This window comes from Silene latifolia, chromosome 10 (assembly GCF_048544455.1).
Source record: "Silene latifolia isolate original U9 population chromosome 10, ASM4854445v1, whole genome shotgun sequence".
In the NCBI taxonomy this organism is placed as follows: Eukaryota; Viridiplantae; Streptophyta; class Magnoliopsida; order Caryophyllales; family Caryophyllaceae; genus Silene; species Silene latifolia.
In genome coordinates this window covers 100,912,681-100,984,769 of record NC_133535.1, presented here as the reverse complement: position 1 = coordinate 100,984,769, position 72,089 = coordinate 100,912,681, and the positions used below count along the sequence as shown (strand labels likewise).

Here is a 72,089-nt window from a genome sequence, read left to right as displayed (position 1 = left end):
GCGATTTTTATGGGGGTAGTTATTTTGAGGGTAGTTATTTTGAGGGTGATTATTTTGAGGGTGATTTTCTTGAGGTCTATGCCAGAATGGTCGCGGGAGCAATCCATCCTGGGGTGGGTAGTTTTGAATGCTTGGGGAATTCTCCCTTGGGCACGGTGTTGGGAGATTCAAGATGAGTCGACGGTAGGCGTCGTCGAGTCGGGTGATTCTTTCAGAGAGGCTGGCTATGGCCTCTTCAACTTGTTGAAACATAGTGAGCATAGTGGCAGCAGTAAACACAAACACTCCGTCTGAAGGATCCTTTTCCAAAACATTCACCTCATCGTCAATCGGCAAGATGAGGTGAGAGCAGTCTAGGGTCGGCTCATCATCAGAGATGGCGTGAATTCCCAAAGGATTCGTCTTGTTGTTCGGCTTAGTTGGTGGGGGTATAGGCAAATCTCCCTTCTCAATCATGTCTTGAATGAGGTGCTTGAGTTTGAAGCAATTTCGGTATCATGCCCCTTCCCTCGATGATACTGGCAGTAGGCGTTGGGGTTCCAAAATCGGGACTTCTTGGCGTCGGTCGGATCCGGGGTGGGTCCGATCGGTTGTAGCTTCCCCTGGTCCATGAGCCTTTTCAGGGCACTTGCATAAGTCGACCCTATGTTGGTGAACACTCTTTGGGGGCGCTCAATTTTCTTGGCAGATGGTTCGACGAGGTTGACCTCATCAATCTTGTTTGCCTGACCGTAAGGGCGAGATCCGGTTGAGGTGGATCCCTGGTAACCCCTGCCAGTGGTCTTTGCTAAGACACCCTTTCGGAGGTCGTCCTCAATACGTGTCCCCAGAATCTGCAGATCTTGAAAAGTTTTAATATTTTGATCCCTCGGCAGGTTGGCATAAACCGGGCGAAGATTGTTGACAAACGTTTCCACCAGAGTTGATTCACTCGGCTTACTAACCAATTGAGTACTCATCCTCCTCCAGCGGGTTAGGAACTCAGTGAACCCTTCCTTGTCGTTTTGGGTTAACACCTCGAGAGTACGGGTGTTGGCCTAGATTTCGACGTTGTCGGCATACTGCTTGGCAAACTCAACTGCGATCTCATCCCAAGTAGTAAGGTTTTTCGGGTCCAAGGAGTAGTACCATTGGCGAGGAATCGGCTCCAAAGAGGATGCGAAGATCTGGATAAAAAGCTCCTGTTTGACCCCCTTGATGGCCATGTAGTCCTTGAAAGCACGGATATGGTTGAGTGGGTCCTCCACTCCCTTGAACTTAGGCACATCAGTCAGGGTGAAGTTGTCAGGTAACTGGTCCCCAACAGGCTCGAACCTTCGGTTGTTCTCAAGATGGATATTGTTACCCGTGGCTAGGAGCTGTTCTTCCAAGAGTTTCAGCCTCTTCTCAGTTTCAGTCAGAGGTGGGGTATTATGTTCCCCAGTTTCCTTGTTCTCCAGGGCGTCGATACGGGTCTCGACGCGATCCAGGGTGACCTTAAGAGCGGTGAGCAGGCTGGCTAGCTGATCAGTTGTGACATCTCTGTTGTTATCATTGTTGTTGTTGGACGAAGCTGAAGATGGGGCCATGGCTCTGAGGCAGAAAAACGGCTCACATTACAACTCAATCCGACACGTTCTAAGACTGAACGCATACAACACAAAGGACGAGACAAAGAATCGACTCGACAAGACGGGGCGACCGTGTGTGGTCCCTCGGTGCTGACTCGATTTATGACGTGACGGTGTTTGACTGAACCTTTGACACGAGTCCAACATGATGGCGTGACGCCATTGGACGGGTCTCGTGGTGAGACGACTCATAAGTAAAGACCCATAAGTACGTTTGCTTTGACTCGATAGATACGAGGCGGAATTGGAATGGTGGACTGAAATTTTCGAAAATAGGAATTTTCAAAAAGATTCATTTGTCGCTTTAATGGGCGACTTTCGAAGAATAGGGATCTCCGCAAGTCGATCAGTTGAAAGGGTTGTCTTGAGTTTATTTGCAAAAGACGGTTTGAGTTTGAGTCGGCTCGGGAAACAGTGCATTGTTTCCCAAGACGTTTTTTTTTTTAAATTCAAAATTGTACATTTTGAAAATCGAGTTTGAAAATGTTTGAAGAGGTCTCAAGGACGGTGCATGGTCCTCGGGATCCCGAAAGTGTCTCGAGAAAAGGGTGTGTGCTTTTCTCGGGTTTTGAATGAATGCCATTGTCGGCGCGAAACGGGTTAAAATCCGTGTCTAGACGCGGCGATTATAACGGCGTAAAAAGGTTATTTGAAATGGTTATACAAAACCGGGTTTGAAAATCGTCATTATGACGGCCTAGAAAGGCGTGTTGAAATGGTTATACAAAACCGGGTTTGAAAATCGTCATTACGATGGCCTAGAAAGGCGTGTTGAAATGGTTATACAAAACCGAGTTTGAAAATCGTCATTATGACGGCCTAGAAAGGCGTGTTGAAATGGTTATATAAAACCGGGTTTGAAAATCGTCATTACGACGGCCTAGAAAGGCGTGTTGAAATGGTTATACAAAACCGAGTTTGAAAATCGTCATTACGACGGCCTAGAAAGGCGTGTTGAAATGGTTATACAAAACCGAGTTTGAAAATCGTCATTACGACGGCCTTGAAAGGCGTGTTGAAATGGTTATACAAAACCGAGTTTAAAAATCGTCATTACGACGGCCTAGAAAGGCGTGCAACGGTCGGCAAAAGACCGAGGTTTGAAATGGCCATTATAACGGCGCAAAAAGGTGTTTTTGAAAGTTTCAAAATGACACGGAAGGACTTATGATCAAGTAGCACATAAGTATTCGCAGTTCATTATATTATGCATTATGCTGACACGGGTTTTGGCTTAAACGGGTGGGTTACACAACAAGCAATCAAACCCCGATTTGCGAGAGGGATACCAATCCAAACTAAATGTCTAAGGAGGGTGCCCTAGCCTCGTGCTCGAAAGTGATGAAAGCTCTTTGACGAAACAGAAATGTGTAATGTCAACGGTATGCTTGACTCAATCGGGATTCAAAACGTGGGGATGAGAAAACTCACGCCGACGAGACGAGCCAATTGGTCGAAAAGGGTTAGGTTGTGGGCCCGGACAGGGAACCCGACCGTGACCGTAATATCAATTTTATGCATTCCAACCAAGACCTCGTTCGAGTCTCACCATCTAGGGATCACAAAGACGTAAGTGTCCCTCCCCAACGGAGTCGCCAATCTGTTGACATAGCCACCTACACGCCAGGCCGATCTGCGAACGTATAGCGGTCTTTTTGAAAGCCACGCTCGGCGGCGTAAAAATGCTTTCGACCGGATCGTTTTAGATCGGTCAGTTTCGTCTCGGTAAGGGTCTCGAAACGATTAGAGATGTTCGGAGTTGCCACCAAGAATTTGTGGGATGCCTGGAACCCGTTCGAATTCCACTTTATACCTCGGTCAAATCGAAGCACAAAGCAGCGTTTGACATAGGTACTAAAGATAAGGAAATCGTCCCTCTTTAGCATCCTCACCGAAACACGGATTTAACCGTCATAGTATGAGGAACCAAGGGTGAAAAATGTTTTACGGTTAAAACAAGTGAAATAAAATTTAAAGAATTCGAAAATACTTGAAATGGTGAAAACCGATTACAAATATGAAAAATGGATTAAGGGAAATGACGAGAACAAACACGGTTGATCTCTGGTCTGAATACCCCATTTAGGCGCGAGCTAGTTGGCGACCTAAGGGGCTTCTGCCTCAGACCAAAAATCAGTTTTGGCTCGTTTATTCCATGTTTTGGTTCATGTTATGCATGTTTTAGCATGTTAGAGTCATGAAGCAAATGAAAACATAATAAAAGAGGATTTTTACACCCTCATACTTACATGTTTGGTTATGGCGAGTGACCGACGTAAGTGTAACAACTTGTTTGATCGGAAAAAACTCGGTTTAAAACCGTTTTGGTAAGTAAAAAGAGTGTTTTAAAGGTTTAGTGATGGTGTAGTGGTCGAAGTGGTCGGTCAAGTGATTTAATGCACGATGACGGTACTAAACAATGTGTAAGGCTCGTGTTTACGATCGGTAGGTCGTAAGTACGCGTCGGGTTGTGACTTAAGAAGTCGAGTCGAGAATTTTAAGGGAGAAAAGAGGGGGCGGACACTCGCGTAAGTCTCAAATGGGTGGCATTTGAAGGGTATTTATAGGAGAATGAGTGGTGGTGTGAGTTTTGAGCGACGTGGCCACCTGGGCTGCTCAAAGAGGCGCGAGCCACGTCGCGGGTCTTCGAGGTGTGTTGTCGCTTTCATAACAAACGCAATCATGATTTGTTCTATCCTAGGTTTTGTAGTCACATGTTTGGTACTTGACCAACATGAATCCGGGAAAACTTAAGGTAGAAGGTTTGAAATGTTTGGTTTTTTGTGGTTGACTCGGTTTGACTCGTTGTTGGAGTCGGGATTTGAATTTTTGAGTCGGTTTTTGGTCCGGTGTCGGTTTTGACTCTAGTTAGTGTCATTGCGACCCCGTCGCCGTGCATTAAACACTCCAGGTATTTTTGAAATGTTTTGAAATATTTTATTTTCGAAATCGTTTTAAGTTTTCCGACGTAAAGTTGTACCCAAACTGTCGATCAAACGCCGCGATTCCAAAACATGTTGTAGTCCGATAATCATCGGGTGTTTGTTGGAGTCTCAGCAGATACTGGGTATCTACATATACCCATTTGATATTTACATAAAATGCCATTACATACCCCACCTACCAACTCACAATTAAACCCACAATTACATACCCCACCTATTTTCTTCCCTCTTTACCCCTTCTTTTACCCTCTTTTCTTAAAAACCCCATTTTTTACCACGTTACCATTTGTATGGTACGAAGGGAGTAGTTATGATTTTAAGGTCAAAATGAGCATAAAATTATATCAAGTTGAATTATTGTCAAAAATTGAGTGATGACTAATTTTTGAGAACTAAGTATGTTAGGATAATTAACTTGAGCTTAAATTTAATTGAAGTATTGATTTTTGATTTTAATAAGATATTATCACGCATTTCCATAAAACCGGATTATATAAACGATTTAAGTTAAATAGGGCGATTTGGCACATAATTTGACATGATAGACACATATTATAATGCTGCATATTTCAATTGTTGAATATCTTTTTAATTTATATAATTTTGAATTATGTAATTTTATCTTAGTATGGCCTTAGTTTTAATCGATATTACCCGTAATGAAAGGGAATATTGATTCGGTTGTAATTTAATGTGATCTCGTATCACTTTTATTTTTACTAGTTTTTTTTCATTTTACAAATGTATAATAGGAATAGCTTTGTATTTTTATTATTATTTGTAATTCTGGATTTTCTTCAAGACGGTGCCATTCGGAAAGGTGTTCCGACAAAGACGGTGTTCTTGGGAGGCGTGCCACTTGAAGATTCAAGGGACCAAAGGAGTTGATTTCCGAATATGTAATAAATTATTTGATTTTCTATTTTAGGAAGGCCATACTAGGAGTTTATTATTGCTTTGCATTTATTTTAATATGTTGCATGCATTGCCAAATCGCCATAACAACACATGCATTTCATATCAAGTCATCGACCGTGTCAATTATAATTATCGTAGTTCACCGCTTTAGTTCACTTAAAACGTGATAGATAATAAATTGACAAGACCTCTCACTAAATAATAATTGAGAATTAGCCTTACCAAATAATAGAACCATGAATCCCAATTTCATAAGGAAGTAGGCTCGGCTCACCGGGGTGCTAAACTTATTACGTTGGGTAAGTGGGTAGTAAATTGTTATTACATCGAAATTTGGATTGAGCTCAACGGAAGTATTCGCGACCGTAGCCGTATGTGTTCCGGGCTTAAGATAAATATTAAAGTAATTTTATCGACCGAGAGTTCTAGAAGTAGAATCGATTAAAGAGTTAATCCACCGAATTATATTGATTAGGGATGAATCGGCTCACCGTGCCCGAGTTAATATGAATTTGGATCTCGGGATCATTTATAATAGTTTGGTAGAGGTCACTATATAAATGCTTAAAACTTGATTAAAATATTTACAAGTATTATTAAAACGATAAATGTTTATTAATTCCTTCACTTCTTATTTTGTAGTCAAAATTGTTTTCTCAATTGCAATGGCAACTCCAAATTCATCCACCAACACTAGCTCGAACACTCTCACCAATGTTTCTTGGCTCCGATCCTTCATGGATCGATGTAAATTAGAAAATAATGAGTCAAACTTCGCCGATTGGGACGCACAACTTCGCTTGGCCGCGGAGGGTGACAAGCTTCGTTACCTTACCGAGGCCTCTCCCGCCGAACCTACCGCTAGGTCTACTCCCGCCGCTAGGCAAGCCTATGAGACTTACCAAAAGGAGTCGGCCGCGATCAAAAATGTGTTGATCTTCTCTATGGAGGCCTAACTCCAAAGGAGTGCTATAAAGATTAGCACCGCATATGAGATCTATACAAAGCTTGTGACCATGTTTTCACAAGCTCCAAGGATCATTCAATATGAAGCGGCATCCGCATTCTTCGATCTCAACATCAAGGAGGGCCAAAAAGTTAGCCCTCATGTGCTCAAGTTGATGGAGCATGTTGAGACTCTAAAATTGCAAAAGGTAGAGATTCCCGAAGAACTCGTCATTGACCGAATTCTTCATTCCTTGAACAAAGTTAAGGCATAAGTTCAATTCAGGGTGAATTTTAATATGCAAAACTTGAAAGTTTCCCTCGATGAATTGCACAAAATGCTTGTGCAAGCCGAGAGGGACATGGGGCTAAGTGTTAGCACCACCAAGGATGTGCTCAACATTAATCATAAGAGCAAAGGGAAGTTTAAGAAAGGTGGCAATAAGGGAAAGAAGCAAACTCCCTACAAGAACAAAGGAAAGGCTTTCGAAGCTAGCTCCTCTAAGCCCAAGAAGGGTGCCCTGTCCGGGGACAAATGCCACTATTGTAATGGTGTTGGGCATTGGAAGAGGAATTGTCCAAAGTACCTTGGCGATATCAAAGCTGGAAAGATTGTTCCAGTAGGTAAATAACTATCCCTATCTTTTATGTTTCGATCTCAACTTTGGTATTTTGAGGTTGTGATGATTACCCTTTTTATTGTAATTAGGGCATCCTAGCAAGGCCAAGGGCAAAGAAAAGCAAGCCTAGAAGATCTTGAGGGATGCTATCTGTAGCCTCCCATGGTGCTAGATCTATGGAAGCTAGGGCTTACTTTGTCTTTATTTTCATGTTGTATTTTGAAATTTTAGAAGTATTTTGATTTCCTCGTTCGACTTGGAAATTTGTTTGTTTCCTTTAAACAATGGTTGTATTTTGGATATTAGTGACTTGGTTTGCAACCCAAGTCACTCACTTTATCGTATCATTTGTTCTAAAATTTATCATCATACACTACTTGCATCGAGAAACATAAGATTATCGACTTAAATTGATCAAATAGACAATTATAATGATTAAATCATTATATGTCCATAAGCTATGAATTCGATTCTCCTTATGCCATTGTTACTAAAAGTAACAACTTACTTATGTAAGATCAATTATAAAGTTATGTTGAGCTATTGAACTCACATATTAGGGAACTAAAATTTACAATATGTCTCAAATGGGTCACTAAAAGTTATTATGTGTAATATTTTCCTCCTTACTATCATAAGTACAAAGTTGTTTGATGCTCATAAAGCTATCTTTGAAGAAAATACATGTATTTTTCTAAAGATAGAGTGGGAGAAAATTTAGCTACAAACCTTGACTCGATGGGATCTACGTGGGGAAACCAAAAGAAGATGTTCTTAGGATAGACTCTTGACGTGAGGAGACCAAAAGAAAGCGTTCTTATGATAACTTGAGACTTATGAAAAGACAAAAGAATATGTTTTTGGAAATTAAGATTTTGATCTATGAAGTGGATATACCTAGGAATTTTTAAAATTCGACATTTTTACTTAAGAGCCTTATGAAACTAAATTGGCATCTATGCAAGTAAATGTATTTATTTGAGATTGTTGAGACCAATCCAAATTAAATAAAACTTTATGATCAAGAGTTGCATAGATAGGCATGATGATGTCTACAAAAGCTATATTAATAGGTAACTATGCTTAAATCATTGCTATACCTCATTGTGAAAATGAATAAGTTAGATATTAAAACCTCTTTCAAAATGGGTATTTTGAAAGGGATATGTGAATGACATATTAATATGGTTTTAAATAATACTTAGAAAAGCAATGATTATTCCAATTCATGTAATGCTTCGAATGAGTTGTCAAAAACGAAACATGTGGAATTAAGTGGGAGTCAGTAACAGTCATGTTTAGACATGAAGTTTAGTGGGAGCAATCATCCTTCATGAATTGCATAACATATTACTCATTGGGAATGACGAGCATATACTGTCTTTCATAAAGAAGTATTTAGGTTTTCAATTATGGATGATATTGGACATTATGTGAATCTATTAAAACATGGGATGTTGGATTGACACTTAGATGGGTATCTTATGTTGATAATGATCCTTCATCTTAATGATATCAATAAGTTAAGTAGGTTATTCATGTCGATGAATATAGAATTTCCATGATAGAGTCATGGTTATTTACTGAACCTAAGAACTGTTGTCTACATGAAATTGATTACTAATGTTTTCGCCATGAGTATAATCATGTATATTATAATGCACATATCCTAGATGAATCACATGCTTGGAGCATGATAAGTCAATAACGAGTTAATTCGAATGATGGTCTTGTGAAAGCCTTAAAGAACATCCTTAAAATTCTTGAGAAGAATTGAGGGTTCGTTCACATGTTTGGATGATATACTGAGTTGTGTGTTGAAGAGTTACACAAACTTTAGTTTCCAAACTGATAAGGATTTGACGAAACCCTAGGCTAATTTTATTGACTTAGGAGTAAGAGACTAGAGAAATGTTGTAGTTTTAACCATTGCAAGTTCTACAAACAGAATCTAAGTAAATTGTGATAGGATGGTCAACGTAGGGAGTGTAAGTAAATCCCTCTACAAAAGACTTTATCACAAGTTATGTGATAATAGTGGGAGCATCTTCCAAGTGCAAGATCCCAAGTCTAGTAAGAAGACTAGACATATACTTAGATAAATTCATGTCATTAGAAATGACATTGAATAGAAGGAAATAGCAATTCATAAAGTTGGAATGAATGGATACATGGCATATCCACTTACCAAGCTTTTATTGCATTTTAACTAGTGTAAAAGGTACACTATAGATTATAAGATATGAAGTAGTAATAGTGTATTGACTATTCATATATGATAATCGCATTTATCGGTTGAGTTTCTTTAAACTCATTCATTACTTTGTTATATCCAAATGGGTTGTTGAGACAATATTAAACCCCATTGAAGTGAACTGGATTAACATAGTATACGCCACTGGTTACTTAAAGGAGCTGACGTCTCAAAGTGACTAGAGTGTGATGCGATTGATGGCAAGTTCAAGTGCCATAGAGTTATATGGGATGACTAGTCGATCACATAGACGGACTGTATGGGACACTCTGTCGGGCAGTGACCGCTTATAGAGTTCAGGTAATTCATAAAGTCTGGTCGTGGCAAGAGCTATTATAGTATTCTTATGAGTCAATTATTTTGACTAAAGACTATTCGCCCAAGTTGGCACAAATTTCTGAATGGCTTTGATTTATACTCTACGATTGTCGTAACTGAAGTCAAATGAGTACATTTTGGGTTATGATGAACTGTGGCTATACGAAGGGAATAGTGCGATAGGAATTGTCCACCCCCTTGTCAGGGTTATTTGAAATCTCAAGGCCACTCGAGGAGCAGTGAACTGAAATTGCGTGGCCACGCTCGGAAGGTATCTACGGTAGATAATTCCGGTCAGACATTTACTCTCCAGATCGAGGAAACCACTCAAGATATGATCAAATACAAGTACGACCTGCGAGACACCTTGCCTTGAGTGGGAGATTGTAATAGGACAAGAGAATTGGTGACGCACACTTGTCTCGGACAAGTGGGAGATTGTTGGAGTATGTGTCCTCAACAATAGTGCGATCACATGTTTAAATCTCAAATTAAGAATACGTAAGGGATGATTCATTTATATAGTCAACTGATCAACATTAATCAGTAATGATTGGCTAACTAGAGTTTGACATTACTGTCGTTTGTCGGTAGTGATCAGTTGATCGCTTAAGGTAAGACCTATAGGACAATTCCCTTAATGGACAAATTGATTAATTGTATGACGATACAAGTTGATCAATTCCTTAAAATTGAACAATTTATTTGTGAGAGAGAATATTTATATCTTATTGTAATTGGATTAAATAAGATTTATTTTAGTAATTAAAAAACTTTATTACTAAAATCGATTATTGTTTGTGAAACAATTGAGATAAGAATGAATAGTTAATTATAATTACAATATGTTATGAATTATAATTATATGACCCATTTTATTTATGTGATCAAGAATCACTAGTCAATTTGTTGTATGTAATTTAATTAATGTATATAATGATATTTATTTGATAAATATGCATTAAATTAATTAATGACATGTTACATACTATATGTGACATATGTGTGACAAGTGACAAATTGACAAAATAAAATGGTAGTCCATTTTACATATGGACCGAAATGAAGAGGGTTTAGAGGATGGTGGGTGATTTATTTTAATAAACTAAAATAACATCATGATCACACTACTTACCTAGTCTTACATGCCTAAGGTTTAGATAAGAACAAAAGTAAAAAGGAAAGGACCATGCATTGGTCTTCCTCATCACCAAAACCGGCACCCTCCTTTAATATATAGAGAAGTTGTTCTCTATATTGTGTGTAGTAGTATTCATTCTATTCTCATCTCATTATTCTTACCACATCTCTCTAAATGGTTTAGAAACCTTAGAAATTGTTCATCCAAAATTCTAATCTTAATATAAGATTACTAGTGTAGTAATAAAGATATTATTAGAATCATTTTAAGGTCACTACTATATTAATCTAGTTAGTTAATATATTAGTTTAAGGGATTTGTTTTGGGTGCAATCAAAGGAGTATCTCTACATTGGGATTTTAGAGGATCATCCATTACACTTAAACTCAAGAACAAGTAAGAAAGGTGACCTTATTTGTGCCCATTATTTCGAGCCATTTAACAATGTAAGGGACATTGTTTTTCTTATTTAATCACTTATTTAGTTATGCATGCACTAGATCTAATGAACTCATATTAATATGTTAATTAGTTGACCATTAGAAGAGTCTAATAATAGGTATATGAACATAACGGAAGCTTCATTATTTTCTCTTAGAAACATTAAGCTTTATTATTTTCTCATTAATTACTTATTTAATAATGATATTGTGAATTATTATATTCATAATAACAAAGAATGAACCTCATAAGCCAACTAATTGAGATGCAAGACAATAATAATATTATGACTCAAAACTAATTTGATCTGATATTAACCTAATTCGATCTGCATGCCACCTGAAGTAGCATAAACTAATCGTTGTGGCTAACTGAAATAAAACAGAACATAATCGTATTGCAATGAAAAATAAAGTTCAACTCGAATGATACTAGTCCAATCTAACATGATCTGAAAATGAATTGATTTACCTGTTTACCAAGTCTGTTGTTATGTACGAGTATGTAGTAGTTTTGACTTTAAATGGTTATGGATATAGGTCTAGTCATTTGTTCATAATTTAATATTCGAGTTTAAAGATTATTGTATGGTTAATTGCGTGTTTTGGATGCATGAAAATATGAATTATATTTACTAGCTTATTGCGACCATGTGAGTTGAAACTGTGATAAGAAGTGTTGATGTAACCAAATTTGTAGGTGAGTAAGTTGGAGCGATCTTTTGTTAAAGTTGAAATGCGTTATTGTTGTTAGGATGTTCTCCTAAAGTGGTTTAGAGGTCATAAGCTAACCAGGATGGATTATGAATATTGAGAAAAGTTGAGATCAATTGGGATTGGAATAGAAGTATTGTTGTGATGCGTCACCAGCTTACCCACTCCTTGTCCGAACCTTATAATTATGACAAGAATTCCGAACTGATCGAGCAACAAATAGAAGTATTTTATCAGAACAGAACATTTATTGGAATATTTTTGCAACTTGGTTGAACTATGCGAAATATTTGGTGTATATATCCTGTGTTGTGTAGTATAAATGATGAGATTTAAGGAGTAAGACATAATACTAGAATTGTTTTAAATTGTGTCCTTAAATTGTCTTATTGGACACAATTGTCAATTTTTTTTTTTTTTTTTTTTTTTTTGCAAAAGATTATCATTTCATTTCAATGAAGAAAGAAATTACAAGTAATTTTTTGCAAGAATAACACACTAGAAAACAGCCTAAGCCTAATACTCAAGCAAAACCAAGCTCTAACAAATGAGCACATTCAAAGAGAAAACTAAGCACAAAGTCTATCAACAAAAGTAGAAAATCTAGGATTCAAATGAACACACTCAAAGAGCAAACTAAGCACAATTGTCAATTTGGTTGAACTATTCCGCAATAAGACTTTTGCTCAAAGCTACTCCACTTCAAGACTTCTACTTTGGGTTACTCCACCGAAAGACTCCGTGCTTAAAGCTACTCCGCAATAAGACTTTGATTTGCTTAGGATAACTCTATCCTAAGACTTTGGTTTGGTTCTACTCAGTTTTACAAGATACATGAATCTCATATATGTTATTCACACCTTAAACGCAGGAGATAACGTTTAAGTACTTACACGAGATCATCGAACAAGATAAATGTCTTAATGCAACGAATTAACTCTTTTAAAAAGATTCGAAATGATTTTGTAAAAAACGGCTCAAAGATTAAATGTGATAAATGATTTTGCAAATTTACTCGATAAAGCTTAATGTCTTTTTCTCGTTTTAAATCGTTGTTGCACACTTGTCCAAATGAAATAAGTATGGTAATTATAATGTCTAAGTAGTGTATACTTCACACATTAAAACATCACACAACATTATTCCAAGTGACAAAATATTGTTAAAAGATAGATTGGGCAACACTAGCAAATGGGTCGATTATTGTCCAAGTAAACCGAGACCCTTGTGTAACAAATCAGATTACTTACATAAGTAATCTTGTTTGCTTGTCCAAGTTAACTTGTTGCTCATACACACATAAATATGGGTTAAGTTTTTGATCAAGAAATAAGGTTATTTGGTGGTGTTTATGGGAACCATTGTAATACTACGGTTTTCATAGGCTGGTACTCGACCGAGTATGGCCTACTCGGTCGAGTAAAGTGTGTCGTGTATCCTGTTTGGCTACTGCCCAGGAACACTCGGCCGAGTATGCGGAATACTCGACCGAGTAGAGGATACTCGGCCGAGTATACTCTATACTCGACCGAGTATCCGGTCCGTCGAGTGTTATTTCCGCGGTTTGATTTAGAAATGATTAGGGTGATATATAATACGCTAAAAAGTTTCTAATTACATTTTACAAAACCTAAACACTTCTACGACGCTCTAATCATCTCTGAATCTCTCATTTGTATGTGGGTGATTATAGCAATTGCATTCATTCCTTTGTTCATCGTCGGTAAGTCCTTATCTTCATATTCCATGGTTCATATTTTAGGGTTTGTCTTTGATTATGAATTGGGTGAAATGGTGTTTTGCATATAGTGATTGTGTTATGTGATTGTTGATTAGGCGGAGACTTCGTAGAGGAGTCGTTCTAGATCGCTTACTTGTATTCCTTGCAGTTGTGCTAAGATAGGGTTTCCCCTACTCAGTTCATGTTTAATTGATTTGAGATGTTTTGTTGTACTGTGTATGATTGTTGTCTGCTGACCATCGTTGGAGAGTTGGTGTGGTGGTGGTGTGGTGGTTGTGATGGTGTTGTGATGATTATGGTGGAGTCACTTGCGGGAGTGGCTTCATACCCTAGTTCGCCCTCCGTGGAACCCGCCACGGGAGGGGATGTGCACATTAAGGGACATGGATATCGCTCGTTGATGAGTGGGATTTAGGTGGGGATTGGCTGCGGTCCCCCACTGGCGGCGAGGATTACCTGTTGCGATGAGTAATCTGGCAGGGCTACACACTTCGGTGTGTAGTCGATTACTGTGTGAGATCGGGAGACCGGGGTTGGAGGATGATCAGTTGGTTGCTTTATACGCTTGTCTTACTTTAATTATTCAGTAACTGACCCCGTTGAGTGTTCATAGGCTGGTACTCGACCGAGTATGGCCTACTCGGTCGAGTAAAGTGTGTCGTGTATCCTATTTGGCTACTGCCCAGGAACACTCAGCCGAGTATTCGGATCACTCGACCGAGTAGAGGATACTCGGCCGAGTATATTCTATACTCGACCGAGTGTCCGGTCCGTTGAGTGTTATTTCCGCGGTTTGATTTAGAAATGATTAGGGCAATATATAATACGCTAAAAACTTTCTAATTACATTTTACAAAACCTAACACTTTTACGACGCTCTAATCATCTTTGAATCTCTCCTTTGTATGTGGGTGATCATAACAATTGCATTCATTCCTTTGTTCATCGTCGGTAAGTCCTTATCTTCATATTCAATGGTTCATATTTTAGGGTTTGTCTTTGATTATGAATTGGGGGAAATGGTGTTTTGCATATAGTGATTGTGTTATGTGATTGTTGATTAGGCAGAGACTTCGTAGAGGAGCCGTTCTAGATCGCTTACTTGTATTCATTGCAGTTGTGCTAAGGTAGGGTTTCCCCTACTCAGTTCCTGTTTAATTGATTTGAGATGTTTTGTTGTACTGTGTATGATTGTTGTATGCTGATCATCGTTGGAGAGTTGGTGCGGTGGTGGTGTGGTGGTTGTGATGGTGTTGTGATGATTATGGTGGAGTCACTTGCGGGAGTGGCTTCACACCCTAGTTCGCCCTCCGTGGAACCCGCCACGGGAGGGAATGTGCACATTAAGGGACATGGATATCGCTCGTTGATGAGTGGGATTTAGGTGGGGATTGGCTGCGGTCCCCCACTGGCAGCGAGGATTATCTGTTGCGATGGGTAATCTGGCAGGGCTACACACTCTTTTGGGTCTAGGAGTCATGCTTTGTTTATGGGCTTGGGGGATTTGAACTTGTAAAAGATGATGTGTTTATACCTTCTGGGGAGTCGATGTCATGTGTTAAGTTGTATAGGAGCGTGTCCATGTTCGTTGGAGGGGTAGACTTACCGGTTGACTTTCTAGAGTTTCCTATGGATGGGTTTGAAGTTATCGTCAGGATGGATTGGTTGGGTAAGTATGATGTCAAGATAGATTGTCGGCAAAAGAAAGTGTCTTTAAAGGGTCCTAAGGGTATAAGGGTGTCTTATAAGGGGTTTGTTGTGAGACCTAAGTATAAGTTCATCGCAGTAATGACCTTAAAGTCGTGCTTGAGGAAGAAGTGCCCCTTGATTCTCTGTCAAGTGAGAGATCTCCGGGTGGAGCCGCAGACAGCTTCTGATATACCTGTGGTGGGAGAGTTTGGTGATGTCTTTCCAGAAGAGATACCGGGGTTGCCGCCAAAGACAGATGTTGACTTCAACGTGGAGCTTAAACCGGGAACAGGTCCTATATCTAAAGTACCATACCGTATGGTACCTAAAGAACTAGCAGAGTTGAAGAAACAGTTACATGAGCTGTTAGACAAGGGATATATCCGGCCAAGTGTGTCGCCATGGGGAGCTCCAGTTTTGTTTGTAAAGAAGAAAGATGGGAGCATAAGACTATGTATCGACTACAGGGAGTTTAACTGTGTCACAGTGAAGAACAAGTATCCTTTGCCTAGGATTGATGATTTGTTTGACCAGCTGAGTGGAGCACGGGTACCTGTTCTCTAAGATCGATCTGAGGTCAGGTTATCACCAGTTGAGGATAGCAGATGAGGATATTCCCAAGACAGCCTTCCGATCCCGTTATGGCCACTATGAGTATGTGGTAATGCCCTTTGGTTTGACTAATGCACCAGCAGCTTTCATGGATTTTATGAATCCGATTTTTAGTCCGTTCTTGGACAAGTTTGTGGTTGTCTTCATTGATGACATCTTAGTCTACTCTAAGACGAAGGAGGAACATGAGGAGCACTTGAGGATAATTTTGCAGACTCTTCGAGAGAACCAACTTTATGCCAAGCTATCTAAGTTAGAGTTCTGGTTAGAGGAGGTGGCTTTTCTGGGTCATGTGATATCTAAGAAGGGGGTGTCCGTGGATCCTAGCAAGATTGAGGCAGTGACCAAGTGGGAATCACCGAAGAGTGTTGCTGATATTCGGAGTTTCTTGGGTCCTGCTGGTTACTACAGGAGGTTCGTGAAAGACTTTTCTACGATAGCACGGCCTATGACTACCTTGATGAGGAAAGAGACCAGATTTGTTTAGGATGAGAGTTGTTAGACGGCGTTCCAGACCTTGAAAGAGCGTCTGACCACAGCTCCTATTCTAGCTTTGCCAGAGGGCTGTGAGAACTTTAAAGTATATACCGATGCTTCAAATAATGGTTTGGGTTGTGTTTTGATGCAGGATGAGAAGGTTATAGCTTATGCATCGAGGCAGCTAAAGCCATATGAGGAGAACTACCCTACTCATGATTTGGAACTGGGTGCAGTTGTCTTTGCTCTTAAGATTTGGAGGCACTACCTTTACGGAGCAACCTTTAAGGTGTTTTCAGATCATAAGAATCTGAAGTATATCTACACTCAAAAGGAGCTTAACATGCGACAGAGACGAGGGATGGAGCTGATTGGGGACTACGATATGGAGATCATCTATCACGAGGGTAAGGCTAACGTGGTTGCAGATGCTTTGAGTAAGAAGAGCGTTCATTCGCTATGTACAGCTATGTCTTTGTTGAAGCTAAGGGATGAGATGTCCAGGATGGGAATCTATATGATAAGGAAAGGGGATGCCATCGGGGATTTGACGATCGAGCCGGATTTGTACGAGAACATTAAGAGTAAGCAAGAGCTTGATCCTAAGATTCAAGAGCGGAAGTCTAGGGTGGAGAGTGGCACAGTTTTCAGGTTTTTTATCCAGACAGATGGGAGTGTTTGCTTTGATGGGAGATGGTGTGTTCCTGATGATGCAGATTTGAGGAGAGTGATCCTGACGGAGGCTCATTGCACTCCTTATTCGGTTCATCCAGACGGTGACAAGCTGTATAAAGACCTTAAGCAGACTTTTTGGTGGCCCAACATGAAGAGGGATGTGGCTGAGTTCGTGGCTAGATGTTTGACCTGTCAGAGGGTCAAGGGTGAGCAGCGGAGACCACAAGGTAAGATTCAATCCCTTGAGGTACCTGAGTGGAAGTGGGAGTCGATCTCTATGGACTTTATCGTGGGGTTACCTAGGACGCAGCAAGGTAACAATATGATCTGGGTGATTGTCGTTCGGTTAACAAATTCCGCTCATTTCATTCCTATGAAGGATACCTGGTCTAAGATGCAGCTGGCCTTGGGTTACAGGAGACATGTGGTCCGGTTACATGGTATACCTAAGGATATAGTGTCTGACCGAGATGCGAGGTTCATATCCAAGTTTTAGCAAGAAATGTAGGATTTGATGGTTACTACCTTGAAGATGAGTACAGCTTTTCATCCTGCAACTAATGGTCAGACTGAGAGGACTATCAAGACCTTGGAGGACATGTTGAGAGAATGTGACATGGAGTTTGGGGGAAGTTGGGAGGACAGACTAGATTTGATCGAGTTTTCGTACAACAACAGTTACAATACTAGTATCGGGATGGCACCTTTCGAGGCTTTACATGGTCGGAAGTGCCGAAGTCCAGTTTGTTGGGATGACAGTTCAGAGACAGTGGTTTTAGGACCACAGCTGGTACAGGATATGGTTGAACGGGTTCGGCTAGTTCGTCAAAAGATGAAAGCAGCTCAAGATCGCCAGAAAAATTATGCCGACTTGTACCGCAGAGACATCGAGTTTGCAGTGGGTGACAAAGTCCTTTTGAAAGTGTCATCAATGCGAGGAGTGATGAGGTTTGGGAAAAAGGGCAAGTTGAGCCAGAAGTTTATCGGTCCATATGAGATTTTGGATCGGATAGGTGAGGTAGCCTACAGGTTAGCGTTACCACCAGTGTTGGATCGAGTTCACAATGTCTTTCATGTTTCACAGCTCCGGAAGTATATGAGTGACCCATCACATGTACTTGAGGTTAAGAACATCGAGCTTGATGAGTCCTTGTCCTATGCTGAGGTTCCTAAAGAGATTCTAGACCGCAAAGTACGCAAGACAAGGAATGGTGAGACCGTCTTACTCAAGGTGCTTTGGTCTAATCATAATGTGGAAGAGGCCACATGAGAACCTGAGGAGGCTATGCGAGAGCATTTTCCTAACCTTTTTGATCAGGTATGGTTGGTTACGGGGACGTAACCGTTGTCTTTTAGAGGGGTAGGAGATGGTCGCATGTGTGTTTTTGGGATAGTTTGAGTCGAGTTAGTTGTGTTTTGTGATGTTTTGTGTTAGTATATTGTTTGGTATGTTGTGTCGGGAGGTCGTTTGGTTGTAGTGTGTTTTGTAGTGTGTGAACTTCGGGGACGGAGTTCTTTTTAAGGGGGGAAGACAGTAATACTACGGTTTTCATAGGCTGGTACTCGACCGAGTATGGCCTACTCGGTCGAGTAAAGCGTGTCGTGTATCCTGTTTGGCTACTTCCCAGGAACACTCGGCCGAGTATGCGGAATACTCGACCGAGTAGAGGATACTCGGCCGAGTATACTTTATACTCGACCGAGTATCCGGTCCGTCGAGTGTTATTTCCGCGGTTTGATTTGGAAATGATTAGGGCGATATATAATACGCTAAACAGTTTCTAATTACATTTTACAAAACCTAAACACTTCTACGATGCTCTAATCATCTCTGAATCTCTCCTTTGTGTGTGGGTGATCATAGCAATTGCATTCATTCCTTTGTTCATCGTCGGTAAGTCCTTATCTTCATATTCAATGGTTCATATTTTAGGGTTTGTCTTTGATTATGAATTGGGGGAAATGGGGTTTTGCATATAGTGATTCTGTTATGTGATTATTGGTTACGCGGAGACTTCGTAGAGGAGCCGTTCTAGATCACTTCCTTGTATTCCTTGCAGTTGTGCTAAGGTAGGGTTTTCCCTACTCAGTTCCTGTTTAATTGATTTGAGATGTTTTGTTGTACTGTGTATGATTGTTGTCTGCTGATCATCGTTGCAGAGTTGGTGCGGTGGTGGTGTGGTGGTTGTGATGGTGTTGTGATGATTGTGGTGGAGTCACTTGTGGGAGTGGCTTCACACCCTAGTTCGCCCTCCGTGGAACCCGCCACGGGAGGGGATGTGCACATTAAGGGACAGGGATATCACTCGTTGATGAGCGGGATTTAGGTGGGGATTGGCTGCGGTCCCCCACTGGCGGCGAGGATTACCTGTTACGATGGGTAATCTGGCAAGGCTACACACTTCGGTGTGTAGTCGGTTACTGTGTGAGATCGGGAGACCGGGGTTGGAGGATGATCAGCTGGTTGCTTTATACGCTTGTCTTACTTTAATTATTCAGTAACTGACCCCGTGGTGTTTTGTAAAATATGTGGTGATCCATTCGAGGATGGTGAGCAGATTGTGACAGGTGATGCAGTTGATGAGCTTTGGGGCAATTAAGGGGAGTCACCACGCAAACTTAGTTATCGCTATCAAGAGTCGTAGTTGTTATTCATAATCGTTGGTTTTTGGATAGTTGTTTATGTCGGATTTTGATACTATGTAAACTTTACTTTATCGTACTTTAATAAATGTATTTGGACTGTTACTTTTGATATATACTAATCTCGGGCAACCGAGATGGTAACAGCCTTTCATGCTAGGGTAGTCCTTGGTAAGGTACCTTGGTATGAGGGGGTGTTACAACCATAAATATTACCAAATATGTAAAAGTAAACTAGAGCTGACAAAAGTTGGCCCGACCCGAGGAACCCGACCCGAACTGCCCGAAACCCGACCCGATAGAACGCGACAGTTGGGTGAACCGAAACCGACTCAACCCGACCCGAGGTTAAACTGAAACCCGATACAACCCAAAATTGTATGAACCGGACCGAACTGTGACCCGACCCAACCCGAACTGTAACCTGATTCATCCCATAACCCGACGTGACCTGACCCGACCCAACCCGTAACCCGATTTACAGCCCGACCTAACCCTACCCAACTTGACCCATTCTAAACCTGGCCCGATTTGATAAAAAAATGTAATCAGATTTGATTAAAAAAATTCTAAATTTACAAACTCCAAAATGACCTAATCAAATAAGTGAATTATTATGTTTTCTCTTAATTAAACAACTTTATGTTATATACTTGTATGTTATAACAAGGTACGTGTGAGTCCAAGAGAAAAAAAAATAGGCATTGTCAATAATTTGTCATAACTTTGCAACTTTACATTGTATGCTATACTCGTAAGTGTTGGCTGTTGTACACTAGTCACAGTAAAATTCTTTAGGGAAATGATGTTTGCTCCTTTTTGTATAACAAATATAGTTCTCTATGAAGATTTATTGAATGAGTGTCAGATATTAGTACAAGATGAGCTTGACAAACTCCATAGAATATTACACACTTGAATGAAAGAATCATACAATATTAGTTTTCGACATTAAACCTTAAAGCCGTTACATAAGTTTAAACTCGGCTTTACATATCATTTACGACCTTACTAATAACTAGTACAAGTAAGATGAGCTTGACAAAAAAAAGATCATTTGCCAACAATATTATAACTTGAACAACTATGATTATTGTAGTTCTTATTTCATCATATTAATACTCGAGGATTGGCTAAATCATGACTAGTCTCGAAAATCTCGATCCTATAAATCGCTAATTATTTCATTTTAGTTAAACCTTCCTTAAAGGCTACTAGGCTAGTGACGTTATATTAACACTATACATGATTTGTCAAAATTGCTCACCTTAAGTCAAATATGCTATTTGTATAAATTTAAGTCTTACAAAGACGACTAACACACCGGCCTAACTCTCAAACTCAAAAGTCATACCGATCAGACTCACAACTGATCAGGAGTTTCGACCCGACTTAATAATTGATCTGACACGGCGACAGACGACCAGCTCGAATTAAGCCGAACTCGACCCAATTAAATTTTTTTACCTAACCTACAAAAAACCCGAAATGAATCGAACTCAACCCGATTAAATACTTTGACCCGACCCACAAAAACCCAAACCGAACCGATCTCGACTCGATTAAATACTTTGACCCGACATGACCCGACTAGACCTGGCAAATCGGGTCAACGGGTCGGGTTCGGGTCAGACCAATTCGAGTCGAGTCATTTCGGGTTATTTCGGGTCGGGTCGGGTCATTTTGGGTTTACGGGTCTGTTTCGGGTTTGTTGGTCGGGTTGTTTCGGGTCAAGTGGATCGGGTCATTTTCGGGTCAATGATTAAGAAGGAAAAAGGCATTTTAAGTCTTTTGGGCCAATTAAAGTTATGTTTTGTCGGGTCACTTTCGGGTTGGGTAGTTTCGGGTCGGGTTAATACGGGTTTATGAAAACTCGGGTCATTTTCGGGTCGAGTCGGGTTAATTTGGGTTTTGGATGTCATTCGTGTGCGGTACTTCGGGTCAATTTTGGGTCTGGGGTCAACCTTTTCGGGTCGGGTTGATTTTGCCAGGTCTAGACCCGACCCATATAATAACCCGACATAACTTGACCCGACCCGAACCAAGCTTACTGTTGACCCGACCCAAACCGAACAAAACTGAAGAACAAATTGACCCGACACAACCCGAACCCGATATGACCCGACCCGTTTTGACCCGACCCGTAACCGACACGAGTGACCCGATTGCCATCTCTAAAGTAAACAACCCATTTTTGGTAAGTGTCTTTTTGTGCAAGTAAACTCTTTTGCAAGACATAAAAAACTGAATTGATAAACAAGATTTTCTGAAATGTTTAAGGTAGTTTATCGAAAGTTTGGAAAGCGATTTTCAAGAGTGTAAATATTTTTGAAATACTTTTTTCAAAGACGAGTTAGAAACCACAGTGGACTATCTCGGTCCTCAGACAAATGTAGGCTATCAAATTTGGCATATTTTATTGATGTCATGACTTTTTATTAATGAAATGATTCATGCATTCAAGAAAAACATATAAACACAAATGTTTTCAACCACAATAAATGCTCTAAGCATCAATCTACCAGTAAAACGTAAAAACCAAAAAAAAAAGGAAAAACAACAACCGTGAAACAAAAACTTTCACAAATTTTACACGCCAAAACAGGCAAACAACAATATGTCATAGTTCTTACAAAATATGGCAAACTTGTAGTTCATTAGAGGAAACAACAAACCACGCGTACAACTTGAGTCAATATAAGTAGAATCATAAAACCACACCATAAAAAAAAAACAACCAAATTACCATAAATAAAGACAAGAATTAGTACAGAAAAGGAGCTTTGGCATAGTCATCAGAGCAGTAAAGCCCGGGCCTTTGGGTAAACCCTTGACGTTTAAGCAACTTTCTGGCCTTTAACACGATCTGGTAGTTATTAATATCCTTTTTAGAGTCTTTAAGTATACTTAGAATTGCATTGGTGAAAGCCCCATATGCTTCGCTCGGGTTCCCGGTTGGGTTCGCATCAGCTGATGTCTCATCAGTTTGACACCCACTTAGAAGAATTCCATTACTTGGCAAAACTCTCTTGGTTGTACCTGTATTTATCTCCTCTGTACTCTCCCCTTCTGTTTTTGTGGTGGGCTTTGTATCATCTGTGCCTGGACCTTCGACAGCTAGTATTCCTCTCGAACTTGAACCTTGTTCACCGGCTTGTATGTCAACTACGTTGGAGGTGATGTTCATGAATTCCTTGACCTTGATGGAAAGTAATTTTGTGTTAGTAATAAAATTCAAGGTTTACATGAAAAACGCAAAATTCAAGGCAAATCTGGACTAATTGACCCAATCTGATTTGACATACTCCATCTGACTTTTATTTTTCTTCCCGTTTCTCTATTATATGTGAGGAGTATTATAATGAAGTGGGAAGAAAATAGCAAGCCGGAGGGAGTATATAATAGTGAGATGTATGTGATCGAGTTGACATTAAAGATGATAAAATTTAGTTTGGAACAAATTAATTCCCCGTAGAGATAATGTCATCATGAGATTGTTTAATCAAACTTACGGACTTGTTGGAGTAAAGTGTTTTGAAAAGAAAAGGAAGGGAGTTGAGAGGTCTATTGATCCCATATTCCCATGGGCAGAAAGTAACAAAACGGACACGGACACGTGACAGGACATCCCATGAAATTTAGGACAGGACACGTTATTTAAATTTAATCAAATATGTATTTTATAATTATAAACGTTCGATTTTATTTTTATAAAATTATTTGATATTAAATTTAAATAATTGAAGGTAAACTTACCCTTAATTATAACTCCTTTTCATTTACTATCCAAACACATCTCCTAATCAATCTCTTTTGATTGCTCATCTCTTGTTTAAATAACATCATTCACCCTAAATGATGTCCAAATGTCATGGACACGCGTCGGACACGGCCCAAATACCATGGACACGCGTCAGACACGTGCCCGAATAAATTTAGAAAGTTAGACACGGCTTTATAGGTGTCCGACACGTTTCGGCGTGTGTCCAAGGAGTGTCGGACACGGGACGACTGATTAGGAGAAGTGTCCGTGCTACGTAGGTCTTTGTTATCCAAAGAGACCCTACATATTATTTAGTAAAGCGATTAATGAGAATAACTTGACTTGTCACGTTAAAAAAAATAAACTGAACATACAATATACGACTTGAAAATGATCAAAATTGACAAAATTTTGACATGATATGACCGAAGCATATCCAATTTTCACGAGATTGACATGGTGGTGAACTTTAAAGCTATATTTATGTAGTAGCCTTATCAAAATTTTGATGTACTCACATGAGCAATGGATCGGAATCAAATTTATATGAAGTCATGGTTAGGCATTTTGTTATCCTATACTCCCTTCCATCCAAATCAAAAATTACATGGATTCATTTTTTCAACTCATAAAAAATGGGTTCATGTTATCTTTAGTCTGGATGGGAGGGAAAATAACACACGTGAACATATTGTAAAGTCAGGATTTCACGAGGGCTAGCTAATACACATCACACATGATAAATGACCTTGGGTTTGGGTATCATCAACCCAAAAAACATTGGATCCCCTAGCCAGAAACATTAAACACAATACATACCTTATGATTTGCGCCCTCTTTATGAGAAATGGAACATATATATATATATACATATATATATATACATATATATATATATATATATATATATATATATATATATATATATATATATATATATATATATATTATTATTATTATTATTATTATTATTATTATTATATATACTCCCTCCGTAACAGACCAAATGTAACACTTACTATAAACGGACGTACCATATTAAAGGTAACATTCCTCATTTGGCCCACAACATTACCAAGTTATCCTTATACCCATTTGATATTTACATAAAATGTCATTACATACTCCACCTACCAACCCACAATTAAACCCACAATTACATACCCCATCTATTTTTTCCCTTTTTACCCTTACTTTTTCCACATTTTCTTAAATACTCCATTTTTCCCCACGTTACCTTTGGTGTGATACGGAGAGAGTATATATATATATATGAAGTAATATATTATGCGAATTTTACGTACCTTAGGACTTGCATCATCCCCAAAGATATCAAAGAGGGTTGACCGTATTTTCCCAACGACAATGTCATCGTTGCCTGTCGTCTCTTTTAGCATGTCAATAAGTGTCGAGACAGGGAGAGACCTGCTCTTGACAGAGCCAGGGTTCCCCTGGTATTGATCCTCGTCGATTAAAACGGGTTCAAGGTCCTCGAAAGTAGTGTCTCTAGCAGCGTCCTTGACTCGTGATGGAGTAGCGTGGTCACCGTCACGATGATGAATTGTCGAGCTTTCGCCAATTTGCTCTTTGGCCCCACTTATTAACCCGCCACTGTGACATGAATCTGAGACTATTGTGATGCGGCAACCATCATGTACTTGGCATACGAGTTCCTTGAAATCTTCGTCTATTACAAGCAAACCATAGAACAATCAGAGCAACCACTTGTAAAGATTTCAAAAAAAAAAAAAATACTCCCTCCAATCCGTTATTTTCTTTCCATTATTTGTGGACACGTATATTAGGAAGATGAATAAAATAAGAGTAAAAGAGTTGGGTAGAGTTTGATGATGGCAAGGTGGGATGAATAATTATGAGTTAAATAATGAATTATGGGCCACAAACATTAAAGTAAGGAATAAGATTAAAAGAGTTGGGTGGGGTTTGGTGATAGAAGAGAGGATGCATAAAATAAGAGTAAAATTACCAAAAATAGAAAGAGTAAGAAAATCTGAATAATCCGTTTTAGGAAATAGGGAAGAATATAGTGAATTCGAGGGAGTATAAGTAGTGTTTGTGCCCGACCCTGAGCGGACCACTTAAATTTACAATTTACACTTTATTTTGTGTGAAATATAATTACATTGTTAAATTCATACCTTTATCATTTATAATACATTGTCGTCCGGCAATTCCTAAAATTATGATTTATATAAAAAATTTATCAACAAAATTATGAGATACGTCGACTACTCCCATTATTTTCTTTTACTTTCACTACTCTAAATGTTGTTATTGGTATTTTCACTATTTTCTCTATTATTATCGTTGTTTTCACTACTCTCATTGTTACTACCGTTCCTTTCATTATTTTTATTATTGTTACTTTCACCAAACTATGAGACAGGTTGACTACTCCCATTACCACTACAATTAATTACTTTAATTACTCAAGCTCCTACGATTACGGCATTTTTTTAAAATCATGATTAAAAAAAGTTATCAACCAAATTAATTATGTGATATATATACTAATCTTACTTTTAATATTCCTGTTATTACTATTGTTACTTTCACTTCTCTCGCCGTACACAATAGTAACAATATAATTACTGTTATTCCATATTATTACGTACACAATAGTAACAAGTGCTTTCTCGATCACTGAGATTTTGAATTTGGTCCTAAAAATGCCCAAGAAAATAAGAAAATATTTCCATATTGTTTTTAAAACATTACGTGTTAACAATTCCATACATGATTGGATGTGCTTCGAAGTAAGTGTACAAACATCATTGGATATGCATGCATAGATTGTGTATGTTCTCATTACACCCTGGTGATTGCGGAAGTCATAGCACTCATCGGTAGTCGTCATTATTCTATGTCTCTAGAGTCTAAGTTGGGGTATATGCAACTTAAATGTTTGGACGATACTTCGAAGCACATTTAATTTTGGTCACTTGGGGATATTCTGGATAACTTGGGTTTGATGAGCTTGAGTGAGGATGATAATGTTGATGGCAAGGCGGAGTCTACTCTTATGCGAGTCAAGCTATAAGCTAAGGTTCTCAAAGCAAGCTACTGACGTTTGTCTCTATGCCTCGATGATGTATTTTTGTGCCCTCGCATGGTGGCAATTTGGTCTCCTGGTGAAGCTATTTGGGCTCTTGAAAGAGTGTTGTTCCTTGTGACATGTCATTTGGAACTTTGACAGGAGTTGATCTTTGGAGCTTTTGGTTGGACTTGTAAGTCTAATGTTTGCACCTTATTTCGAAGTGATTATTAGTAGATATTATTTGATTGTGTGTATATATGGTTTTGATTGTATATGCTCTAGAATATTCTTGTTGACTTAGTTAGAATTATCCTTGCCTTGTATCTAGCTCATATAGTTGTATTATGTAACTATATATACGTAATACTAATGCATTCCCAAATCAGGGATTATCATTATAATATGGTATCAGTAGTTTAGGTCACAATATTTCTCTTCTTCTCCCGTCTTTTGCCCCCGGCAAAACCTTCCTCCTGCATGTCCAATCTCGCTGTGGCTAGTCTCATGCTACGATGCCTGACGATGACAAACTTGACCAACCTACGCCTAAATCATCTCTCCGTCCCGTCTACACCGTCACCAATATTCAAAATAAGGTGCGTGTTCTTGACGGGACCAAGGTTTCATATGCCGCAAGGGTAAACCTCTTTACGCTTCATGCTCGTGGTTATAAGGTTCTACATCACATCGACGGAACGCCTCCTCCTCCCGAGGATGATCTCTTGTACAATGCGTGGTACGAGATCAACGCCCACGTCTTACAATGGATCTATGGCACCATGTCAGACGAACTGCTACCCCGTATTCTCGAACCCGATTCTACTTCTCAAGCGACTTGGAATCGTGTTCGGAATATTTTCCTCAATAACAAAGGAGCTCGTGCCGCCAGCCTTGAGCATGAGTTTAACAATCTCAAACTCGCAAATCTGCCATCCTTCGATGCATACTGTCAACGTCTTCGAGAGTTGTCCGGATCGTTGAAGGATGTTGGTGCCGACATTAATGACCATCGTTTGGTATTGCAGCTTGTCCGTGGCCTTCCTAAGGAGTACGATACGGTCGCGGCATAGATCAAACACTGCTAAATTTCAAGACGGCCTGTAGCATGATCGAGCTTGAGAATCATCGTCAATCTGGTCGTGACGAACCCACGGCTCTGGTTGCACCTTCTGCCCCCCAACCTAATTCGCACACTTGGGAGGATGCACCCAAATCCGCTCAGCCTCATAACAACAATCGTCACCACGGTGGCAAGCGAAGCAATGGTAAGGGTGGGGGACAACACCAGTCTAAACAAGCATCCACCACCCCTTCTCCTACCCGGGGTCCCATGCCTACTTGGCCTGCCAACTGGGCACCACCGCCATGCCCGTATCCCACTTTCCCTAGATGGACAGCCCCCTGGCAGCCGTGGCCCATGCCACCACCTTCTGTCTCACGCTCTTCTGCTCGCTCAAACAACAGCCGAGCACCGGTTCCTGGTTACGGTCAGGCTCATGTCGCTGCAAGTGACGAAACCTCCTAAGCAACCGACTTAAGCCAAGCTTCAATGCACTCTTTTTCCATCCTTACAACAACGGTCCTTTCTATATGGACATAGGAGCATCGTCTCATTTTAGTGCGGACGCAGGATATTTCATTACCCTCTTAATTATAGTACGATTAAATCTATTTTTGTTGGGAATGGCGCTAGCATTCCGGTTTACGGTTCTGGACAGACCACCCTACCCACATCCAACCGATCCCTTCACCTTCGAAATGTGTTATATACGCCTAACATCATTAAGAACCTCGTTTCCGTCCGACAATTTACAAAAGATAATAATGTTTCTGTCGAATTTGATCCACGTGGTTTTTCTGTGAAGGATTTAGCGAATTGGAATCTGATTCTGAGGAGCAATAGTGATGGCGATTTTTATCCCGTGTCAGCCGAGTCCCCTGCCACCAAGTCCGTGTCGAGTCCTACTATGCTTGCCTTTTCTTCTGATGTTTGACATTCCCGATTCGGTCACCCGGGTTCCTCTGTTTTTAATTATCTTAAGTCGCATTCCAGTATTGATCGTGTTAGCAAATCGAACTCAAATTTATGCATTCTTGTTAAATAAGCAAGCACAAACGATTACCGTTCACTGATTCTTTATCTAGCACTCTTGCACCCTTTGATATCGTTTATAGCGACTTGTGGACGTCACCAATTAAAAGTAAAGTTGGGTACAAGTATTATTTAATCTTAATTGACAATTTCACTCAGTTTGTGTGCGTGTACCCATTAAAATTCAAATCCGAAACTTTCTCAAAATTTCTAAATTTTCGTAATTATGTCACAATCAAATAATATCTACTAATGGTTTTAGAAATTTCAACGATCCATAAAAGCTTTCCAATGTGACTTAGGTCGCGAGTTCGATAACAATGAATTTAGAAATTTTGCTGAGAATAATGGTTTTGTTTTTCGTTTCTCGTGTCCGCAAACCTCCCCTCAAAACGGCAAGGCTGACGAATGATAGGTCACATTAATGAAATCGTTCTCGCCTTACTTCACCATGCCTCCCTACCACTCGTCTTTTGGGTTGACGCACTACACACTGCCGTACACCTTCATAATATACTCCCCACGAAAATACTCCAATTCCGCTCAGCAACTTCCGCTCTCTTTCTCAAAAATCCCTCCTACTCCCACCTCCGCGTCTTCGGGTGTGCCTATTATCCGAATTTGTCTGCTAAAAGACAACACAAACTCGCACCCCGCTTCATTAAATGTGTCTTCCTCGGTTACCCACAAGAATTCTATGGTTACAAATATCTCGATCCTTCAAGTGGTAAACTTATTATATCAAGTCATGTTACGTTCGATGAGTCTATTTTCCCATTTGCATCTTCTTCTTCGACTACTCACGTGGCTCCTCCTATAATACCTAACCCGACCACCTCCCTCTCACCAGCCCTCATTGACGCCTTCTTACAACCCCCACCGACCACCCCGACACCAACCCTAACCCCTGACACCCCTCGCACACCCACCAGTCCCCCAACTCCTCACACCTCTCTCTACCTTAGAGGTGGCAATCGGGTCACTCGGGTCGGTTACGGGTCGGGTCAAAGCGGGTCGGGTCATATCAGGTTCGGGTTGTGTCGGGTCAATTTGTTCTTCAGTTCGGTTCAGGTTTGGGTCGGGTCGCTATCAGGTCGGGTCAACAGTAAGCTTGGTTCGGTTCGGTTCGGGTCGGGTCGAGTTATGTCGGGTCATTATATGGGTCGGGTCTAGACCTAGCAAAATCAACCCGACCCGAAAAGGCTGACCCCAGATCCGAAATTGACCCGAACTGCCGCACCCGAATGACACCCAAAACCCGAATTAACCCGACCCGACCCGAAAATGACCCGAGCTTTCATAGACCCGTATTAACCCGACCCGAAACTACCCAACCCGAAAGTGACCCGACAAAACATAACTTTAATTGGCCCAAAAGACTTAAAATGCCTTTTTCCTTCTTAATCATTGACCCGAAAATGACCAGACTCGAAATGACCCAATCCGCTTGACCCGAAACAACCCGAAATGACCCGACCCGACCTGAAATAACCCAAAATGACCCGACTTGAATTGGTCCGACCCGAACCCGACCCGTTGACCCGATTTGCCAGGTCTAGTCGGGTCATGTCGGGCCAAAGTATTTAATCGGGTCGGGATCGGTTCGGTTCGGGTTTTTGTGGGTCGGGTCAAAGTATTTAATCGGGTTGAGTTCGGTTCATTTTGGATTTTTTATGGGTTAGGTAAAAAAATTTAATCGGGTCGAGTTCGGCTTAATTCGGGCTGGTCGCCTGTCGCCGTGTCAGGTCAATTATTAAGTCGGGTCGAAACGCCTGATCAGTTGTGAGTCTGATCGGTATGACTTTTGACTTTGAGAGTTAGGCCGGTGTGTTAGTCGTCTTACTTTGTAAGACTTAAATTTATACAAATAGCTTATTTGACTTAAGGTGAGCGATTTTGACAAATCCTGTATAGTGATAATATAACGTCACTAGCCTAGTAGCCTTTAAGAAATAAAGGTTTAACTAAAATGAAACAATGAGCGATTTATAGGATCGAGATTTTCGAGACTAGTCACGATTTAGCTAATCCGCGAGTATTAATATGATGAAATAAGAACTATAATAATCATAGTTGTTCAAGTTATAATATTGTTGGCAAATGATCTTTTTTTTTGTCAAGCTCATCTTACTTGTACTAGTTATTAGTAAGGCCGTAAATGATATGTAAAGCCGAGTTTAAACTTATGTAACGGCTTTAAGGTTTAATGTTGAAAACTAATATTGTATGATTCTTTCATTCAAGTGTGTAACATTCTATTGAGTTTGTCAAGCTCATCTTGTACTAATATCTGACACTCCTTCAGTAAATCTTCATAGAGAACTATATTTTTTATACAAAAAGGAGCAAACATCATTTCCCTAAAGAATTTTGCTGTGACTAGTGTACAACAGCCAACACTTACGAGTATAGCATACAATGTAAAGTTGCAAAGTTATGACAAATTATTGACAATGCCTATTTGTTTTTCTCTTGGACTCACACGTACCTTGTTAATTATACCATACAAGTATATAACATAAAGTTGTTTAATTAAGAGAAAACATAATAATTCACTTATTTGATTAGGTCATTTTGGAGTTTGTAAATTTAGAATTTTTTTAATCAAATCTGATTACATTTTTTTTTATCAAATCGGGCCAGGTTTAGAATGGGTCAAGTCGGGTTGGATTAGGTCGGGTTGTAAATCGGGTTACGGGTCGAGTCGGGTCACGCTGGGTTATGGGATGAATCGGGTTTTAGGTCGGGTTGGGTCGGGTCACAGTTCGGTCCGGTTCATACAATTTCGGGTTGTATCGGGTTTCAGTTTAACCTCGGGTCGGGTCTAGTCGGTTTCGGTTCACCCAACTTTCGGGTTCTATCGGGTCGGGTTTTGGGCGGTTTGGGTCGGGTTCTTCGGGTCGGGTCAGCTATTGCCAGCTCTACTCTGCCTTCCCAAATCAAAGAACCCCTGCCTCACCTAACCAAACAACCCCTGCCACCCCATCTCCACCGCACACACCCCCCTCCTCCCCCTCAGCCTACTCCTTCCCCACAGCCCACGTCGACACTTGGTCCACAACCCACCCCACCCTCGACACACTCCCACTACTCGCCTGACCCTCCCCCATCCACTTTCCGTGACCATCGCACGACCACTCGTGCCATGAACGACATTTTCAAACCCCGTGTCTTGGCTGCCACTTCAACACCACCTATCTCCCCACTACCCAAAAGCCCACAACTGGCTCTCCAGGACCCTAAATGGAATGCCGCGATGAACTACGAGTATCGTGCTTTAATTGCCAATGATACATGGGAACTTGTACCACGTCCGACCGATGCTTCTGTCATACATTGTATGTGGTCATATCGTCTTAAATTTAAGTCTGACGGCTCTCTACAACGCTACAAGGCACGCCTTGTGGTAAACGGTAAATGTCAGCAGGTGGGAATTGATTGCGATGAGACTTTTAGCCCGGTGGTAAAACGAACGACGATCCGTAATGTTCTCAGTCTTGCTGTTACTCGATCTTGGCCCATCAATCAATTAGATGTTAAAAATGCCTTCTTACATGGGGACCTTGTTGAGACCGTATATATGCATCAGCCCCCCGGTTTTGTTAAACCCTCTGTACCACGTCATGTATGTCGACTTCGTAAGTCTCTTTATGGACTTAAGGAAGCCCCACGGGCTTGGTATCAACGATTTGCGACTTTCATACTATCTAAGGGGTTCCGTAGCAGCATTTGTGATCCGTCTTTATTCATATTTCACCACGGTTCTGACATGGCCTATCTCCTTCTTTATGTTGACGATATTGTACTAACGGCTTCTAGCACATCCTTGCTTCGACAAATTATTAATGATCTTTCGCAGGAATTTGCAATGTCGGACCTTGGTAAACTCCACCATTTTCTCGGGATACAGGTAAATCGCGGCTCCACAAGTCTTTTTCTGTCTCAATCTCAATATGCTCGTGACATTCTAAGCCGTGCGTCTATGGCTTCCTGTAATCCCGCATCCACTCCTGTTGATCCTGGGTCCATGCTGAGTGCCACCGCCGGCCCTGCTCTTGCCGATCCCACGCTTTATCGCAGCTTAGCAGGTGCACTTCAATACCTTACTATTACTCGACCCGACATCACCTATGCGGTTCAACAGGTTTGTCTATTTATGCACGCCCCCGTGAGCCCCACTTTCAGTTTTTTAAGCGTATTCTACGTTACATAAAGGGTACTCTGGATTATGGTTTGACAATTACCAAATCAACAACCCATACTTTAACCGCATACTCGGATGCGGATTGGGGGGACTGTCCCGGCTCACGACGATCTAATTTCGGCTACTGTGTTTTTCTTGGTGATAACTTGGTATCTTGGTCCTCCAAGCGTCAAGCTATTGTCTCTCGATCTAGTGTGAAAGCAGAATATAGGGGTGTTGCAAAAGCAGTTGCCGAGACAAGCTGGCTGCGTAATTTACTCTTGGAGCTTCGGGTTCCAATTTCTAAGGCTAGTCTTGTTTATTGTGATAATATATCTGCAGTTTATCTTTCTAGCAACCCAGTCCAACATCAGCGAACTAAGCATATTGAGATCGATATCCATTTTGTTCGCGAACAAGTTCGTCTTGGGAAGGTTACTGTACTTCATATTCCGGCCGAATACCAATATGCCGACATCTTCACAAAGGGCCTCCCCAAGTACCTCTTTACGCGTTTTCGCTCCAGTCTCAGCGTTCGTTCCTCTCCCGCTCCGAGTGTGGGGGTGTATTAGTAGATATTATTTGATTGTGTGTATATATGGTTTTGATTGTATATTCTCTAGAATATTCTTGTTGACTTAGTTAGAATTATCCTTGCCTTGTATCTAGCTCATATAGTTGTACTATGTAACTATATATACGTAATACTAATGCACTCCCAAATCAGGGATTATCATTATAATAGTGATTTGTCCTCATTTAGAATGTTGTCTCTTTGTTTTGACTGAGTTTTTTGTGCTTTAGTGTAGGAAAATCTGTGGTGGTTAATATACCGTTTGTATTCTCAAGTGAGACATTTTTTTTTTGTCTTGGTGTCCTTTTGGATAATTTAGTACGATAGTATATCTGATCATACTTTATTTGGAGGAGATTTTGTTGTGGAGTCTTGTGTCAGTTGTTTAATTAGTATACTATTTCATCTCTTGTAACGTTAGATATCTCATACATTTGTGTTAACGTTTGGTAGCGGGCCTGCTCTTGGGTTTACTAATTTGGTCTTGTTTTGGTTTGAGGTTATGTTGGATACTTAATACGGTTGATAGTTACAACTTGCTACGTGGTGGACACTGGACACTATTGGGATAGACAGTTCCTGTCAAGATGGAGACTTGCTAGGAATTGAGTGACATAGCATTTGTCTCGAATTGGGAAACAAATGGGTGTCGAGCATTTTCTATGCTTTCCGCGTGTTGTGTCCATCGATTGCTTTGTTGTTTGATTTGTTTAGGAAACTCGTGTTCCCAATTTTATATACTCCCTCCATTCAATATTTATCACCCCATTTCTCCATTATATGTGAGAGGTATTATATTAAAATGAGGTGATAAATGTTGAATGGAGGGAGTATGATGGAATAAAATATATAAAAGTTTCTTTATGTTAACCTAGTTCAATAAGAGACGGAGAATTTGAGAGCACAAACAAAAATGTCCATTGTAGTTAAAAACATGTTATTAATGATGATAATAATGTGCAAAACTCCCATGTTGTTGATAAGCATTCACTTTTTTATACTCCCTCCAATTTCCTAATATCTTCCCTTTTTTTTGGCACAAAAAATAATTTTTTATACTTCCTCCAATTTCCTAATATCTTCCCTTTTTTCTGGCACAAAAAATAATTTTTTATACTCCCTCCAATTTCCTAATATCTTCCCCTTTTTTTGGGCACAAAAAATAAGAAAGGAAAAGAAAGAGGAATAAAGTATTGGTAAATATTGTAAATTGTAAAGTTTATAAGAGAGAGATAATAATAAAGAATGAATAATGAATAAAACAATGAATAAAGTAGTGAGAGTTGTTAATTTGTAGGAGAGAAAAAATAATAAAAAAGAATGAAACTTACCAAAAAAGGAAAGAGAAAAGATAATTAAACTTGTGTGAAAAAGAAAAAAAGGAAGATAATAGGATAATTATCTATTTCCATTCTTAGTAATCTTTTGTGGGTCATTTCTCATGTGTATATGGGGTTAAGTGATTTATGTGGTCCAAATTCACCCATATTTATTTCCTTAATCTTTATGCCAAAAGTAATAGATAACTATTGATTGAGACGAAGGGGGTAGTATTAACGATCATGTATGTACACAGTGATAGATAGTGCATTTTTATAGCTGTGTCAAAAAAATGTTGTTGTTGTTGTTGTTGTTGTTGTTGTTGTTGTTGTTGTTGTTGTTGTTGTTGTTGTTGTTGTTGTTGTTGTTGTTGTTGTTGTTGTTGTTGTTGTTGTTGTTGTTGTTGTTGTTGTTGTTGTTGTTGTTGTTGTTGTTGTTGTTGTTGTTGTTGTTGTTGTTGTTGTTGTTGTTGTTGTTGTTGTTGTTGTTGTTGTTGTTGTTGTTGTTGTTGTTGTTGTTGTTGTTGTTGTTGTTGTTGTTGTTGTTGTTGTTGTTGTTGTTGTTGTTGTTGTTGTTGTTGTTGTTGTTGTTGTTGTTGTTGTTGTTGTTGTTGTTGTTGTTGTTGTTGTTGTTGTTGTTGTTGTTGTTGTTGTTGTTGTTGTTGTTGTTGTTGTTGTTGTTGTTGTTGTTGTTGTTGTTGTTGTTGTTGTTGTTGTTGTTGTTGTTGTTGTTGTTGTTGTTGTTGTTGTTGTTGTTGTTGTTGTTGTTGTTGTTGTTGTTGTTGTTGTTGTTGTTGTTGTTGTTGTTGTTGTTGTTGTTGTTGTTGTTGTTGTTGTTGTTGTTGTTGTTGTTGTTGTTGTTGTTGTTGTTGTTGTTGTTGTTGTTGTTGTTGTTGTTGTTGTTGTTGTTGTTGTTGTTGTTGTTGTTGTTGTTGTTGTTGTTGTTGTTGTTGTTGTTGTTGTTGTTGTTGTTGTTGTTGTTGTTGTTGTTGTTGTTGTTGTTGTTGTTGTTGTTGTTGTTGTTGTTGTTGTTGTTGTATAAACGATATGAAAAAGTAGAAAAAGCGTTACATTTTTCTTTAATATCTTCAATTAAAATATGTATACGTCAAGTATAAATATTGATTATGACTAGCTAAATATTACTTTTAGTTAAATATTTTATACGTCATCTTTTAAATACTTTGATGTTAAATCTAAAAAAATATTATTTAAGAAAGTTTAACCTATTTTATTTACAGGTAAACTCTTAAACATCATTTATATATAGTTGTTTAAAAATACAAAAGGTGCAATTCTTATAGATATGTTTGACACATAACACATGTAAGACACAATCAAAATATTTGAATTAGTTGAATTGAATTCTATATGTTTGATACATAAATATCACATGTTATACATAAAAAATTAAAAATTACATAAAATTATATTCACATTATTTTGAACAAATATTAATTGATTTGGAACATAACGTATAGTGAAATGATATAATTTGAGAACTTAATGTTGATTGTTACATTATTCAAATAAATTTTATTTTAATTAATATGATATTTGATCAGTCACAAAATAATTTATAAACATTGATCATGCATAATTAATTATCACTTATTAGTTTTAATTAAAATGGTATGTATTTTATTTTAAAACATTGAAGTTAAACCTAAAAAAATTTAAATTTGAGAGAAATTGATTTATTTTTATTTATAATTAATATTAAAGGTCATATATAAATTATATTATTTTTCTTAAATTATAATAATAAAATTTTAAAACGGGCCGCACGAAGCGCGGGATACTACCTAATATAATCTTATTTTCCGCTTTCATCAATAACTGAGGCTATAATCTTATTTGCTTAATTTTTCATTAAAAACGACATAGTGTATCATTATTGTAAATTGAGGAGATTTTTTTTTTGAAACATTTTGTGAGTAAAAAATGGGTAATTAATAATTAATGATAAAATTTTAAGACTAAAAACCATCATATTTCAATATTTAATTAAACGATCTTCATTACAAGTAAGTGGATTGTTCCTGGAATATCTAAACCTATATAGATCATTCGCATTTTGATATAAATATGAAAATAAGATACACATGATTTCGTCTAGAGATCTATCGTAAGGTATACAGATCTCGATCTAAATTATAAAGAATCCAGTTTACATCTTACCCATCAATATCGATCCTTGATTAACGCTAATATTACATTTATCTAGGGCCGGTAAATTTTGTTTAGGGTAACAAGGCTTGTGACCGTCTTAACTTGAGACTTGCGAAAAAGCCGGTAAATTTTGTTTAGTCGTAACTTGACTCTGAGAAATCTAATACTTATTTTAAGACTCATGAATAGTATTTTGTGAGTAAAAAATGGGTCATACGTTAAGGTAGCAATCAGGCAAGTTGCTTTATTTAGGGCCAAGTTATTAATGAATTGCGTCATTTTGGATTCGAGTTGTATGACTATGAGGTCAAGCTCTTGTATAGTTTGGGTTCAGTATGGGGTGGGTTGCGTCGAGTTCGGCTCATACATATTGTTGTAGTAACTTTTTACAAGTCTAAATGAATAATTTGAAAAAATACAAGAATTTACCCCAACTTTTGAAAAAAAAATATCATATATTTTTAAAAATTATTTTCAGTTTGACAATAAAAATAACCTAATTTCACTTACAAATTACAATCTATATGCTTTATGAGATATATTTTTATTTATCCAAAGTAAACAAATAATTGGGACAAAGAAACAACATTTAATATGACGTATAACTTTCTTTTGACAAAAAGAATTATGATTTGAATTTGGTTTGCGTCAAAAGAGAATGTTTGTTCAGACAAAGCATATACATAAGAGAAATTTTTAATGAAGGCCATATTGAATTCAGAAAAAAATAAAAACAAACCTGTGATGAGATTCATGTCGCAAGGGACAATGCACTCATCAAAGCCAGTGTCATCAACGTCACCAGTCTCAGCAGGTAAGCGAGTGCCATGACCACTGTAATGAACGAAGAGCTCGTCACGGGGCTTCGCAGAGCGAACTAGCTCTTGGAGGGCTTGACGAATGTTTAAGCCCGTGGGTTGGGTATAGGTTGGATCAGTATCGATCAACATAGTCATGTCCTCTTTTCGGAACCCGTAATGTTGCATTAAACAACTGTGCATCCGTCGTACGTCGTTTATGCACCCCTTTAGTTCTGCCTTGCTCCCTGGGTAGTTTATTCCTATTAAAACTGCCCTCTTCGCCATCGATCTTTCGGTCTTCCTTTGTTTTGCTTTTTTTTTTTTTTTTCTTTGCTTTAGATCGCCTTTGGAATGGTTTTGACTTTTGGATGATGATGAATGAGGGACTATTTCATGAGGATCATTATTTGTTGGGATATTATTAATACAAGGAATATTTGCTGACTTGTTTTTGGAATAAGTCCTGCATAATTTAATATTTTTCCATTTTTCACGATCCAACAAAAAACAATAAATCTCTCTTAAGACGGATATATCCGTCTTAAGTTAAGACGGGTCAAATAGTATCCACTTGTAAGAATAAGACAAAAAGAAAATGTCTTGGGAATAACAAGCTCTTTGTCCTATCTCTGCAAATGGGTCATTATTTGACCCATCTTAAGCTTGCGACGGATAGTGCCGTCACAAATGAGAATTTGTGAAAAAAAAAAAATACCTTAGCTATCCTTCATGGCTTCATTGCATTTTTCTCATACTTTTTGAAAAATTATACTCCATCCGTTTCGATCATTTGTTTACCTTTGGTTTTGACACAATTATTAAGGAGAGGGACCACTTATTGTTAGTGTTATTGAATAACAAGTGGATCATGATGGGTACGGATGATCAAATCAAACATATAAACCAGAGTAAATTAATAATTACTCTCTTTTATATACCACTTTTCTAAAATTAATTACTTTTGAAAACTTTTTGATAATTTACTCCTATAAAATGTTCTCAGGTCAAAAATTGCACCCATTTGCACATTCAGGTGAAAAATGCTTTTTTTGGACCGTTTTGCCCCTGTCTTCTTCCCCCATTTGTACTATTCCTGCTGTCGTTCGTCTTGCTTGTCGGACAACCGCTACTTCCTTAGTTGCGTTCCGGCATAAGAGGAGTGCCAATTAGTCATAATAAACCAGATTTATGGTAGTAGTATAACATTACTCGCCTGCTCCTTTCCGACGATCGGCTTCGTTAACATCCGTCTCACCCAACTCACGAGAATCGTTCCCAACAAGTGATTCGTCTCGCTCATTTGCAGCATCATGGCAACCTCTAATTCTGGGCAGCACCATTTCCCACGCCCCTCATCTGCCTTCGAGCTCGGAATCGAAATCACCACTCCATTCACGCACCATTGCAGCAACACCACCATTCGTCAACCCCAATTAAACCTAACAATACCACCAACCACCAATACCGAACACAAACCACAGCCAACATCGCCCTCACCGCCACTAGTTCGGTCGCCCACCGCCGAGAATTCTCCCGACCACCACTCTACGTTGCTTCTTCCTCCTAACCCACACTTCAAAATCCCAACACGGGAAAATTTTAAACAATTAAAATCAAAACAAATCAAATCCCTAATTTCCCCATTTTCCTCTGTCACCTGGGTTAGGAGAAAGAAGCGTTTTACAAAGCTTCAACTAAACACTACCCAGAAAAACTAACGTTCTTGTCATCTGGGTAGTGTTCCCTAATTTCCTAATTTTCAAAGCTTCAATTAAACACTACCCAGAAATACGAACAATTAAAATCAAAACAAATCAAATCCTTAATTTCCCCATTTTCCCCTGTCACCTGGGTTAGGAGAAAGAAGCGTTTTTCAAAGCTTCAACTAAACACTACCCAGAAAAACGTTCTTGTCATCTGAGTAGTGTTCCCTAATTTCCTAATTTTCAAAGCTTTAATTAAACACTACCCATAAATACGTTTTTCAAAGCTTCAATTAAATCCCTAATTTCCCAATTTTCCTCTATCACCTGGTTTGATTGTTTGATTTTTTTCGCAAGGCCAATGGGTGTTGGTGTTGGTGTCGTAGTGGTAGCATATTGGTGGTTGTTGGTTATGGAGGTGATGCGAATATCGACCCCATAGAAGAGGTTGTGCTCAATTTAGAAGACCAAGTAAACCCTAGCCCAAGTAATGCATTATTTACACATAAAATATGGATGGGATCAATTAAGGAAAGGGAAATATGTGCAATCAAGACCCGAGGCCCATGGGAACCGACTTGAAACCGTGTGGGGCATCTGGTCGGCGGCACCAAGAGGAGTCAAGAGGAAAATCAAATTAGTTTTTACTATTTTCAACTAGTTTGAATAAGGTTTGAAAAAGTTGGTCTAGTTTGTGAGTTCTATGCATCAATCATCCTAGAACTCACAATTTATTAACAACATGAACTTCGAAGATCCTAATTTTCTTAAGAGTCTTCAAAAGGCCTTGAAGAATTTGCAAGAATCTGATCCCAAATGGCAGCCTAGACGGGAACGAATCATTGACGAGTTCAAAGTAAGTGATCTTGATGATGAACAATGTTGCAAGTACGCCATTTTGAGATTGAGACATGGGGCTTCGTTATGGTATGAAGGCTTTAAGGCCAGACGAGTTCGGGTCGGGAAAGCAAAGATAACATCATGGCACGTGCTTAAACTCAAATTGCGTAAAAGATATGTCCCCGCAACACATAGGCTCACAACCTATCGTAAGATTACCGATCTTACCCAAGGAAAGCTAAGTGTCCTAGAGTACATCAACGAATTTGAAAATCTAGCCTTGATGGGAGATTTGGTGGAGGATGAGGACATAAGAATGGCGCGATTCCTACGCGGTCTAAACCGTAACATCGCCCACGCCGTCGAGTTGTAGAACTACACGGATTTCGACACCTTGTGTAATATGTGTTTCAAAGTGGAGGCGCAAGGAAAGACAAAGGTGACACCCACATATGGTGAGAATAGTCGGAATTGGAGGAACGAGAACAACTCAGGAACAAGCACAACGGGCAATATCATTGAGCCCAAAACAACTATCACCCCTAGTTCCGTTACTAAACCACCTGCCTCGAAAGAAAATAGCTACACAAAAATTCGATGTTTCAAATGTCAAGGGTTTGGGCATTTTCAAAATGCGTGCCCAAATCAGCGAACAATCACGCTAAGAGAGGTCATGGATTGTCGTGATGAATTGTTTGAAGAAGAAGAGAGAACAAAGGGCATTTTCAACCTAGAAGGAGAAGAGGAAGGGGTACAGGCCGAGAACGCCGAGGATTACGTCGCTCCTAACTTTGATTGTGCTGTGGTTCTCCGAACCTTGCGAGCCCAATCTACGCCGATTGAGACAGAGCAAAGAAGTCAAATATTTCACACCAAGTGCCAAGTAAAAGACAAATGGTGTAGTCTAATCATTGACGGAGGCAGTTACACTAACTTCGCCTCAAGTGAAATGGTGGAGAAATTAAAGTTGCCCACAACGCCTCACCCAAGGCCATATGCTTTGCATTGGCTTGATGATGGAAAAAGGGTAAAAATCACCAAGCAAGTAAAAGTGGCACTAACAATGGGATCTTACAACGACGACATTTTATGCGACGTCGTGCCCATGGATGTATGTCATATCCTATTAGGACGACCTTGGAAGTATGATCGAGATGTGGTGCATCACGGTCGGAGCAACGAATACGAGTTGGTGAATAAGGGTAAAAAGATTATCTTTAAACCGATGGCGCCTAGTGAGGTGCGCTCCATGAGTGCCAAGCGTGGAAAGGCCGCTAGCATGACCATGTTTGCTAGTAAGCAAGAAGTTGACGAGGCCATTGTCAATGGCAACCAAGTTTACTTGATGGTGGTCAATGAGACGCCTAGTTATGGTGACAAGGACGAACGATTGACCTCGCTCTTAGGGGAGTTCAAGGATGTTTTTCCCGAAGAACTACCCGCTGGTTTGCCACCTATTCGAGGGATTGAACAGCAAATCGATCTCCTACCCGGAGCTCCCTTACCAAACAAAGCCGCCTATCGATGCAATCCAATGGAGACAAAGGAATTACAGCGACAAATCGAGGAGTTGATGGAACGAGGCTATGTGCGCGAGAGCATAAGTCCATGTGCCGTCCCTATGCTACTTGTTCCAAATAAGGATAGAACGTGGCGAATGTGCATTGACAGTCGAGCCGTGAACAACATAACTATCAAGTATCGATTTCCAATCCCGAGACTTGACGACATGCTTGATGAGTTACATGGATCCGAAATCTTCTCTAAAGTTGATTTAAGGAGTGGTTATCACCAAATTCGGATGAGAGAAGGCGACCAGTGGAAAACCGCGTTTAAGACCAAGGATGGTTTATACGAGTGGACGGTTATGCCATTCGGTTTAACTAATACTCCAAGTACCTTTATGCGACTCATGAACGAGATACTCAAGCCTTTCTTAGGCAAATTCGTGGTCGTCTACTTGGATGACATTTTGATCTACAGCCGGAGCAAGGATGATCATTTCAAACACCTTCGCAAGGTGTTCAATACGCTCCAAAAGCAACAACTCTATGGCAAAAAGGAGAAGTGTTCGTTCTTAGTCGAGAGTGTTATCTTTCTTGGCTACAGGGTTTCTAAAGACGGAGTTTCGGTCGATCAATCTAAAATTGAAGCAATCAAGTCATGGCCTGCTCCTAAGACCATCACGGAGGTCCGATCATTTCATGGACTCGCCTCATTCTACCGGAGGTTCATTCGGGACTTTAGTACCATTACTAGTCCTATCACCGAGTGTACGAAGAAGGGCACCTTCGTATGGACCACGGCTGCTCAAAAGGCATTCGAAACGATTATTCAAAAACTTTGCGAGACACCGTTATTGGCACTCCCGAATTTCACTCAACCATTTGAGGTGGAATGTGACGCAAGCGGTGTTGGAATTGGAGCCGTACTAATACAAGGAAGGCGACCCATCGCTTATTTCTCCGAGAAATTGAATGGAGCCAGGCTCAATTACTCGACGTACGACAAAGAATTTTATGCTAGCGTGAGAGCTCTTCAACGTTGGAGTCACTACCTTCGGCTGAGTCATTTCATCCTGCACTCTGACCACGAATCACTGAAGCACATCAATGGACAACAAAAGTTAAACCCGCGGCATGCCAAGTGGGTGGAGTTCTTAAAATCCTTTCGCTTTTCCTCAAAGTATAAAACTGGCAAGAGTAATGTGGTGGCCGACGCTCTCTCACGACGGTATAAAATCCTTTCACTTTTCCTCAAAGTATTACTTGGATTTGAGGCGTTAAAACATTACTACGAGCATGATCCCGACTTTGGAGAAACCTTCGAGATTTGCAAGTCCGGAACTCATGATGAGTTCATTAGTCAAGATGGTTTTCTGTTCAAAGGTAATAAACTTTGTGTTCCAAAACTCCCAACTCGAGAACTCCTTATTCGAGAAGCTCATGGAGGTGGACTTGGAGGACATTTCGGGGTAACCAAAACTGTAGATATTCTCAAGGAACATTTTCATTGGCCCCAACTGCAAAGGGATGTGCAAGAAGTGATACGAAGGTGTGTCACTTGCCACATGGCCAAGAGCAAGTTCAAGCCCGGGGAATACACACCCTTACCTATTCCATGTCGACCTTGGGAAGATGTATCAATGGATTTCATTGTGGCATTACCTCGAACCCAGAGAGGTAAGGATGCAATCATGGTAGTGGTGGACCGATTCTCCAAGATGGCCCATTTTATAGCTTGTCACAAGACCGACGACGCCTGCAATGTGGCAGATTTGTACTTTCGAGAAATACTACGCCTCCACGGGATTCCAAAGACGATCGTCTCCGATCGAGATTCTAAGTTGTTGAGTTATTTTTGGAAAACGCTATGGAAGAGAGTGGGAACAAGACTCTTGTTTTGCACCTCTCATCACCCTCAAACCGACGGACAAACGGAGGTAACAAATCGCACTCTTGGTACAATGTTGCGAAGTCTCGTAAGCAAAACTCAGAAGGATTGGGACTTAAAACTCGCCCATGCTGAGTTTGCATACAACCGCTCTCGAACATATGCCACAAAGCATTCTCTATTTGAAGTCGTGTATGGCATAAACCCGTACTTGCCCCTCGATCTAATCCCCCTACCGAAGGACGAAATCATTCACAAGGATGCAGAATCCAAACTGAAAACAATGATTAAACTCCATGAACAAGTCCAAGCAAGGATCGAGACAATCAATGAAATATACAAGTGCAAGGCAAACAAGAATCGCCAACCGAGGACTTTCAAAGAAGGAGACCTATTATGGTTACATTTAAGGAAGGATAGGTTTCCGAACAAGCGCAAAAACAAACTCATGCCTCGTGCAGAAGGTCCTTACAAGGTAATTTCAAAGGCAGGCGATAACGCTTACAAGATCGAGCTACCCGAAGACTATGGTGTGCACACTACCTTCAACATCGGTGATCAATCTCCTTATGTTAATGACGATGGAATCAAGGAATTGAGGGCAATTCCTTTTCAAGGTAGAGGAGATGATGCGAATATCGACCCCATAGAAGAGGTTGTGCTCAATTTAGAAGACCAAGTAAACCCAAGCTCAAGTAATGCATTATTTACACATAAAATATGGATGGGCTCAATTAAGGAAAGGGAAATATGTGCAATCAAGACCCGAGGGCCGAGATCCATAGGAACCGACTTGAAACCGTGTGGGGCATCTGGTCGGCGGTACCAAGAGGAGTCAAGAGGAAAATCAATTTAGTTTTTAGTATTTTCAACTAGTTTGAATAAGGTTTGAAAAAGTGGTCTAGTTTGTGAGTTCTATGCATCAATCATCCTAGAACTCACAAAAGGCATTTAATGTAGTCTTGGAGGCCAAGGCAATTCGGCCTATATAAAGGCCAACACTCCCTCATTTGTAATCATCAAGTTGTAATCAAAAACCCTTTCTAGAGAGAGAAACTCATTGTTTCAATCTTTTTAAGATCGACGAGTTCGAGTCTTGCCTTGAACCAAGGACGCGTTCCGAAGTTTGAGTTGAATTACTTGACGCGTTTTCGAGTAATTCCCCCATTGTTATCATTATAGGTCTAACGATAGCAAATATCCCATTGGTTCTATCTCTTCTCAAGATATCGAAAAAAATCTCTCTTTATTTTTGCACAAAAGAAAATACAAAAACAAACAACCTTAACTCAAATATCCTTCATTATTCAACTCAAGTGAAACGATTTGGTCGGGTTGCACCTAGTGCATTCTGATCTCTCACCTCATTTGAATTCACAATTAAGTATTCCGCTCCGCTTTACGTATTAGGAGGATTGGAGGACGTAAGCGAGTGAAGGGATGTGAATGATAAATGAAGAAGATGAACATAGGGAAGGGTATTTTCGTCATAAAACTAGGCTTCAAATAAGAAAATTCAAATATTGACAGAATATGTCACCGGATTGTCCAAATAGGTGTAACTTTTAACCTGAGAACATTTTATGGAAGTAAAATATTAAAAAAGTTTTCAAAAGGGAGTAATTTTATAAAAGTGGTTTATAAAAGGGTGTAGTTATTAATTTACTCTAAAAACTTCTCCCAATATAAAAAGGTAAACAAATAAATGAGACATCCCCAAATGGAAAAGCTAAACAAATGACCGGGACAAAGGGAGTAATACTCCCTTCATGCATATCATTTGTTTTTGTATGTTGGTAATGTCCGCATAACCAATTGTCTACTTATCCTTAAATAAGAATAGTATCCACAAACAAATGATTTTCTCCTCTCTCCTTTATCGTCGTGCCCCATTCATGGTGAAGTTTGTACAAAAACACGAGCAACAAGGTAGAAATAAATCAACCGCAGAAATACGTAGGGTAAAGGCCAAAAATTCATGCCCTGTCTCTAATCATGTGGCAAGGCCATGTAGAATGTTAAAGCCCAAGGTAAAGTGTAGGATTATATAGATGTAAAAGCGGATTTTCAGAAAATATTTTCTTAACATTTATTATAGAATTATATGTATAAGATAATATGAATCATGATAAAAGGTGAAAAGGATATTTACCTCTTGAAGCGTAAATTACTTGAATAGCTTATATGAGAGACCGGAGAACCCCACTTGTTGCTCCTCTACTCGGGCCACAAGCACAACCCACAAACCCACGTCTGGTAGAACAGAAAGAATGATCAATATCTCTTTCTTACTTATATGGGTGCTTGAGGAAGATGATATATAGGAAGAACGGTATGTTTTCTCCCTTGTGCTTTCTTATGGAAAAATCTCATTATCATTTCCTTCACCTTAGCGCCCTTTATATATATAAAGAGCTCCTATTCCTTTCCTAAAACAGGTGCCTTGTATCTGTGTCCTTATAGGACTTATATTATTTCCTGATTGCGCTTATATGTGTGACCCCATACGATTATAGTAGTTTAATCATTAGTCCAATCTTATTATAACTAATTAGAAAAGTTATTTTCTATCAAGTAATTATGATTTAATAAAATAATATAATTATTATCTCCATAATATATCCTATATTATATTTAGTAATTGTCAGAATTGTCTTAGGATAAAATCCCTTAATTAGTTTCTTAATGTCAATTTTGATAACATAATTAACATCTAATGTTCATTATGTCTTCCCTCAAAATTATGTTCCTTGATCCCGAGTTCGAACAGGTCAAATAAAGATTAACTTCTTAATCCAATCCATCACGATCATGCATTTTCCCAATATTTGCTCACTAAGAGGCCTAGACACCAATCATATCGTATAGGAGGATTTATCCAATCTTGTATTACCAAGGTCTCACTCAATTCCTAGTCACCGTGAATACTGACTTTATAACCTTCTTTTAAGGCACAATTGTAACACCCCCTTCTTACCCGGCCAAGTTAATCGGGTGATGTTACCATCTCGGTTTCCCGAGGCAGTGAATCGGAACTATAATTAAGTAATTATTTATATAAATAACATGTTTAGTGAGTTACACAATGAATAAATATATACAAGTCTAAACTACTACAACCATGCTAAGGAGATCTAAATCTACTATCTCGTCAAACTCGACTCGACTCAAAAGTCTGTGCTCGGCCCGCGTCCCGTTTGCTACCAAAACCAAACCTGTACCCAAGTTGCTCCTCATATGATCGAAAATATCATATGGATCAACACAGGCCACCCCGAAAATAGATGACCATTTACACACAATCAACATGCGTTAATTTCACTAATATAAATATCCAAGACACGACACATGTATATGATTATGCGACACACCAATAAAATGCACAAGACACAATTCACCATAACTCCGCAACCACCTCACCGGTACTAGTAACTCACCCAATATGCAAGAAGCCTGGTGATGGCGCCGCAGCACCGCCCACCAAATAGTCGGACCTTAGTACGTAAAATAGGGACTCGGGATACAACCGTGGTATCGAGCCCGAGCGCTAACAGGACCCCTCCAAGGCGTGGTGACACCACACGAGCCCCTCCATAACTCAAACCATTAACGTGTACGTCCCTCTTGAAGTTTGAAGGTCCAAGAGGCGACTAAAGCTTAAGACGGTCTCCCAACTGCCTTACGTCTCCTCAACAACACCCACATCTTCACCATATACTCCAACATATACGATAATTACAATGAATGCAATATGTAACATAATATGCCAGTATACGACTCACCATGAGACACACTCCCATTATACCATGGATGCCAATTCCTCAAATATCCGGACTCTTTGAGTCGCCATAATCCAATATCATGTTAACATGCATTTCCGACCACAACATACGACTCACAACAATCTAAATATCATAATATGATGCAAACCGACTTATACCATGAATACAAGAATAATGAATACCCAAACCAGCATTTATATTACTAAAACCGTAGGAAAATCCTACCTCTTACCATACTCCATAAGCAATCTGAGACAAGCAAGATCCGTCTCATAAAACCGTCTCATATAAATTGCATAATAACTATCACAACACATCGTTAATACTTTTACTATGTAAAACCTTTTATTATTACCGTTTGTAGACACCTCGTTTCTGCACCTCCCGCCAACCACTCAGTGATGATTGGGCCGCATGTTTAATCAACGCGGAGCGATTTATGATATTTCGTAAGTTTGTTGACATGTGATAGCTCAAACAGTCAAGTCAACCTCATGGTCGTCATCTACGCGCCGATACGGTCATTTTGACAGTAATTAGAGTACATTTGGAGTCCGGGTCAAAAACCGTTTCCATTTCTAAAACCGTCTTAAAACCGAGTCAGAATGTTCTAGAATTTTCTGGATTGTTTATTCCTAAATTTTATCTTTTATCACGGAAATATCTTCTTTGTAGAATAAGGAAGCATACATCTTCCCTAATTCCTATCTTAAAACCACGGAATTCTTTCTTGCTGAGGAGGAAACCACCCAAGAAAAAACGCAGTAGGAGCTGCGCCTCTTGGAAGGGTCGCAGTTCCTGCTGCGCCTCTTCCTGGGCTGATTTTTTTTTTTCCAGTTTCCAGATTTCTTCCGGATTTATTTCCTAATCTCACTTTTACCTAAATTTCTCCACGTGATTAGTATAAATAGAGGCCTCCGCCTCACATATTTTTCACGCGAGTGTCCGCTCTTCTCTTCTCCCTTTGCATTCTAAGACCGCGCTCTTACTTTTCAATGCCTACGTGCTTGCTCTACGCGACCACGTAAGCTTAAATCATTCTGAGTACCAGTCACGTTGCATAGACCGACCAATTTGACCAAGTCCACCTAATTAATCTTTTTTAAATCCTTTTTAAGGGCACTTTCATTCATACATGGTCTGGGACCTCTCCCCACCCTAGGTACCTGGTCCTTAGGTCTAGCCTGGTCTCCCCCAGTCGGCTCCGGCATCACCTCCAAAAGACCCTCATCTATCAGGTAATATTGCCGGGGAAGAGCAACCTCATCGTCATCTGAGTCCGACGCAACCACCACTGCAGTCAAAGGCTCAGTCACAGGAAGGTGCTCTGGATCGGGTACCCTCATCCAACTCATGCCCCTCACTCTCCAAGCTAACCCACCACCCTCCAAAGTCCTCAGCCATTTATGGCTGATGATGTAAGCTCTATCCAAAGTAGGCACAACCGGAACCATAGGTTTAAGAGCCTAAGAGGCCTCAAAGGTAGTCAACCTCTCTGCTAAACGGGTGGCAATAGCGCCATAACTCAGATATCAGGTCATAAATGTGGCCATCAAAGCCAAGCTAGCACAAACGATGGCCGGAGCACTAAAGGTTACACGCTGTGCTCGGGCGGGGTTCAGATAGGTAACCAACAACATAACCTCATGCGAGTTTAACTTACTCACATCCTTCCTATCGTAAAGCAAACAAGTCATGACCCGAAGAAAAATCTTCAAAGTAACATGCTGAATATCATTAACCAACATATTACTTGAAGTGGGAGGAGGTCTATCGGTGAAGCAAGGCATGTAGCTGCTAGCCCCACACTCAGTCGGGATATCTCTAAGAGATCTCTTCTCAGGTTGCGCACGTCTAAGGTTGGAAGCAAACTGATCCATGGACAAGAGAAAGCTGGTGTTCATCAAACGAAACTCTATGGTCTTAGCTGCCGCATCATAAGCAAAAGAACTCATGAACTGTAAGGTCAAAAAAGGGTAGGAGTGCTTCCTAAGATGATATAACCCCGCCAAACCCAGGTTCTCAAACATATGCCTCACATCAATCTCTATCTTCAGGTCATCCAGAATGCCCGTGTCGATGCACCTAGTGGGTTTCATACGACGTTTCATCAACTTAACTGATGTGACCCATATTTGCGCATATTTAGTCCCCTAATTGAACCCATTTTGCATACTAATATAACATTCCATAGCCATTTTATTCGTCAAATGCTTTCTATTTTGCCTTCCTAGTGCATTTCGTATGTTTTGTAGGAAAGAAGACAATTAGGCGGAATTTCCCGTTTTTCGTGCATATTTGGAAGCTTGTTGACAATATTTGATGGACTAGTATGAAGAGGAGGCAAGAACTAAAGACTAATTTTACAAGAATAAGTTGAAAGTGAAGAAAAGGATTCTGAAGCAGAATCCGAGCAGCCTAAGAGACAAGACGCCCGTCCAAGAAGCATAATCCGAGCGTCCAACCCTCGAAGACGCTCGGATTCCCTTGCTACAATCCGAGCGGATTTGCCCAAAGACGCTCATCCATCCCTGCAAGAATCCGAGCGGATTCCCCTCCTGGACGAACGGATCGTGGCGTCTTCAGCTAAGATGCTCATCTCTCCGAAAAGATTAGCAATTCCCTGCTTAGAACTCAAAAATGTAATTACTAATTTAGCCTCAGTTAACCTAATGAAGCTCTACTATATATACCCCACTTATAAATAATCAAAGCATGAAGTTTTTAGAGTAAAGAGCCTCCACATTAGAAATTCCTCTTAGATTAGATTAGGAATAGATTAGAATATATTACTCTTTAATCTTTCCACAAATCTCACATTAATCTCTCCTTAATTATTGTTCAAGTTTGTTAATTTTGGGTAATTGAAGATTATTGGGTCATTATTGGAGGATTGACAACCCTTCATCAATCAATCAAGTTCTCTTCGTTTATTCGTTGCTTTATTATTTTGGAATCTCCATAGGTATAATTCTCTTAATCCTTGTTTTAATTATTGTTAATCTTTCTTACTTGTTCATCATGTTTTACTTTGTTAATATGATTGACAACCTTGCTAGCATGTTAAACTTGATAATGAGTGAGTAGTCTCTTAGCCAGGATTAGTGGGTAATTAGGGAAACCAACATGGGGATTGATTCATGCTTAATCTAATGTGTTTTCATAATTAAATTGCTTGCTTGTTGTGATGTCAACTTTATGCACATGTTATGTTTAATGAAATGCTAAGCCTATGAATCCTTGCATTTACAACCATCTCTTATCTACTCAACTTGACTTGTAAGATATAAACCAACTCGAGTCTTGTTAGACCATGCATAGAAGTTGAATAGGAGGAAAGTAAGTCGACTTGTAGGTATTGTACAATCTAGTCGTTTCGGCTCCGGGACCCAACTCTTCCTATGAACCGTAAGACATAAACCAACTCGGTTCCGCCATAACATTAATTGCTTGCAACTTTGTAAACATGTTTGTATGACCAACACCATGAATCCCCTATGACCCCATGACATCGTAGTGCTTTTAGTCATTTGTTTACATTTCTTAGTTCATTGTTTGCTTTACTTTATTGCTTGCATTAGTCTAGGACACAACTACAAACCCAAACAAATTGTGACACTAGCATAAATTGAGATAGATAGACTTAGAACCCAAAGCACACCGTCCCATGGATCGAACTCGACTTACCGCTAATTAGTTGTTTGTTAAGTATTATAAATGTGTTTGATTGGATGTGTGACGACCAACTCCTTGTCCATCAAAATGGCGCCGTTGCCGGGGATGGTGCTATGTGATTAAGTTCTTACTTGTTTATCTATTTTGATTTTGCTTTCACCTTGAGGAACTTGTTCCTCAAGGATTGTTCTTACCGTTTTTGTGTAGTTTCCATGCTTGTAGTTGCTTCCTTGTCTTAGATATGATGGCTCAAGACTTGACATATGGAGTATGTGATGGATCTTTTGAGTATGACTATGGGTATGGGGAGTTTGAGAAGCAATTCAACACAAACCTACCTTACTATTTGTACAATGAAAATACCAACTACTACCCCAATTTTTCCCACCAAAATCACCACATCCATTATCCACAACAACCTCCTACCCAAAACTCACTTTACAATCAATTCCAATTGCCACAATACAACCACTTTCACACCTACCCACAAGAGGAAGATGAACCCATTCAAAATATGATTCTCCAAATGATGGGAGATCAACAAAACTTCTTCAAACAAATGATAGAGGAGAGCCAAAAGAGGGACAATGTTCTTCAAGGCATTGTTACCCAAGATGAGGAATTGGAGATTCAAATTGCCCAAATGAAAGAATCCCAAGCAATCACTCCCCACCGTTCTTTGAACATTGATCATGAATGTGAATTTGAAGTAGTAACTTTTGACATGGAAAATGAAAAATGGGAAGAGCCAATATCCTTGAGCTCTTGTGAGTATGAAAGTGTGGTGTTTGATGAGGAAGATATGAGGTTGAGTAAGCCAAATACTCTTAGCCTTTGTGAGTATGAGGGTGTATCTTTTGATGTGAACATTGGGATGTTGGAGAAAGAATTGCATGAAGCGCCCATTTATGATTCTTATGGAGATAGCGATGATGACAACCCTATGGAAGAAGCTTATGCGGGATATGTGTCTTGAAATGAAGAAGAGGAATGGAGTTGTGAGATCATCTTGCTTGAAGAGCCTATCCTTGAGACATTCGAGATATCTTATCATGAAGATGAATGTCCTTTCCCTATTTCTCATGAAGACTACTTAACACCTACCATGGAGCCAATGATTGTTGGAGAGGATATGGTGGACCTTCTTCAAAAGGTCAAAGGATCATACAAAAGCTACTTGGTGGAAAAGCTCAAAGAGAAACTTGCACGTGAAGCTACTTGTGGAAATTTGGCACCCACAATGTCTACTTCCAAGGAACTCGGTCATCAAGGTCATGAGCACTCTCCTTCTACTCATGAAGGATTGATAAATTCAAATGCTATCATCGTGACCAAAGCGGAAAAAGAAGGTGGTGAGTTAATGTCTCCGGACGAATATGGACCATACTTCTTACCATATAATGACAAGAATTATGGGCTAATTGGTTTGAAGCATCGTGAATATCCAAGTGTCAAGAAGAGGAAGAAAACAAGAATGAATGACAAATTCCCTTGGCCAAGCTTCGTCTTGAAGTTAAGCAAACCATACTTGTGCTTATTTGGAGCTTGTTCACAAGCTTTTGATCTTCTATTGAGAGCCTTGAGCTCTATGGACAAGGATTTCTACAACTTGAACTAGTTTGGTGGAGTCCTATCTCAAACCACCATTTGTAAGATATTTCTTGAAATCTTACTTTGTATAATATTGTACATTTTTGCATTTCTATTTAATTTCTTGCATGAGAGTAGTGAGAGAGAGTTTTCTTACATTTTTATTGAGCAAAATTTCAGAAAAAGATAAGGTAGGAACAGCAAATTGGTGAAAGGGTATGATTTTGCAAAGAAAAGAAAGAAAAGGGAGAAAAACAGCGAAAGATGCTCGTCCCGAGGGCTGGACGCTCGTCCAAGCCCTCATCAGGGTACTGTTCAGCGCTGTCATAGAATCCGAGCGGATTTGGCAAAAGACGCTCGTCCGCAAAGAAGCCGCTCGGATTGGATTTTGGACGCTCGTCCTCAAAGATACCTGAAGCAAAGTTTTGGAACTGTACCAATATCCGAGCGGATTTTCGAGAAGCCGTTCGTCCAAAGTAAGACGCTCGTCTAAAACAGAAGACGCTCGTCTAAAACAGAAGACGCCCGTCTTCTGCCTACTTCAGAAAATGCAAAGTTCCTGTCACGAAATCCGAGCGGATTTTCTGTAAGATGCTCGGATTCTGCTGAGGCAAGACGCTCGTCCCGCAAACAAGCCGCTCGGATTCTGGTGTTTTTCTCAAATTTTCCGCCCAGGCCCCACCCGTGTCCGCTCGTCTACCCCCTTTTTCTATAAAAACACCCCCTTTCTCCCTCATTTCCTCCCCTTATCCAACCCTAAATCACTCATCTTCATCCCCAAAAACACTCCTCTCACATCAAAAGCCAACAAAACCCCATTTCTCCAAGTTCAAGATGATGAATCTCAAGGGCAAGGCTAAGAAACTTGTTGAATCCGCCAGTAGGAAACGCAAGGGTTCATCCTCCTCATCCCCACAAGAGATGTTGCCACCAAGGAACTTCCGCCCCATCATGAGAGGAGGGATATAGCAACTTGAGTACTTCCAAGAGGTACTCTTCACCTCCGATGCCCACCGTAAGAAGTTTGTTGAGTTGCTAGGTAAGAACTTTGAACCCACTCAATTTATCGATACTAGGGTGTTAGAAACCCTTGGGATACGGTATCAAACCGAGATGTTCTTCGATGACTTAGGGATTGGAAAACTTTTCCATGCCCATGAGGAGACGTACCTTAGTCTCACCCTGGAATTTTTGAGTAGCCTTCGTATTGTCACGAACACTCGAACCAATGTGAGCATGGAGTTTAGGTTGTGCAACCTAGACCATAGCCTTACACTTGATCAATTTGCTCACATTTTCGGTCTTGTTGTGCCAACCGACTATACCGATAAACCCGCCGATTTCGAGGTGGACCTACTTTGGAAGGCTATTTCCGGGAGGGATTTTCCCAACCTCAAGCAATGTTATACCTTTGCTATCCAACATCCGGTGATTCGGATCACCGAACGTTTTGTAGCCGGCACCCTCAATGGGAGGTATGAACAAGATAGGTGCACTCTCATTGATTTAACATTCCTTGAGTCCTATTTAAATGTTCGGGGGACAAGGCGCTATAACTTCAATACCCCCTTTGAGATGCTTACAAGGTTCTATGACTTTTCTCAAGGGAGCACCCAACTCAAGACCTTCGTGATGGGAGGTCTAATTACTATTTTGGCCAACTACCTTTGCCCCGGGTTCAACTCCCGTGGGAATTATGCTCCTCTTGAGGGGAGTACATTGCTTGATGAGGACGCCGTCTTCAACCACCACCGGTGGTGTGCCTACACTCAAGAAGGGAGTGTAGAATGGTTCACAAAAGGGTGCACCTCCATCATTCTTTCGGGGTGGAATATACCGGGCACCGACCCAAGATTGAGCCCGTATTCCCATAGGCCGAGCTACATCCTTGATATCCAAATCATTGGCAATCCCCCTCAAAGGGAAGAAGCACCCCGCCAATCGCAAATACCTCGTGGGATACCGGCAAGGCCTAATCCCCCACCTTCATATGTGCCTATCCCACCATACCCTACTCCTTATTCACAATTCCGGCCGGAAATCCCCAATACCCCGGGTATTAATGACTTGATGAACCTTATGAATAGAGTTGACCTCGGGGTACATGAAGGGAGGGTCGACAACTACTTGCCCCTTTATCCCCAATACTATCAAATGACTCAACAAGGGTATATTGACCCTAATGGCCCTCAGCCCTCTTGGGCCCAACCACAACATTTGTTCCCTAATCAAGGGGACCAAGCTTGGAATCTTGGTGGTGTAGAGCATTCTAGCCAAGGAGGAGGGTATGACCAAGGAGGAAGTTCTCACCGGTATGGCTACCCCCAAAATGAGGATGATGACGAGTGAAAGAGGCCTACCTCATCACCTCCATTTGTATGATACTTCTCTCTCCCTCTCTCTTTTGTATATACATTGCATTTAGTTTAGCTTTCACTTGCATTTGTATTATATTTCATATTGCATTTACATTAGTTAGTTCATATAGTATAGTTTTCATTGTAATATATCTCACATGATTCATGTAGATAGTTTCATATAGACTAGAATTCATGCATAGCCACTAATGACCAATCCTATTCTTTTCTACACTAGAAATAGTGTTTAAATCGGTTTGGGGAGGTTTGATCATAGGTGACTTAAGCATTTATCACGCATCATATAATATAGTTTAAGTTGCATTCATTTGTTATATATGTCATATAGAATTGCATTTAGTTAGAGCATGGATTCATGCATATCATAGCATTTGTACTTCAATTTCCATAAAATAAAAAAAAATCCAAAAACATGTTTTTCCTTTTTCATTCCTACTCCTACATGTACATTGAGGACAATGTCCAAAATAAAGTGGGGGATGGGAATTTATATTCCAAAATACATAAAAATTGAAATTTTTTGAAAAAATCCCAAAAACATGTCATTTTATTTCATAAAATCAAAAACCATAAAGATTTAAAAAATTTAAAAATCCAAAAACATGTTCATTTCCTTTATAGTGTAGTCTTGTATATATTGTGTTTGTTCATCCTTTTTCACATTGATCGACTACGCCACATCCGAGACATGAGGATATTGAAGACCGCATGGTATGATCTTTCCAATCTCCTTTTTCCTCTTTACGTTAATGACTATGTGGCTTTATTTTGATTGATGCGGTACAAACAATGTGAATTTAGGACTTGCATTTAGATTATTTGGCATATTAGTTGGTAGAATCATATGCATTAGGTTGTAAATATGTTAGTTGCATCATGGCATGTAGTTGCATGTTAGAAAAATTTTGTGAAACCGTCTACTTGGGAAGCTTGACAAGTGTATATAGGCCCTAGTAGATGCTTTTTCTTCTTAAGACTTTGCTTGTTAGAATACTTGTAAAACACCCTAGGATGTGTCATGCTAGTATCCTTTGACCCATGGATTAAGGCCTAGTCAAGAGTACCTTGTGGTGTGATAACTTCTTGGCTACCGTTTATTCCAAGGTGACCCTTGAAACCATGCAACCATCATTCATCCATGTTCTACCATATTTTGTCATCAAAGGGAATGGGCACAAAAAGAAATTGTTCAAAAATTTGAGTTCAAGAAAAGAAAAGAAAAGAAAAAGTTTGCAAAATTGCATCAAAAGAAAAGAGGAGTAACAAAAATGAAAACTCCTATACTTCAAAAATAAGGCACCCTCGTTACTAATTGGGGTGACTTTGAAAATGTTCAAAAGAAAATGCAAAAAGTTGAAAAGTTGTCAAGTGTTGAAATGCCAAAAATCAAAAGAAATGGCAAAAGAAAGTGTTCTCAAATGTTATATGCCACAAGAAATTGGGGGGAAAACAACAACAAAAGCAAACTCCCACATGAAACTCAAATACTATCGATCACTTTATCCATCGTATCCATTTTTGTGCATGGTAGAGAGGGGACGACCCTTCTTCTTGTCTAGGCAAGAGGAGGAATTCCGCGATCCTCCAGTGTTTCTAACACCATAAGGAGTCTACTCTTGACAAAAACATTTAACGATTGAGGACAAAGGTACCCTAGCTTGACACAACTTGGAGGTGATTTATTGGTATCCTTCTAGGCTTAGTAGTTTGAAGAAATTGTATCTATGAAGGAGTGTGTACCCTTGAATTGCTTCCCTTGTAGATAATTTCCGCCGCTTAGGTGAGGAAAGTGGCTATTCTTTTGTAGATGCATCCATTACTTGATTTCGTGTTCTTTAATGTTTGGATGTGTCGCCATTTTGGCAAGACCCACCTTGCCTTGCAAGAAGGCATCCTACCTCATGATTGTCTTGTTGTGAGTTGAAGGGGCGGAGTGAGACCCGCTAATTGTCTCATATCGGCTATATTAGTAGGTTAGTTTAAATAAAGGTCTAGTTTTTGTCACCTCTTTACTCGGGACTAGTAAAGGTTCGGTTTGGGGATATTTGATGTGACCCATATTTGCGCACATTTAGTCCCCTAATTGAACCCATTTTGCATAGTAATATAACATTTCATAGCCATTTTATCCGTCAAATGCTTTCTATTTTGCCTTCCTGGTGCATTTCGTATGTTTTGTAGGAAAGAAGACAATTAGGCGCAATTTCCCGTTTTTCGTGCATATTTGGAAGCTTGTTGACAATATTTGATGGACTAGTATGAAGAAGAGGCAAGAACTAAAGACTAATTTTACAAGAATAAGTTGAAAGTGAAGAAAAGGATTCTGAAGCAGAATCCGAGCGGCCTAAGAGACAAGACGCCCGTCCAAGAAGCATAATCCGAGCGTCCAACCCTCGAAGACGCTCGGATCCCCTTGCTATAATCTGAGAGGATTTGCCCAAAGACGCTCGTCCACCCCTGCAAGAATCCGAGCGGATTCCCCTCCTGGACGAACGGATCGTGGCGTCTTCAGCTGAGATGCTTATCTCTCCGAAAAGACTAGCAATTCTCTGCTTAGAACTCAAAAATGTAATTACTAATTTATCCTCAGTTAACCTAATGAAGCTCTACTATATATACCCTACATGTAAATAATCAAAGCATGAAGTTTTTAGAGTAAAGAGCCTCCACATTAGAAATTCCTCTTAGATTAGATTAGGAATAGATTAGAATATATTACTCTTTAATCTTTCCACAAATCTCACATTAATCTCTCCTTAATTATTGTTCAAGTTTGTTAATTTTGGGTAATTGAAGATTATTGGGTCATTATTGGAGGATTGACAACCCTTCATCAATCAATCAAGTTCTCTTCCTTTATTCTTTGCTTTATTATTTTGGAATCTCCATAGGTATAATTCTCTTAATCCTTGTTTTAATTATTGTTAATCTTTCTTACTTGTTCATCATATTTTACTTTGTTAATATGATTGACAACCTTGCTAGCATGTTAAACTTGATAATGAGTGAGTAGTCTCTTAGCTAGGATTAGTGGGTAATTAGGGAAACCAACATGGGGATTGATTCATGCTTAATCTAATGTGTTTTCATAATTAAATTGCTTGCTTGTTGTGATGTCAACTTTATGCACATGTTATGTTTGATGAAATGCTAAGCCTATGAATCCTTGCATTTACAACCATCTCTTATCTACTCAACTTGACTTGTAAGATATAAACCAACGAGTCTTGTTAGACCATGCATAGAAGTTGAATAGGAGGAAAGTAAGTCGACTTGTAGGTGTTGTACAATCTAATCGATTCGGCTCCGGGACTTAACTCTTCCTATGAATCGTAAGACATAAACCAACTCGGTTCCTTCATAACATTAATTGCTTGCAACTTTGTAAACATGTTTGTATGACCAACACCATGAATCCCCTATGACGCCATGACATCCTAGTGCTTGTAGTCATTTGTTTACATTTCTTAGTTCATTGTTTGCTTTACTTTATTGCTTGCATTAGTCTAGGACACAACTACAAACCCAAACAAATTGTGACACTAGCATAAATTGAGATAGATAGAATTAGAACCCAAAGCACACCGTCCCATGGATCGACCTCGACTTACCGCTAACTAGTTGTTTGTTGAGTATTATAAATGTGTTTGATTGGATGTGTGACGACCAACTCCTTGTCCATCATTAACAAAGGCATCTCTTTGCTTAAAATCAGCAAAGACTACGGTAGGGTACTCAAAAATCGGTGGAACAGTAGGTCCCTGACTCCCCTCTCCCACTTCAGGCCCAGAGGCTCTCGATCTGTTGCTCTGACAGGTTACAGCTACAACTCTTGGCATCTGTTTCAACATGTTTTAGCCACACAAATCGGATTCTTACTTGATCAAAATGAACTTTTTAAAAATATACTCATGGATAGAGGAACAACAATTTAAAGCAAACCTTTTAAGACAACGAAAATTTTCAAAGTCACCTTACTCTCATACTTCACAAAAGACGGTTTTAAAGCTTCAAAACACCAAGTTTTAACAATTACTAGGGATATTGGGACGTTAATCCCTCAAAAGTAATTTCACAAAAATATTATTATTATAAATTTTGGGGCGAAATTCAGTTTTGGGCACTTTTAAGACGAAGTTTTAAGACGAACTTTTTGGGTGAAATTAGCCAAAATCAATACCAACATGATACCAATAACATTCCTCACTCTATTTCCCCCTTTAGGTATGCAAAGAGATGAACAAAAGTCAAATTTGTATAACAAACCCTAGAAATTTCGGCCTAAACATACTCACAAGTCGGTTTGATTTTGCAATTTCTAGCGTCATTAACAATGAATTAGAGCGATTTTTACCAAAATACAACAACTATAATCCAAAATTCATGGGTACAAATCAAATTTTCAGAAAAATTGGCACTTTCACATGCTACTAATTGATTAAAAACAAAGAAAGAGAGTAGAAATCTTACCTTGAATGAGTTGCAAATAGGTTGAGTGAATTAGCAAGAAGATTTCAAGAAGATTCAATCACAATTTACTAAAAAACTATAAGAGAAAAGGCTTTAATTAAGAGAGATTTAGGGTTTGAGTAATAAGAAAAATAAGGAGTGAATGAATGAAATAAGGAGTATGAATCCCGTTATAACCCGGGTACTGTAGCGACTTACTAGATCGAGTGACTTGGTTACTCGATGGAGTAGCCTATACTCGATCGAGTTGGTGTTGCTCGATCGAGTTTCCGCTGGCAGATCCAACGATTTCGATCAAGTGACCCAACTACTAGATCGAGTAAGGCCTACTCACTCGTGAAGGCACTCGTACTCGGTCGAATAAGATTAAAACAAGGTCAAAGATTACGAATTCAGTTAACCGTCCCCTCAAAACAACTCGTTCTGAGTCCAGGGTTTACTTGGAACTCGTCACTAATTAGTTCCATCCAATTACTACCAATTAACACTAACTCGTATATAACACGATTACCTCAACCGATCATTACCCATCCTATTCCACCATGTAACAAACAGTTTGTAATGCAAACCAACCATGACATATTTTAACTCTCATGTATATATAGAATAACAGCATAATTACTTTTACTTATACATATCTAAATTCCATCAACCAACGTGTGCATACTATTTATTAAACATTACATTCGGCAAATCAACTATCACTTATTACTCATACTTTACTCTATTGTTCGACATATCACAACAATCCGACAATCACAAGATATAACTCACATGGGTATACTTAGTCACAAGGGTATACAACATATTCACCTGTTAAATTCCACAGTACCACATGACAATTAACATCATCCAAAGAACATATTGAGACTTGCATTTCATTACTAACTGTCACATTGTCAGACATTGTTATGCAAACTTCTCACACACCCGCCATCTTCAGCATACATACACACACTCCCAGCTACACAACACTTACACATTCTTACGCTACCACTTGCACATACAAGACATTACCTCAGACTCACATACACCTATATCCACTTTATATATTACGCACAACTATACACACGCAATTCCCGACTCACTATTCCCATTTGAAGTGGCTGGCTTAAGCATATTGGGGCCAGGATTTTGGAATGAGGGCGCCTTCCCACCCCAAAATCAAGCAATTATCGGGGCTCCCAATACACATACACCAGGTTCATTTTATCAGACTCACTACGTTCGTTAGGCTCATTGGTTATAGGTTCTAAAATCATCGCTCTGATACCACTTTGTAACACCCCCATCTACCAAGGAGCCTTAAAAATACCTTCGTCAGCAGATAAGGGCATTATCATCTCGGTTGCCCGAGGAATAGTAAATATCAAACGTCAATAAAAGAACAATTAATACAAGTTATTCAATAAAATAAAAGATAGAACTGATGACATCTATCAACTACGTGATACTATCTCTGCCATGACTCGTGGTAGACTCGTCCTTCCAAAGCACCTAGCTAAGCTCCATATATCAACCTGCTAAGATCGACTGCTCACCATAATGGATCACGGCAGACACAACACAAGAAGAAAACACAGACAACACCACACAAGGTCAGTAACTGAAGGAACACACAACACTAGGTAAAACAAACATGTACCCAACACCTCTTTCAATCACCAACACTCCTCTGACTGCCCAAAGGTCAAGTCCTGCCAGATTAAGGTCGTAACCAGTAATCCTCACCGCCAGTGGGGGACCGCAGCCGTTCCCACCTAAGCCCCGCTTATCAATACCAAGCGAAAACCCAAGTTCCTTAATGTGCACATCCCATTTTGTGGCGGGTTCCACAAAGGGCAAATAAAGGGTGTGAAGCCACTCCCGCAAGTGTCTCCACTCAGCCGAGGATACACCTCGCGAACTAGAGACAATCGATCAACACAAAAAAATACAGCAAATCCACACTACCAAAAACCACAACAAAACCAATTAAACAATACAACCGACACACTAAATAACCAACAGTATTGAGTAGGAAAACCTACCTTTAGCAATCCGCAACAATACCGCAAACGACCATAAGACGAAAAGCAGGCACCATAACTACCTATTACAAACAGTATGACAACTCTATTACTACTACCACAACCATAACCAAAACTAAGGAAGACAATGATGATGAGACATATCTATACATAGCGTTCCGGCGACAAGACCGCTACCCGACTCATGCTTCCCATCCCCATGGTGTCTCGACTCACAAAGGCTCTAAAAGGATGAATATAGGTGAAGGAGAGAGTTGTGACGACAATTAGGTTTAAGAGAAATGAAAAAAAAAATGATTTTGGTTTCACGATTCCACGATTTATATTTTACCGCTGAACTCCAGTTACTCGATCGAGTATGGGACTTACTCGGTCGAGTGGCCTCTACTCGATCGAGTCACTGAGCTGCTCGATCGAGTAGCCCCCGCTAGATCGAGCCTCCCAAACTCCGAGGGTTACTATGTCACAAGATTGAACTCGTAAGGCTTCCAAAGGTCCAGATATGTGTCTAAGTTCAGTCAACAACGGTCAACGGGTCCCTAACAGGGCGGGTATTATAACTACTATTCATAGCACTCTTTGTTCGTATACAAGTCAAAATACCTTGTGGCCTTCTTATCTTTTCTTAGCTCGTCGTGGCAAAGATCATTCCTTATATCCACTCCTATACACTCAGCAAAGGTGTACTTGTCAAGGTAAAGGTAGTGTTCTTAAGCCTAAACTTCACCGAATGGTGCCCTTTGTTATACCCAAAAGAGATCAAGAATTCCAAAGTAAGGTTTCAATAGCTAATATCCTCTAGGTTCTATAGTCCTTCAAATCCAAGTATATCAAAAATATCATGGATCTCCTCTTCTAGTCCTAACTATAATACCCGCCCTGTTTAAGGACCCGTTGACTGGCCTTTTGACCAAAGGAGAGCCTTAGCAAGGGATACGGGAGAGGTAAGTAGACCAACGTTACTTGTTACTCGACCTAGTTAAGGTCACTCGGCCGAGTAGCATGGATACTCGACCGAGTAAGGCTTACTCGGTCGAGTATGACTATACTCGACCGAGTACCACGTCAGTTAATGATACCGTCGTTTTAGTATCAAAGATAAAATTTATAAACCAAATTACTAAAGGGTAGTAATAAGGGTCGATCCGCAGGGAGGCAAGATATCTGTTTTAAGGGTTCGTTTATTAAGTCACAAAACGGGGGTTTGAGTATTGATGTATTAAACTACGAGATTAAGAGAATAGGAGAAAAGCAAGGGTAGAGGGATAGCTAAGACAGTCGGTTCACCGCGATTAATTAGTTTAGCAATCTAGGTCTAAGGTCAAGCCAATAGATCTAAGGGGTAACGAACGTCACCTTTCGGTCCTTAATTCGCCCTAAAACACAAATAGCTTAGCTTTCGCCCTCACTACCGTGCCCTAATGTATCGCTACGAGTCTCACCCTATCCAATCTTTCGATCTAGGATGAGGTTTACTAAGGTTTATAATCTAATTGCGTCGACTCAATTAAACTATAGCAATTAAATGTAGCGACGACAACATAAATCATACGAGCATTATCAAAATAAATTGATTACTAATCTAACAAAATCATGGATCCCCTATTGTCTTAGCAAGAGAATTAGCAATGCATAATTAAAGAATAAAGCATAAAAGAAGGGGAAGAAAATACCGAAATGGATTAAGAATAGAATAGAGTTTCAAGATCCGGAATAAGAAAGGGTCGAAAGCGGAGAAGAGCTCCATCCGTCGTGTGTATCTCATGTGTTTGGCGTGCAAGCCTATTTATAACAAAATAATGACTTGCTAAACCTAAATAACAAAACAGGCCAAGCCCGTCAAATATTGTTGCTCGATCGAGCACTTAAGGCTCTCGATCGAGTGATATTCCTTAGCATTCCTCTCGATCGAGAACAATTCCTCTCGATCGAGGACTTCTCAGCGCGTAATTCCTGCTTCGCGCACTGAACTTCAAACGGCTGCCATTTCTTCGTTACTTGTCCGAATCAAGCGATTTTTGTGGCGTTGGAAAGCTAAGAGGATAAGCTTTCATCTCCAATTAGAATCACCTGAATATCTGTTGTAGAACTCAAGATATGGCTCTTTGAATTAAGCACTCGTAATTTGGAGTCCTTGTTTTGCTCGCCTAGCTTCTTTACTTCCGCGCGCATCTCAAATCAATAGTTCCCAAGCTCCAATTCAACTCATCTCCTAAATGCATGCCTAGGGACATGTTTTAGGCTTGATTTACTCCTTTCTGGCCCATACCTGCAAATATGACAAGAGAACCCAAAGTAGACTATTCGGGGCATATTCGTAGCAAATTACTACTAAAATAGCATAGAAATGTGTGCATAAATGGCCTATAAAGACTATGTAAAATGCACACATCAAACTTCCCCAAACCAAACCTTTGCTTGTCCTCAATCAAGCTAAATGCAACTAACTAATGAGCTAAATGGAAAGGAACAAAAACTAGGACAAGCTGAAACCATTTACTCAAACCGATTTAATGCAAAAGAGTCAACTACTAATAGCGCAAGAACAAAGCAAACGAATTTATACATATCTCATAAATAGTTGAACTTTTGACCTTGCAAGACTTTCAAAATTGGACTCTCCCGGGTCACTCTCTCTCAATTAAGCACAAGGTAAGCATTATATGTAAGAGAGAAAGAAAAATAGACGCGCACCTAAACTACGACCCACATAAACATGCATGCAACTAATATGATAGACAATTCTAGCTACCGTACACATACATTCCAACCAAACGAGGTCCGTCACAGCCGAGAGCTTACAAAATTATGGTAAAGTGAGGCAATGGGTAAGAATAGGCAAAACATTTTTCGGAAATGTGAAGGTATAGGTGATCAAGCTAGCACCCTAACAGAACCAAATGGAACATATCCATCTATTATCCATCAAAATTAAGCAGAAGTGCTCTTCATTTGGCACAAAACTCACTGAAAATACTCCTCATATGATTATAATAAAGCATAGGAGTGAAACATCTTTCTCTTTTTTTTTCTTTTTTTCTTTTTCTTTTCTTTTTCGATTTTTTTTTCTTCTTTTGATTTTTTCATTTTTTTCCTCCTTTCCTTCATAAATTACCAACTCCCACAACTTTAGATATAAGACCAAACTTGGCACAATAAATAATATACCACAAAACAATCTAAACTAGCTTTACAGGGCAGGCTAAATTTGGATGTAGTTAAGGGACAAAAGGCAAATTTGGCTAAATGTGGAGTTATATGGGTAAAAATGAAAGAAAAGGTAATGTAAGCATCTCCCTGCATGTGACACCAACCACTAACCCGAATGTATGTAGGCAATAAGCAATTGAATTTCATAAATGTGCAAATTGATGATACATGATATGCAAGGAGTACTACTCTCAATTCCTATATGAAACTGGTCATAGATGTCACCAGTTTATAAAGCTCTAAACCTCAGAAAGTTATTGTAGTTTGCCAAAATTTCAAGTCAAGTCTAATTGTTCAACATATTTAGAAACGAAATTCGAGAAATTGCTTTGAAATTACTAAAAGTCGTGAGAAATTTGCAAGGCTTAAGTGAAAACAATTCTAGCATAGAAATGTTCCATTCCGACACAACCTAAATGCAAAATTAAACGTGATTTTGTTTTTGAATTTTTGTGAAATTTTTAAGTTTTTATGGGTTTAATAATTTTTCGAAATTAAGTGCAATTCATACGGAAATGCAAGAAATATGAATGCAAAACGAATGCAAATGCAGACTCAAAAGGATGCATATACCCTCCCTAAACCAAAACAGACAATGTCCTCATTGTCTTCACAGCTAACCAACAGCAGCAAAAAGGGAGATGGGGTACGCAAACCTAATACATGTTCCTAAAATACAGTAAATGAGATGGAAAAGCAAGGGAAGTCGGTACTCACAGGACGGCTTCCCCAAACCAGCATCAAACTAAGGAAGCGAGTAGCCAGCGTACTACTCAGTAAGCGCGCATGAGACAAAAGCATAGAAGAAGAGGTGGCTACGGCAACAGCAGGGTCCGTAGTCCTATTTGGTATTTTATGGGCTAATATAAATAGATAGAAAATTAAGGGAGAGGGGGTGCACGAAATTGGGAAGTAATAAAGGAGGAAAATAAGTCGAAAAGAATAAGAGAAGTCGAAGGAACTCCCCTTAGTATCGAAATCTCCTTGATCGAGGAGTTTTTTTTTTTCCAAAAAGCTCTCGATCGAGCTGATTTCCTCAAGAGACCTCTCGATCGAGTAACAAGGTTACTCGATCGAGACTTGGCTATGCATCCTCTTCCTCGATCGACCGGATACGGCTCTCGATCGAGACTTTGTCCTTCCAATTTCCCCTCAATCGAGTAGTAAACTACTCGATCAAACCTTCGTTAACTATCTGCAAAACTCAAAAATGCATTCCAAATACCAAATAATTGTTTTGCGCGAGAAACAAAGTTTACCCAACTAAATGTCTAAAAATGTTTAAAAAGCAAGTATGGTTTTAAGTGTAAAATTTATTCCAAAGTGCACGGGGTTGCAAACCCGGCTTAACAACTAACAAAATAATTCGCTCGTCCTCGAGGCTTTTGACTGAAAGCAGTTATTTCAGCCATTAGGAGCTTCACAATCGTCCTCCATATCACAGCAGTATCGAGACAATGGCCTATCACAGCCTCCATCACGACTTTATCTACCCATTGTCGTGCTTTCTTCCTAGGCGGGATAAAATCTTTCGATTCCCTTCCCGGGTCCCAGCTTGTTAGACCTACATAAGAAGAAATAAAACGATTTTCCTCCAAATTGCTCCCGAGTTGGGGCGGAGGAGTTAATTCAAAAACAGCATATGAATCAACGGAAGGACTAAAACTAGTCGTACTAAGGTCAATAAAAGGAATGATAGTACCTTCTATTGGAGCGGTATGACCTTCGTTAGCCTTCACATCGTTAATTGGGACAGAATCGGATGAATAACCATTGATGTCCGCAGCTACTGTGGTCGATCGAGAGGTTGCAACACTCGATCGAGACTCTTCTTCACCTAATCTGCTCGATCGATCAGTGGTAGCCGGTCAATCGAACAACTTCTCCCCCCACCGGATCGATCGAGAGCTTTGAGGAGCTCGATTGACCAATTTTCTCTTTGGGATTCCCTTGTCAAATATCGCAATGAAGTAATCGTCCTCGGAGTCTGAGTCGTACACATCAAAGTCTTGCTCGATTGTTACTTGAGCGACCTGGTGCGTAAGACTCTCAATTGAGGCGTTCCTCGTTTGTTCCACTTGAATAGTGAGTGTCGCTAATAGCGATTTTAACTCATCGAACTCTTCATTGTTGACAGCGGGAGCGGGGGTTGGTTGCTGCGGCGAAAAAGGATAGGAGGGCTCTTGGAAGCCTCGTTGATAGTACGGATGCGGTGGTGCATAACTGCGAGGTGGGGACGAAACATAGTGACTTTGTTTATACTGTCGATAAGCATAAACTTGGTCACGATCTGCAAGGCAGTGAACTGCATCGTGTCCCAGATCGCCTCTCTCACAAAATACCTCCTGAAGCATCGCCATAGGACCTGTAGGACCTATCAAACAACACTAGCAAGGAAGATAAGAACTGTCTCAGGAAATAAAATTCCCTGAGACGGAGGGGAAATAAACGAAACAAAAAAAAAAAACAAATAGGGCAATTGCCTCCCCGGCAACGGCGCCAAAATTTGATACCGTCGTTTTAGTATCAAAGATAAAATTTATAAACCAAATTACTAAAGGGTAGTAATAAGGGTCGATCCGCAGGGAGGCAAGATATCTGTTTTAAGGGTTCGTTTATTAAGTCACAAAACGGGGGTTTGAGTATTGATTTATTAAACTACGAGATTGAGAGAATAGGAGAAAAGCAAGGGTAGAGGGATAGCTAAGACAGTCGGTTCACCGCGATTAATTAGTTTAGCAATCTAGGTCTAAGGTCAAGCCAATAGATAAGGGGTAACGAACGTCACCTTTCGGTCCTTAATTCGCCCTAAAACACAAATAGCTTAGCTTTCGCCCTCACTACCGTGCCCTAATGTATCGCTACGAGTCTCACCCTATCCAATCTTTCGATCTAGGACGAGGTTTACTAAGGTTTATAATCTAATTGCGTCGACTCAATTAAACTATAGCAACTAAATGTAGCGACGACAACATAAATCATACGAGCATTATCAAAATAAATTGATTACTAATCTAACAAAATCATGGATCCCCTATTGTCTTAGCAAGAGAATTAGCAATGCATAATTAAAGAATAAAGCATAAAAGAAGGGGAAGAAAATACCGAAATGGATTAAGAATAGAATAGAGTTTCAAGATCCGGAATAAGAAAGGGTCGAAACTGGAGAAGAGCTCCAGTCCCTTCTGTGTATCTCATGTGTTTGGCGTGCAAGCCTATTTATAACAAAATAATGTCTTGCTAAACCTAAATAACAAAACAGGCCAAGCCCGTCAAAGATTGTTGCTCGATCGAGCACTTAAGGCTCTCGATCGAGTGATATTCCTTAGCATTCCTCTCGATCGAGAACAATTCCTCTCGATCGAGGACTTCTCAGCGCGTAATTCCTGCTTCGCGCACTGAACTTCAAACGGCTGCCATTTCTTTGTTACTTGTCCGAATCAAGCGATTTTTGTGGCGTTGGAAAGCTAAGAGGATAATCTTTCATCTCCAATTAGAATCACCTGAATATCTGTTGTAGAACTCGAGATATGGCTCTTTGAATTAAGCACTCGTAATTTGGAGTCCTTGTTTTGCTCGCCTAGCTTCTTTACTTCCGCGCGCATCTTAAATCAATAGTTCCCAAGCTCCAATTCAACTCATCTCCTAAATGCATGCCTAGGGACATGTTTTAGGCTTGATTTACTCCTTTCTGGCCCATACATGCAAATATGACAAGAGAACCCAAAGTAGACTATTCGGGGCATATTCGTAGCAAATTACTACTAAAATAGCATAGAAATGTGTGCATAAATGGCCTATAAAGACTATGTAAAATGCACACATCAGTTAACGTGTTATTATAAAACGCGGAATCGTAAACCCCATTTCATTTTTGACGGTTCCTTTTTCTTTCTAATCTCTCTCTCCCATTTATCCCTCATCACCCTATACTCTCACATGGCCTTGACACTAACCCAAGAAGGGAGATGGTTCATGCTTGAAGTAATCGAGTCGGGTTGTCGCCATTGCCGGCATCGGTCTGCGTCTCAAGGTGAGTTTGTGTTTCGTCGTCATCTTTCAGTAGGTCTTGAATAGTCTAGTAATAGGATGTGGTTGCTACTTGTAGGAATTATCATGGAGTCTTGTGTGGATTGTTTGTTAGATGCACTTACATGGAATAGCGAAAAGGTAGGGTTTTTCTACTCAGTTGTCTGTGTAATTTATTTAAGATGATTATGATTGTATTGACATGATTAGTATCATTGTTGTCTTGTGTTTCTTTCTTGACTATTGGAGATGTAGTGAATTGAATATTTGGTGAAGTGCATCCTTGGCTGAGTGGAGTCACTTGCGGGAGTGACTTCACGCCCTTGATTCGCCCCTTGTGGAACCCGTTATAAGGGGGACATGCACATTAACGAACATGGGTTGTTGCTCGTTGCGATGAGCAGGGCTTAGGTGGGCAAGGCTGCGGTCCCCCACTGGCGGTGTGGATTATCTGTTGCGGCAGTAATCTGACAGGACTACACACTTAAGTGTGTAGTCAGATATGAGGCATGATTGTAATTGGAGGATTATCGTAGAGTTATATTCGTGGTTGTTTCTTGTATATCGTTTATCTTAATTACTCAGTGAATTGACCCCGTTGTTGTTTTGTAAAACTGTGGTGATCTATTCGGGGATGGTGAGTAGTTGGTTTAACAGGTATTGCTAGTCACGATGCTTGCGGGACATGGAGGGGAATCGAGTCATCACGCTGTCGAACTAGATGTCGCTGTCACTTATGTCTAGTAGTTCTTGCAGTTGTATATGTTGTAATCTTTCTCACGCTGGGTATGTTGTAAAGGATAAAGTTAACTAATAAATGTTAAGTTATTGTTCATTTGATCTACTTACCTCGGGCAACCGAGATGGTAACACCTTTATATACTGGGGTGGTCCTTGGTAAGGCACCTTGGTATATGGGGGTGTTACAAAGTGATATCAGAGCAACAATTTTGGAACCTGAACCAATGAACCAAATAAATGTAGGGTGTCAAATTAAATGAACCTGGTGTATGTGTGTTGGGAGCCCCTTATGTCGGTTTTGGGTGAGAAGGCGCCCTCATCTCAGAATCCCGGCCCCATCATGCTTAAGCTAGCCACCATGGAGGGGTAGACGTATAGGAGTATATCTATGAAAGTGTCTGTGTGGAATATGTATGTAAATATCAATGTAGGGCTGTGTTGAGTGTGGAATATGAGGATCCCTAAATGCGTGCCAACGGTGATCATAGATGAACTACAAGTATAAGGATGTTGTGTATGCATGTATGAATGAGTCGATTAGTGGGTCTAAAGTTTTATGCGTAATGGTACATGACAGAAGAGGTAATGAACGATGGTAGTGTTATAGCTGATACGTGCATTTTATATAGTCTTTTTGAGCCTTTATTGCACGTATTTCTATGCAATTCTCGTAGTTTTATATTGCGAAATGCCCTGAATAGTCTACTTTGGTTTGTTTGGTCTTAATTGCAGGAACGAACCCGAAAGTAGCAGAATCATGCCTTTTTTCTGTCCCTTAGCACGCATTTATGGAGATGGAAGAATTGGAGCGGAATTAAATTGCCTCGGGAAGCGTGAAGTGGTCTCTTAAGCTAAATCAACAATGCACGGAGCTGGTTCAGCAGTAAAGGACTCGATCAAAGGCTTTTGTTAGCCTTTCTGTTCGATCGAGTGCTATTGGCAACAGTGAAGTCCTCGATCGAGACCCTGCTGTTCTCGTTCGAGAGGTGGCATTTCGAGGTTCCTCGATCGAATATGTTAACTGTTCGATCGAGAGGTTTTGCTGGAAGATTACTCGATCGAGAGCTTTCAATGTACTCGATCGAGTACTTTATATCTGACGTGATATTTTCTATCGGGAGAACTTATTTATTTTTTTAAGTGAGGTTTAATAAATATCTTTCCTATATAAAGGAAAGACATCATTTAGGTTTAGGTTATCTTTTTATCAACTCTTAATTACTCTTAATCATACTATTGGCTAGCATTAATCTCGTCGGACGTTCATATTGCCGGCTCTAAAACTTTGTAATCCATCTTTACTTTCTTGATTTAAATTAATTATTTTTGCACTCTTAATCTCTTGTCTTTAATTTTTGTTTTAATTAGTGTTATTGTTAAGTTTATGTTATTTCATCTTCATCACCTTTATATTATGTCTTCGATTAATTCATCCATTATTGTTATTAGTTTCATTAAGAACATGCGTAGCTAAATCCTTTTATGTTAGGATTAGGGGAGCCATGGTAGTGAAACAATGATTTTGTAATTAGATTAGGAGGTTTATATGTGAGAATTGATTCATAACAATATAATTGTAATCGTTTAGTTGAGTGCATGCTTCTAAACTAGTTAATTCGGTTAAATTCAGACCTAGATCGAGAGATTGGAATGAACTGACCTGTTATGAACAATAGACTACACTAATGAGGATGAAAGTTAAGTTAGTAGTATTTTAGGGCGGATAGCGGACTGAAAGGACCTTTCCTTTACCCTTCTCACATTAGACCGATTGATCTCGTTATGACTGAATTGGCTAATTATAATGGTGAACCGACTTCCTAGCATTTCTCTCTTTAATTGATCACATCTTATTTCCTTTTACTATTTTTATTGCTCTTCTCTCTTTCCTTTACATCTCAGTTAGTAGTTTAGAAGTCAAATAAAAAAACACCCCCAATCTGTTACCGTGACGGACTAGAATAACGAGTAGATATAATAGCCTCCCTGTGGAGTACGATACCCGACTTACCTCTATTATATTAGTTGAGCCGGTTGGTTTATTTTTGATAGGGTTGCGACAGCCGTGTCGAAATTTGGCGCCGTTGCCGGGGAGGCAATTAGCGTATTTACTTGTCTATTTTCGCTTGTCTCAGTCTCAAGGGATTTCTAATTCCTTGAGATAGTTCTTATTATTTTTCTTTCTTAGTTTAGTTTATGCCCAGGTCTAACAGGTCAGAATTAGTACCCGCTGATCCTGAACCGGAGCGGACTTTTCGCCGTAGACAGAACTTGTTGAGAAAGAATCTTTAAAAGGAAGCTTTGAGTACTTTTGAACCTGATCTTGAAAACTTTACATTTGCAGAAGACCAGTCTTTAGAAGAAGACACTTCTATTTCTGCAACTAAATCTGCGAAGATGCCTAATATTGCCAGTCATTCCGAGCCTACAGCTGACTCTATTCCTAAGGGTTTTAACCTTGCAACATAAGATGGAAATACTTTTGATATTCGTCCATCTTACATCAATCTGGTTGAGAGAAACCTGTATCGTGGAGTAGCTGGTG

At 39.7% G+C, this 72,089-nt stretch overlaps 3 protein-coding genes across 3 annotated transcripts; 1 reads left to right on the top strand and 2 right to left on the bottom strand.

Moving 5' to 3' along the window:
• Positions 1–22,310: 22,310 nt before the first annotated feature.
• LOC141609101 (metacaspase-6-like) lies at positions 22,311–25,383 on the bottom strand. The gene is made up of 2 exons (XM_074428314.1): positions 24,810–25,383; positions 22,311–22,941 (listed from the first exon to the last, which is right to left on the bottom strand). The coding sequence occupies exons 1-2, from the start codon at positions 24,900–24,902 to the stop codon at positions 22,507–22,509; spliced, it is 528 nt and encodes a 175-aa protein (XP_074284415.1). The 5' UTR covers positions 24,903–25,383; the 3' UTR covers positions 22,311–22,506.
• A 1,692-nt stretch (positions 25,384–27,075) lies between these two features.
• LOC141607968 (uncharacterized) lies at positions 27,076–27,633 on the top strand. The gene has a single exon (XM_074427318.1). It carries the CDS (start codon positions 27,076–27,078, stop codon positions 27,631–27,633), a length of 558 nt encoding a protein of 185 aa, XP_074283419.1.
• Positions 27,634–36,738: 9,105 nt separating this feature from the next.
• Positions 36,739–37,988, bottom strand: LOC141607967 (metacaspase-4-like). Its single transcript, XM_074427317.1, has 2 exons — positions 37,643–37,988; positions 36,739–36,788 (listed from the first exon to the last, which is right to left on the bottom strand). Exons 1-2 carry the CDS (start codon positions 37,986–37,988, stop codon positions 36,739–36,741), a joined length of 396 nt encoding a protein of 131 aa, XP_074283418.1.
• Between the last annotated feature and the right edge of the window lie 34,101 nt (positions 37,989–72,089).

Coding starts and splice junctions, on each gene's coding strand:
- LOC141609101 (XM_074428314.1), bottom strand. CDS start 24,902: ATGCTAAAAGAGACGACAGGCAACGATGACATTGTCGTTGGGAAAATA. Junction 22,942..24,809: donor GGGATGATGCAAGTCCTAAG/GTACGTAAAATT, acceptor CTTTCCATCAAG/GTCAAGGAATTCATGAACAT.
- LOC141607968 (XM_074427318.1), top strand. CDS start 27,076: ATGCCTGACGATGACAAACTTGACCAACCTACGCCTAAATCATCTCTC.
- LOC141607967 (XM_074427317.1), bottom strand. CDS start 37,988: ATGGCGAAGAGGGCAGTTTTAATAGGAATAAACTACCCAGGGAGCAAG. Junction 36,789..37,642: donor CGACATGAATCTCATCACAG/GTTTGTTTTTAT, acceptor TGATCTATATAG/GTTTAGATATTCCAGGAACA.